The 71840-nt window shown below is 49.6% G+C and overlaps 1 protein-coding gene across 1 annotated transcript; it reads left to right on the plus strand.

The window, feature by feature from the left end:
- Window positions 1–9076: 9076 nt before the first annotated feature.
- On the plus strand, window positions 9077–44026 carry LOC134433862 (olfactory receptor 14J1-like; the record flags this gene model as incomplete). Its single annotated transcript, XM_063182563.1, has 3 exons — window positions 9077–9538; window positions 40087–40148; window positions 43945–44026. Coding segments are annotated over 3 exons (606 nt in total), but the record flags the coding sequence as incomplete, so codon positions are not given.
- Between the last annotated feature and the right edge of the window lie 27814 nt (window positions 44027–71840).

The raw sequence follows: 71840 nt of genomic DNA on the forward strand, positions 1-71840 counted from the left end.
CCACCAAATATCGTCAAACTTTTTCCACTGCACCAGCAGTGAACCCACATCTACAGAGCAATCATCAAGCAGGGCATCCATGAGATGGTCTCCCACAAGAGACCACACCTCCCTGGAGAACACCTCCGCAGGGTTTGAAAAAAACCCTTGTCTGGCCCACAAAAAAATTCTTTCAAAATCACTCTAGAAAACAGAAACTTGTTTCCACTCCAGGAGATTCCTCCAGAGGTCCAAAACTAGAGAATCCTCCACAAAACCCACAGAGGTTGCCATCACCACAAGAGCAGCAGACAAAGCACCAAACTGGGAGGGGGGTAAACGACACAACCTCACCGGCAGTGCGGACTCTGTGCCTCGCCCTAGGCTGCAGTTCACGGCGGCGGTCACCAGATGTCGCTAAAGCACACAAAAGAACACAAGCGCACACTGCTACTCTCAAGGTGAAGGAAAAAGGAAAGTTTATTTTCTGACTCCAACATTTATAGTTTTCCAAAAGTGACAGTGGATTGGAGAGTGACAGTGCCACCTCTCCAATGACACTGGACAAACCAAACATCAGCTTTCTCCTCCTCCATAAAGGAATGCAAAACAATGAGTTATTAACAGAAAGTGTGTGAGAAAGTTCACTACAAGAATGTCAACATCAGAAGGCTTAGAAAATCTTAAAAAAACAGGATGACACCCCTTCTCTGCTACCCCCACCCACGGGTGTTCTTGTTGGGCTGGCTGCCCCAGCCCCAGTTCTGGGCAGAGTGGTGGGCAAAGGCTGCCATCACAGCTGGAAGCTGGCTCCCCACTCAGCCCTGCTCAAAAAAAAACTCAGCTGAAGACTCAGTGCCACTCAGGGCAGCAAAAGAACCCTGCTGCCACACCCAGCTTGGGTTCTTCCCCGCCTGGCACGGCCCAGCTTCTGCCGCTGGCCCCGCTCACTCACCAGCTCGCCCCAGTGCTGGACGCGCTTCCGTGGCACCCTTTTGATGGCCAACTGCAAGCTAAAGGCAACAGTGGGCTCAGCTCGCCGCCCGCCCTGCCCAGACCCATCCTCTGCCCTCCTTCTCCTGCGGCCGCCGGCGGCGCCGCTGTTCACAGAGGCGCTGTCCGAGAGCCGCGTGGCCACAAAGACGCTGCTGAAGCCGCCGCGCCCCAGCAGCGAACCCAGCCTGTCCTGCTCCTTCAGGCCCGGCTGCGCCTTCCCTGCGGGTGGGACGCGACTGTCTGCACTCGGCCCGGGGCCAGCAACGGCCCCCGAGCGCCCCTCACCCGCCCCGGGCCGGCCATGCCCAGGCGTTCGCTCCCAGGAACGCGGCACAGGAGGCTCGGGCCCAGTGGCCGCGCTGCCGAGCAGCGGAGCTCGGGCCGGGGAAGCCGCAGCGGAGGTGGCGGGAGCGGCCGCGCCGCGTATGTCCTCCACGGGCTGAGGCCGGGACTGGACCCTGTGCCGAGTCATGCGCCGGGCTCTGGCCAGGCGGAGGCAAAGGGCGGCCATGCCGCCCCCGCCCCAGGCACTGATGCCCACCCGGCAGCACCACCGCCAGTATGGCCAGAGCCGGCCGGAGGCGAGACCGCGGTGGGACGGCCGGGACCAGGCACGGGGCAGCCCCACCCAGGGCCAGGGGTGGGCCAGGGGCATGGCCCGGCCGGGCATGGGGGGAGAGAGAGAGACTGGGAGAGGAGGGGACACCGGGAAAGGGAGACCGGGAGAGGGTGCGGGACTGCTGGAGAGGGAGAGGAGAAGTGAGAGGGAGTTGACAAAGTCGCTTCTTTCGCTGCTGCTGCTGCCGCTGCCACTGCAACTGAATCTCTGGGGCCGTTTGTCCCCGTGTCTGTTTGTCCGTTGCCTGCTCACCCCCACGCTGAGCCCCGCGCTCCCCGGGGGCAGCCCCTGAGCCTGTCCAAACACAGGAACTTTGCCAAGTTCAGCCAAGACCCAGAGTCTGGACTCCTGCACAGCGTCACAGGAATCCCCTCGGTCACTCCTGTGCATTGCATTGTCCCTGCTGAGGGTCAAACACTATTTGAGCCCGTTCCCTGAATGCAGAATTTGTACCCGACCCAAGCACTGCATTTACCTCTCCAGTATTGTTTTACAAAAAAAAAAAGAAAAAAAGCAGGGGAAGGCAAACTGTGTATAGCTCGTGGTATTTTACAGTGTCTAAAACATGCCAAGTCATGGATCTTCAAGGTGAGATCCATTTGGAATTAATGGGATGGAGAAGTAGTGCAAAGAGGAGCATGAAAATAAATAGAGTAAAACATCTTGGTTTGTTTCTTTCTGTTTTGATTTCATTTCTTGAAAACTGTTTCAGTTCTTCCAGAATCTTGTCCACAGTCCTGTTTGCTCTTTCCAAGAACCTTTCCTGGAGAATGAGATGCAGCTTCTGTCACAAGATGTGCCAGCAACTGCATCTTCTCTTGGCTTTCCACACCATGCGTGCAGCATGACTCTTGCAGCAAAGCAGGACAAATGTTTGAAGAAATTTACAGCTTGTTCTTTCTTTTCCTTGTGGACGGGGCAGTTGTGCCATTGGTAAGGTTTTCATTGTTACTGTTCTACCCTAAGAAAACATGAGGGGCTATCAGGAATTGTTAGGGGAATGCAAGCCTGACTGAATGCAGAGGAAGAATCTCCAGAGCCTGCAGCCAGAAATGGAGAGCTGTGTGATAATCATTCCAACATCCCCATGGACATCTTGAAAGTGATCAAGAACATGAAAATGGGTTGACAGAAGGAGTTTGTTTCAGTGTTCTGTTCAGCTGCTTCCACATCTCATGCATTGATATAAATCAAGAGTTACAGTCAGTTCATGAAAGGCACCAGAACAAGCTGGACCTCTCAGGAGATGACTGAAAGAATGTGAAAAGGAGAACTTCAGGGAATGACTTAGTGAGCTTTGCCCATACAAAGGATCATTTTTCCTAATAATTTCCAATCCATTTCCTCTGCTTTTGTCCTTCTTAACAAGTCCATTTTCATCCCAGATTCCTCATGAAATGGGAAACCTGAGCTTGTGGAAGTGCCTGAAAGATGCCCTGTTCCTCTGCAGGGACACTCAGGCTGAAACAGGAGCTGGAGCCCTCTCTGGGGAAGCCTTCTCCGAGCTGGAATTTGTGCTGTGCTGGGAGAGGAGGAGGAGGGGGAGAAGGCTGGTGCTGTGTGGCAGGAGCAGGAGGTTTGGACATTCTGTCTGCGCTGCTGCCCCGCAATGGGCGGCCGTGCCCGGGGCTCTAGGCCTGGCCCTGCGTGTGCTGAGCTCCCGACACTGTGGGAGCTCCCCGGACTAGGCTCAGCTTCCCGCTGGGCCTGGGCAGCAGAACTTCCTAATATCTCGCTAGATATACTTTTCTGTAGCTTCAGGAGTTATTCTACCAAGCATTAATACACAGACCATTGTTCTATTTGATCTTACTTTCTACTTCTAATATAATTTTTCTGCTGACAAATCTTATGGCTTCCGCTTAGCTCTAAGCACAGTTCTGCTGCCTCTGAGGCCTGCATTTTGCAGCTTTCCCAAAACCCTCTGATTTGAAGGATTCCTAAAATTCACTGTCACTAAAGCACTATGGGTAATGCTGATCAAAAAAGGCAGTTGCAGTGTTACAGATAAATTTCAAGTGGCAAGCTGAAGAGTGGAAAGAGCAGCCAGGATCTCCAATTCGCAAGGCAAAGGCACCATCAGCCTCCTGCTGTCAGCTCAGGCTGAGTAAAACTGTGCTGAAAACAGTGCTGGAACCCAATCCTTTCTTCCTCTGAGGGCTGGCTCAGGGCAGCACAGGTGGGCCCTGAGCAGTCAGGGCTGTGTGTGGGTGATTGCTGCTCTAGTCCAGAATTGAGCTGGAAAAAGCCCTTGGGAGCCGAGGCAGGAGCAGGCAGGAAGGGGCCGGCGCTGCTGCTGCTCCTGGCCGGGAGCCCCGGCTGGGCCGGGCCGGCGCCCCCTGCGCTGCGGCTGCTGCTGCTGCCAGAGCCGGGCGGGACTCGGGGACAGGGAACGGACACGGGGGGACAGCAAAGCCTGGCGGCTGCAGGGATGGTGGCGCTCAGGCCAGCACCAGCACAGAGCTTCAGCCTATAGTTAACCCCGAGGGAAACACTCGGGAAAGGCTCCATTTCAGTCACTCTGCACTCGTGGCTGTGAAATGACTGAAATGAAAGGAGAACAAGCAGGGCCCGACCCCTCCTCCTTTGGGAGGAGCCACAGGCCTGGGGCTGTGAGGGGCCATGATGGGCTGTGAGGGGCCGTGAGGGGCTGTGAGCAGCTGGGAGGGGCTCTGGGATGGGCCATGACGGGCTGTGAGGAGCTGTGGGAGGCTGTCAGGGACTGTGATGGGCCATGATGGAACTGTGAGGTGTCATGAGGGGCCAGGAGGAGTTTTGAGGGGCCATGAAGGGCTGTTGGGGACCTTGAGGGGGAGAAGGTCTCTGAGAGGCTGTGGGAGGCCAGGCACGTCATGGAACAAAGGATCCATTATGACATGTGGAGACAAGGAGAATGTTGTAGGCTGTACAAAAGCTCATGGAACCAAAAGGCCATCGTGACATTCCGGGGCCTCATGGAACCATGGAGACCATTATGACACTTCAGGTCCCAATGGAACCAAGGGGCCCTTGTGATACTGCAGAGCCTCATTTAACTAAGGGGTCATTGTAGCACAGCAGGGCCTCATGGAATCAAGGGGATCGTAGTGGGGCTCTATGAGACCACGGGGACATTCTGACTCTCTGGAACCAAGGAGACCACTGTGACACTGCAGAGCTCGGTGGAACCAGGAACTCATGTAACAGTGAGAAGCCCAAAGGAATCAAGAGGCCATTCCATACTTCAGGGCTTCATGGAGCCCTGTGACACTGCTGGGCCTCACGGAATCCTGGAGAACATTATGGCATTTTGAGGCCTTGTTGAGTCAAGGGGCTCTGCAGGGCCTTGTGGAACCAAGGAGCTCTTTGTGACACTGCAGGGCCTCATAAAAGCAATGAGACTATTCTGGCACTCTGAGTCCCCATGGCACCAAGGGGCCACTGTGACACCACAGGGTCTCATAGAACCAAAGCAATTGTGACACTGCAAGATTTCATGGAAGCAAGAGGCCAGTGTGTCACAGCCATGCCTTTTGGAACCAAGGGTTCATTGTGATCCTGGGGAGCCCAACAGAACCAAGGGGCCATTGTGGTACTCTGCACAGTCCCCTGGAACCAAGGAAACTATTTTGACACTGCAAGGCCTCATGGAAGCAAGGGGCCATTGTGCCAATGGGGACCCAAAGAGACCATGGTGACATCATTGGACTTGGGGAAACAAAGATCTGTTGTGATACTACGGGGCCTCATGGAACCAATGGGCAATTTTGATGCTGCTGGGCCCCAAGGATCCAAGAACATGGAAAAGTTCTGGTTGGCTTGGCCTGACTGGTCCAGCTGACCTTGGCATGTTGAGTGTTGGTTCTCATCTGACCCTAAAACCCTGGACTTCTGTGCTTTCCTTCCTGTGGGAAAGAACTCTCCTTTTCCTCCAGAGGTTCATGGCTGAAATTGGGATTCCATGTCCAAATTCAGTTATATCGAAGGATGATTCCTGTATGAAAACTGCCAGAACAGACAACTCTGGGTGGCCTTGGCATCTTGGAGGCCACTTCTCATCTGCCTTCAAAACACTGGGGGTCTGTGCTTTTCTTTCCATGGAAAAATCATCTTTCAAGTGCAGGTGTTCGTAGCCAAAATCGGGAATCTGCCTCCAAAATTCCTTGTATCCAAGGACAGCTCCCAGACAAAAGCTGCCAGGACTGTCTAGGTTTCCTTGGCTTCCTGAAGGCCAGCTCTTATCTGCCTTTGAAACTCTGGGGCTCTGTACTTTCCTTCCTATGGAGAAGAACTGTCATTCTTGTCCAGGTGCTCATGGACAAAACTGGAATTTGGCTTCCCAAAATCTATCTACCCAAAGACTGCTCCCACACAAAAGTTGCCAAGACAAACAGGTCTGGCTGGCCTTGGCCTCCTTGGGTCTGCCTGTAATCAGCCTTTGAAACACTGGGGCTCTGCCCTTTCCTTCCTGTGGAGAACTGCCATTCTGTTCCAAGCAATCATGGCTTAAATGGAATTGCACCTCCAAAACTCCACAAATATCCAAGGGTTGTTTTCAGACAAAAGCTGTAAGGAAAGACAGGTCTGGCTGGCCTTGGCCTCTGGTGACTGCCTCTGATCTGCCTTAAAAACCCTGGGGCTCTGTAGGTTCCTTCCTGTAGAAAAGAACTGTGCCTCTTCTCCAGGCACCCTGGACTCTAGCACATGAGCACTGTATAGGGCTAAAGTGCTCAGTGGGGTGGAAACTGAGGACATCAGAGGAGAGCCCTGGGAGGGACTGAAGGGTGCTTTCAGAGTTGGTGAATAATTCTGACAAAGTAGAGAAAAGCCTGAATAGAAAAAATCAATGCCAAGGGTGGCTGGGGAGGCCCAGATTGGGAACAAGGAGAAAGGAATTTCCCTCCCTGGGCAGGGCCGTGGTGCAGCACATCCTCAGCAGGAGCCTGGAGCAGCCCAAGGCTCTGTGTGGGCAGGCAGAGGCAGGCAGGAGGCAGAGCTGTCAGCAAAGGAAGGGCCCAGCCAGGTGGGGCAGCCGGGGGATGCCGACAGCCTGCAGGGACAGAGGCGCAGGGCAGGGACACTGTGGGACAGCCTGGGCTGCACAGGGCACAGGGATGGGCAGCAGCTGCAAGACAGCCCTGCCAGAGCCAACTTGGGCAGCACTTTGGCCATGGCTGCTGGGCCTGGGCCTGAGGCCACGAGGGGACAAGTGACCCTTGCAGGCCTGGGACCTCATTGCCTCCTTGTCCCTGCTCAGCAGCCTGGCAGGGGCCGCCCCATGCTCCTGCCCTTGCCATTGCACATCCCCACATGCCAGTGCCCATCTGGGAAGAGCCCTGAGGAAGGAGGGAGGGACAGGATCTGCCTGGCCAGGGGCTGGGGCTCAGGCCTGGGCCCTTTGCATTCCTCAAACACATCCAGGTGTGCTCAGCACCAGAGACACTTTTGCCTTCTTTGTTCCCAGCTGTCATCACTGCCTCCAGTGTTCTGCACTAACTGGAACTTGGGGACACTTTCTCAGTCGTGTTCCTCAGTGGGAACCATTAAATCTTCAAGAAGTTTCAGAGTTTCAATTTAATTTTGAGTTCTTGAGAAGTTTTTGAGCAATCTCTGGGACTTAGTCTGATGTAAACAACACCAAAGTCCCAAAAGGTTCATTAAAGTCCTTGTGCTGTGTCTGTACTGCTGAGCTTTAAAGGAACAGCTCTTCCCAGGACCAGCTCCTCTCCCAGCCCATCAGGGCTGAGGGCTCTGCCTGCAGGCACTGAGGGGAGAGGAGCCAGGCAGAGACAGGCTGAAGGCAATCAGGATTGGGAAGACATTGAGCTGAGACTTCACCTGGGGAAAGATTTTCACAGCCCTGTGCATGGTGAGTGTGTGGGTGCAGGGCAATATCCCCTGTGCTCCTGGAGGGATCTCCTGAAGGCAGCACACCCCACAGCCTGGGGGATGTGTCAGGAGGACTCTCCCCGTTTCTCTGTGGCACAGGAGCAGGAGGAGGAGGATGTGCTGCAGAGCCGGGCTTCCCTGGGCACCACCAGAGGGAGAGGGCAGGACGGCCTGGGACGGCTGCAGGGGGTGAAGCTGGGGCTGCAGCCAGGGCTGCCCAGGGCTGTCCTGCAGAGCCGCTCCTGCAGCCCTCAGGGCTCTTGGCCAGCCCAGGGCATGTGCCACCTGCCAGGGGCAGCTCTCAGCCTGCCTGGCAGCTCCCCATGGACACTGCAGGGGAGAAGTTGGAGGTGGAAGGAGCCACCCCCATCAGGGCAGACTCCTGCTCTGGAGATGGTGCTGTATGGCCAGGGCTGCTCTCACCTTTCTCCTAAACGGAAGGGAAAGGGGCTGTCAGCTTTGGCTGTGTCACTGAGACTCCTGCACTGTCACCCTGGGCATCAGCAGATGAGCCTCAGATCTCCCTCAGAAAGTGCCTTCTCAGCCTCCTCTCCCTACAGACAGCAGCAGCAGTCCCTTGGCTTGCAGCATCTCTGTCTGTCTGGCCTGCCCTTAAGGCCCTGCTGCCAGGGAGATGCCCCTGGGCAGTGCCCTGTGCTGGGAGGGGTCTGCAGGGCAGAGCTGAGCCCCCAGAGCTGGGCTGGGCTCTGGCAGCACTGGCAGGGACAAGGCTTGGATAGAGAGAAACAACTCCCAGTAGGCACAACTCGAGGCAGCAGAGAGCCAGACCAACCCTTGGCATCCCTCCCTGTCCAGCTGTGTAGGGAAAGAGAGAAGGGCTTAGATAAATTGACTTTTAAACTGGAGTCTTTAAAAACTCGACTGAATTTTTCTAGCTCAGTTTATGTTGGATCACCCTGAACTAGAGGGAGATGGAATCGGCAAAGTGCACCTGTGTGTGGACCAGCAGGTCTGACTGCAATGGGGCAGAGGGAGCCCTGTTTTCCCTGTGGGCTTCCCCAGGGTTCAGGCTGAGAGCAGTGCCTAAGATGAATCAGTAAATCAGGAGCATAAACCCAAGCTCAAGAATAAACATATTGAGTGAAGTTTCCCCACAGGTAAAGAAGTAGTTTTGAGGGAATTCCTAAAATAACCCTATAGGGTTGATTCCAAGAGCTTGGTCTCAGCTTTCCAATGTCTTGTTTCTACAGTCCACAATGCCCAGAGTTAGGAATGTCCAACAGCAGCTCCATCAGGCACTTCCTCCTGCTGGCATTGGCAGACACGCGGCAGCTGCAGCTCCTGCACTTCTGCCTCTTGCTGGGCATCTCCCTGGCTGCCCTCCTGGGCAACGGCCTCATCATCAGCGCTGTAGCCTGCGGCCACCACCTGCACACGCCCATGTTCTTCTTCCTGCTCAACTTGGCCCTCAGCGACCTGGGCATGATCTGCACCACTGTCCCCAAAGCCATGCACAATTCCCTCTGGGACACCAGGAACATCTCCTACACTGGATGTGCTGCTCAGCTCTTTTTCTTTACATTCTTCATTGGAGCAGAGTTTTATCTCCTGACCATCATGTGCTATGACCGCTACGTTTCCATCTGCAAACCCCTGCACTACGGGACCCTCCTGGGCAGCAGAGCTTGTGCCCACATGGCAGCAGCTGCCTGGGCCAGTGCCTTTCTCTATTCACTGCTGCACACAGCCAATACATTTTCCCTGCCCCTGTGCCGTGGCAATGCCCTGGGCCAGTTCTTCTGTGAAATCCCACAGATCCTGAAGCTTTCCTGCTACAAATCCTACCTCAGGGAACTTGAGCTTCTTGTGCTAAGTGCTCTTCTATTCTTTGCTTGTTTTGTTTTCATTGTTTTCTCCTATGTGCAGATCTTCAGGGCTGTGCTGAGGATCCCCTCTGAGCAGGGACGGCACAAAGCCTTTTCCACCTGCCTCCCTCACCTGGCCGTGGTCTCCCTGTTTCTCAGCACTGGGTTTTTTGCCTACCTGAAGCCCCCCTCCATCTCCTCCCCATCTCTGTATCTGGCCCTGTCACTTCTGTACTCAGTGGTGCCTCCAGCCCTGAACCCCCTCATCTACAGCCTGAGGAACCAGGAGCTCAAGGAGGCCCTGAGAAAATTGATTGTACTGTATTTTCAGAAGCATTTCAGAACCATTTTCTGATGCAGAGCCTTTAGAATGTAACTCTTTAGAATCTCATCCTTTTTCCCCCTATGTCTCTGTTTTTATTTTGTAACTTTTTTCTATTGTTGGTATGTTTTTTACAAAATACTGCAGTATTGCACTTAGCATTTCTACATTAATATCTACCTTCTTTTGAAATATGAAGACTTGCAAGAGGCTTTTTCCCTTGAGATTTAAATAAAAACAAGTGCTTGCCCTGACCTGTGTGCCCGGAATTCTTCCTGAGCCCTTCTCTTTCCCTGCAGGGGCAGTGCCTGTGAGCAGGGCTGCAGGGTAGAGACTCCCAGCACAGCAGCACAGCCAGGGACAATGGCCCTGGCTCTTCCCACATCTGCTCTGCCCAACTGCACCCTGTCCTTGCCAGCCCTGCTGTGGTTGTAAGGCCGGAGTGCTCCTGCAGCTTGGTCACTGTCCTGCTGCGTGTCCCTGCTGTGGCCACAGGCAGGGCCAGGCCGTGGGCACTGCTGGGACACAGCTGGGCTCCAGCACAGCAGCTCCAGCAGCAAAGGGCATCTCCTGAGGGCAGGGCAGGGGGGCTTTGCTCCCCTCCAGAGCTGCTGTCAGCAATGTGCCCCAGGAATGCCCTGGCACCGCTGAGCCCAGTGCCTGGGGCAGGGGGGGAGTGTGCAAGGGGAGCTCACAGCAGTGTCCTGGCACAGCCAGAGCTCCTGGCATGGACCTGAGGAAGCAGAAGAGCAGGGCCTGGGCTGTGTCTTTGTTCTGGGCCAGCCTGGGAAGGTGCCCCAGGGCAATTGTCCCACACCAGCCCCTGCAACCACCATTGCCAGCACTGGCCTCTCCCCACCTGCAGGAGGTTCTTTGTCCCTGTGACCAGTGACCAGGCCAGCAGGCCATGTTTGCTCTGTGCTGAGGAGATCTCAGCAGTGCATTATGTGTGTGTGGGGAGAGGAACCCCAGTGAGCACAAACACCATCAGCAGCACCCGGGGGTGGCACAATTCCAGTGGCACAAACAGGGCCTTGAGGCCACTTCACTCTGAGAGTAACGTCCTCTGGGCAAACATCTGAATCCTTTGCTGGGTTGTGGTTAGGACTGCACAGAGAGAAATATCCCAGGCAGGGAGGCTCCCGGAAAAAAATCCTCAGGGCAGCCATGGACTGCACAAAGGGACATTGGATAGAGTGAGGGTCTGTGGGGAGAAATTAGAGCTGCCTCCCTTCTGAACCAGCCCGAGGACCTGGACAGGGCTGTGCTGTGTTCTGGGCACTGACCTGGAACTGAGGGAGGTGGAAAAGGCCTTTGGTGTCAGGGCTGTTGAGAAGGCTGGGCAGTGTCACTGTGGGACCTCTCTCAAACCCTTGGAAAGGCCAGAGCCATCCCAGAGGGTCCTGGGCACTTGGGAAGGGCAGACATGGAACCAGTCTGCACACAGGGCAGGGAGAGGCAGTGGGAGAGTCACAGCCTGGTCAGGCTCAGCAGGGAAGGGGATGTGGCAAATCCTCCTGCAGCCATTCCAGGCACTGGCAGGACAGGGCAGGGACTGCAGAACCCACGTGGGAGGGAAAAGGAGGGGATGTTGTGTGCCCAGACTTCAGCCAGGCCTGGGACAGGATCTGCTGTGGTGTCCTCAGAGCCAGACTGGAGAGAGCTGGGCTGAAGGAGTGGAACATGGGCTGGGTGGGAGTTTGGCTGAACAATGAGGGTCAAATGTCATCCATGGTACAGAGTCCTCTTTGCAGCCACACCCTGGTGACATCCCTCAGTGACCAGCCCTTGGCCACTACTGTGGAATATTTCTATTGTGTCTACAATGCCATGAAATGTACTTTCAATTCCTTTGTGGATGCTGCCAAATTGCAGGGAGTCTGTGACTGAACTCATCTCATTAATGGTGACTGCAAAATGTAATTGGGCAAGATGACTGATTTGGGTAAATTTATCTTGCCATCAGGTGCCAAGCAAGCCACAAGAAAGGGCAGAAAATACGTATGCTTCAAAAGAAAGTAATTTCAACAGGGTAAAACCCCAACCCAATGAAAAAATGAAAAACTTAAACCAAATCAAAATACCCAAGGGAACACCTACCCACAACAACACAAAAACCCCACAAACAAACCAACCAGAAAAAGAAAAAGCCACAGAAGAAAAGCAAATCCACAGGAAATCTCCTACTAGCAGAAAATGTTTAACCACCCTGTGGCATGTGAGGATTCTGCATGTGTAGGTGCTGTTTTGAAAGAAAAATGTCTTAAAAAAGAAATTATTCCCTACCTCCCATGTCCCCCCGCTTCTCTCAGATGATTTCTGATCATGGTGTGACATGGAATGGAACATCCCTTGGGTCCGTCCAGCCCAACTGTCCCATCCCTGTTCCCCAGGAACACTTGCCCACCCCAGGCCCATAGGTTGGGGGGGGGTTGCAGACACCTCATGCGGGGAAGCACTGAGACAAGGACAGGAGAACAGAACATTTACTCTTGTCAAGGACAGTAGAACAGAACAGCCCAGCCTTGGAGAAACTGATTAAGGATGTACCACTGGCAAACAGAAGTCCCAAGAAATGCAAGCAGGATGCCAGCTCAGCTCTGCAAGGCGGACAAAACAGAAGTTATGCAGAACAATAATATTACCCTTACTCAAAAGGGGATCAAGGAACAGCCATCTGAAAACGACTCCAGATGTTGAAGACAAAACCCAAAGAACCATAAAAGCATTTGTGATAAGGGGTGCAACTATGTCAAATAAACGCAAAGGAAGTGGGGATAGCTAATGGATACATAATCAGTGTGTGTGATAAAAACTGTTCATTCAATGCTTAATGCACTCCAATGGAGGAAGGATGGCCCAAGTGATCACAATGCTGTAGTAAAGAATACCTGCTTTCAAATACTCAAAACTGTGTTCAGAAGTTTCTATCCAGTGGATTTCAGTATGAGTGGTATCCTTGACTCCATTATGCCCCACACAATTGTCCCTTGGTTCCATGAGGCCCTGCTGTAGAAGAATGGACCCTTGGTTCCATTGGGTTCTGTCAAAATGGCCTCCTTGGTTCTGCACTGCCACAATGCTCTCCTTTGTTCCAACGAGGCCCTGCTGTGTCACAATGGACCCTGGGTTCCATGAAATTCTTCAGTGTCACAATGGCCCCTTGGATCCATGAGATGCCACAGTGTCTCCATGGTCTCCTTGGATCTACACAGCAATAATGGACCATTGTTTCAGCTGGAATAGATGCTAATAAAGCCCAGGGTAGGGAAGCAAAAAGGGCATTTGCATGGTATCCACAGATGTTTAATTCAGCTGTGTGGTGAGATATTCAGGGTCACAAGGCAGGACTCCTGAGGGGAATCCAGGTTTCTGTATCTCGAGAGGAAGGGGCTGATCAGTGCCGGGGGGGCAGTACAAAGATGGGGCCAGTGGGAAAATAGGGAGAGAGTGGCTGAGGGACAGAGAATAAGGTGATGGAGCCAATGGGGTCAAACAGCTTTCGAGGGAAGCTTCTTGTGTCTCCCTAAGCCAGGGAATGCATCTCAGGGTCTCCACAGCTGCAGAGTGTCAAAATGGCCCCTTGGTTCTTTTGGGTTCCTCAGGATCCCAGTGGCCCCCTGGCTGCATGAGGCCCAGTTGTGTCACACTGGCCCCTTGCTTCCATTGGGCCCCACAGTGTCACAATTGTCCCTCCCCTTAGTTCCATGAGGCCTTGCAAAGTCACAATGGACCTCTGGTTCCATGAGTCTTACATTTTTCCATGAATCCTTAGTTCCACGGGGACGTAACATCCTTAGTTCCTGTAGTGTCACAATGGTCCCTTGGTTACATGGTGCCACACAGTGCCACATTTGCCCAACAGGGCCTCATAGTGTCACAACGGACTCCTTGGTTCCATGGAGACACAAAGTGCCACAATGGCCCTTTGGTTTCACAAGCACTCAAGGTGTAGAAATGGCCTCCATGGTTTCCTGCAGCCATGCTGTGTCACAAAGGACCTGTGGTTCCATGATGCCCCAGAGTGTCACAATGGTCTCCTTGATTCTGCACTTTAAGAATGTCCCCTTGGTCACACAGAGCCCCACAGTGTCATTATTGTGCCCTTGGTACAATGAGGCCTTGCTGTGTCAAAATGCTCCCTTGGTTCCATGAGGCCCCATGCGTCATAATGGTCTCCACGGTTCCATGAGGCATTCCTGTGTCACACTGGACTCTTGTTTCCATGGGGCTCCCGAGTGTCACAATGCTCCCTGGCTTCCATGAGGGCTGGCAGTGTCACAGGGGTCTCCTTGGTGGTGCAGTGTCACAATGGACCCTTTCTTCCATGGGGACTCACGATGTCAGAAAGGTCTCCTTGGTTCCATGAGGCCCTGCAGAGCCCCTTGATCCAACGAGGCCTCCAAGTGTCATCATGGCCTCCAGGATTCCATGAGTCTCCGCAATGTCCCAATGGACCTTTAATCCCATGGGGTCCTGCACTGTTCCATGAATCCTTAGTTCTATGGGCCCTGGAGTGTCACAATGGCCTCCTTGGTTCCATGGTGCCACACAGTGTGACAACTGCCCCTTGGCCTGCCAAGACTCCACAGTGTCACAATGGTTCCATTCTTCCATGAGGCCTTGTAGTGTCAGAATGGTCTCCATGATCCCATAAGGCCTTGCAGTGTCACCACAGACCATTGGTTTCATGGAGCCCCACAGTGTCACTATAGTCCTCTTGGCTCCGCAAGGCTCTGAAGTGCCACAATGGCCCTTTGGTTCCACAAGGCCTCCAAGTATAAAATGGCCTCCATGGTTCCATGAGGCCCTGCTGTGTCACAATGGACCTTTGGTTCCATGATGCGCAAGAGTGTCCCACGGTGTCAGAATGGACCCTTCATCCCATGGACATCCACAGTGTTTCCTGCAATCCCCTTGATTCCACCAGGCCCTGCCATGCTCTAATGGCCCCTTGGTTCCATGTGGGTCCCAAAGTGTCAGAACAGTCTCCATTGTTCCATGAGGCCCTGCAATGTCGCTGTGCTCCCCTTGGTTCCACAGGGCCCCGCAGTGGAACAATGGGCTCTTGGTTTCATGAGGTTCCTCAGTCCCAATGGTCTCCTTGGGTCCGCAGTGTCACAGTGGCCCCTTGGCTCCATGTGGCCATGCTGTGTCACAATGGCTCATGGTTCCATGAGGCCACACAGTTTAACAAGGGACCCTTGGCTCCATCAGGCCTTGCTGTGTCACAATGGACTTGTGGTTCCATGCGCTCTCACACTGCCAGCAGCAGTCTCCTTTGTTCTGCAGTGTCACCATGGACCCTTTGTTCCATGAGGTTTCGCCATTGAACACGGTCACCTTGGTTCCGTGAGGTTCAAAAGTGTTACAATGGACCCATGGTTCCACCAGGCCGTGCTGTGTCACAATGGCCCCTTGGTTCCAAGAAGTTTCTCAGGGTCACAATGGTCTCCTTGGATCCGCAGTATCACAACAGGCCATTGGTTCAATGTGGCCCCAATGTGCCAAAATGGATTTTGTTTCCAGGGGGCTCTGCTGTGTCACCATGGAGCCTTTGTTCCATGAGTTTTCACAGTGTCACAGCTGACTCCTTAGTTCTGTAAGGAACCACAGAGAGCAAACCTCTGAAATATCAGAATAAGGCTCCTTAACACTGATTTGCTATTTCACAGGGTATCAGTAATTCAGGCGTGAGGTCTGGTGAGGGATAATTCCTAACCTTACATGGACATGTGATTCTACCAGTATGTTGCTTATACAGTCACTAAATATGAATTACAATTTACTCATTTTCATAAAACCCAGCCCAAGTTCCCAGATTCACTCCTTGTTTTCTCTATCCCTGCACCCTTGAGCCAGATGTCTTCTCTTCCAACCATCCTTGCTGGGAAAGCAGCCCCTGCATGCTGTGTTCCTGTGCTAAAAGTTCACAGGCACAGTAAAAATTAAATTAATCCTTTTGATATCAAGGCCAAGGCTTTGTGTGGGCAGGCAGAGGCAGGCAGAAGGCAGAGCTGGGTGCAAAGGAAGGGCCCAGCCAGGTGGGGCAGCCGGGGGATGCCGACAGCCTGCAGGGACAGAGGCGCAGGGCAGGGACACCGTGGGACAGCCTGGGCTGCACAGGGCACAGGGATGGGCAGCAGCTGCAAGACAGCCCTGCCAGAGCCAACTTGGGCAGCACTTTGGCCATGGCTGCTGGCCCTGGGCCTGAGGCAGGAGCAGGGGACAAGTGACCCTTGCAGGGCTGGGGCCTCATTGCCTTCTTGTCCCTGCTCAGCAGCCTGGCAGGGGCCGCCCCATGCTCCTGCCCTTGCCATTGCACATCCCCACACGCCAGTGCCCATCCCGGGAAGAGCCCTGAGCAAGGAGGGAGGGACAGGATCAGCCTGGCCAGGGGCTGGGGCTCAGGCCTTGGCCCTTTGCATTCCTCAAACACATCCAGGTGTGCTCAGCACCAGAGACACCTTGGCCTTGTTTGTCCCCGGCTGCCATGACTGCCCCCAGTGTTCTGCTCTAAATGGAACCTGGGGACACTTTCCCAGTCATGTCCCTCAGTGGCACCCTTTAAAACTTCAAGAAACTTTGGCGTCTAAATTTAACTTTGAGTTCTTGAGAAGTTTTTTGAAGACACTCTCAGGGACTGAGTCTGATGTAAACAACATCAAAGCCCTGAGAGACTCATTAAAATTTTCCAAGTCCTGTTATGGGGAAAGATTTCAAACACCTTGTAAAAAAATACACATTCCTATTTTAAAGGAAGTATTTTATTTTATTTCTCTTTACAGCAGAGGTGATTGCAGCATTCTGTGATTGATATTGACCCAGGGTCTCTCCTCAGCAGCTCTGGCCTGCTCACAGAAGCTGTGCCTAGAGCTCTGACGCAGTGTGGCCAACCTTGCTCCTCATTGCCAAGCCCCATCCTGTCTGTGCTCACTGCCCTGGGCCCTGCTGTGCTTGCAGAGCTGGCTGCACTCAGCCTCAGAGGGGATTTCCCTTTTTGGGGTTTTTTGAAGCAGTCTGAAACTGCTGAGTTTCCCCAGTGCAAACAGACACACTGCTCAGGTGTGTGCCAGCCCCAGGTGCCACCAAAGGCACTGCAGAGCTGCCCTGGGCCAGCTGTGAGGGTGGATCATCAGCCCAAGCTGCACTGGGCCCCTGCAAGGGGCTGTGGCCATGGGCACTGCACTGACCCCACTGCTGGGTTTGGCTGCCACGGCCACCGTGAGAAATGAAACTGTCCTTGGAAACACTGGGGAGGACTGGGACATACTGGGAACACTGGGAACGCTGTGGGAGAGACTGGGACATACTGGGAGTGACACTGGGGAGGACTGGGAAAACTTGGGAACGCTGGGAACACTGTGGGAGAGACTGGGACATACTGGGAGTGACACTGGGGAGGACTGGGAAAACTTGGGAACACGAGGAATGCTGAGGGGGAAACTGGGTGGACTGGGATGGACTGTAGGGTACACTGAGACAGACTGGGACATACCAGGACATACTGGGAGTGATACTGGGACAAACTGGGGACAGGGAAGACATTGCAGGGAAGAATGGAGACACAGGACATACTGTAGATGACATTGGCATGAACTGGGCTGTACTGGAAAAGAACTCAGGTGTATTGGGAGGGACAGGGCTGTACTGGGAGGGATTGGAGGAGCACTGGGGTTGTACTGGTCTGTACTGGAAATAAAGTGGTCTGTAGTGGCAGGGACTGCAGAGGTTGAATGGGCTGTTGCCACCTCCCATTTGCTGATGCTTCCGCCCATCACGGCCTGAAAAAATCAGCTTAGGGACCGGAGACTTCGGGGCGGTGCCTAGGGTGGGCGCCATATTTTCTTTTTCCTACAACTCCCGTCATGCCACGCGGCCCGATTGAGCTCAATTGCAGCCAGGATTACAAAGCCCGTCATGCCCCGCGCTCCACAGAACCCCGGGATCGTCCCCCGTCTGTTCCATAAGTGTCCCCCAGACCCTCCAGGATCCCTCAGTGTCCCCTCAGCGCCCATTTGGGACCCCTCAAAGCGTCCCTGGCCCCCCTGGGGGCTCCCAACCCCACAGATGCCCAATACAGCCACTTCTCAGAATTCATCTCCTCTCATCCCCCGCAGCCCCAGAGCCCCTCATAACACAGTCCCACGCCTAAAACTCCTGCCGTGCCCCGCGCCATACTGAGCCCGGTTAGAGATCCCCGAGTTCCCCGCAAGTGCGCCCGAACCGTTTACGTTCCCCCGAGGATCTCAAGTCGCGGCTCGGACGCAGAAGTGTCCGCCAGGAGCCTTCCCGGACCCCCAAACAAAGCGTTGGAGCCACTTCAGGGACTTCAGCTCCCATCATGCTCCGGGGTGCACGCCCAGTCGTGTTCCAGCCGGAACTTCATCTCCCGTCATTCCCCGCTCCGCCCCTGAGAGCCATTGTAGCTGCGCCTCAGACTCCCGTGATGCTCCACGGCCCCGTTTAACCATATTAGACCAGCGACTACAACTCCCATCACCCCCCGCGCCCCAGAGAGACCCGTCAGACCCCCTCCCCAAGGGCTCGCTGGGACCCCGAAGGGCCCCAAATTCCCCTCCCTGATCTCCAAGGGCCCCCCTGGATCTCCATGTGCTGCCCCGGACCCCGAACTGTCCCTCGGAATCCCTGAGTGCCCCTCTAAGCGCCGACCCGGCTCCCCCAAGTGTCCTCCAGACCCTCAAGTTCTCTCTGAATTCCCTCTCCAGACCTATAACTGCCCCAAATGTGCCCCAGAAATGTCTCCATGGACCGCAAAGTGGCCCCTTTTATCCTGTCTTTGAAAATGATAAAAAAGATGACAAAAGGATTTAAAATAGGACTGATTAGCATAAAGAAGAAACAATCAATAGCCACACTGGTCAATGAATTAATGAAGGGAATTGCGTTACTTAGAACAATGACCAATAAATTTTTTGCTTGCTAAAAAGCTGTGGATTTTTAAAAACAAATATTAAAATTTTGTAATACAAATATAGAATAATCCTATAATAAAAGATTTATAATTTTCCTAATTCCATAAATTTTCTTTTTAAGCGGAAATGCATATTTATTTTTATGTTTTACAATGTCAGTCTGTAAGAGACGGTCCAAAGATCCCTCATCTGCCTCACAACCACCGTCAAGGACGGAGATTGAAGCCCTCCCAAAGGACTGAGACTGAGACCCTTCAAATTCTAACCCAGGGGTGCTGGCCTGACTGGAGCGGGATGTCTGCCATAGGAAGCGGGATGTTTCCCATAGGAAGCAGCCCTGAAACAACGGGCCCCGCTCACTGCTGGCCCCGGTTTGTGCTGTTCAGAACTGGACTGTCTGTACCTGCTCCCAATGGATTTATTCTCCACTGTTCCCTCCATGTGCCGTCCTGCTCCCCTCCTGGCGGTAGATTATAAAAGAGCCCTGAGTTAACCAAAGACTTTGAGACTCTCCCCGACGTGACCAGATGGATCTATTGGCTGGACCACGAAGATTTCATCTCTCTGTTGGTAGCTATTCCCCCCTCCTTTTCTCTGTCTCTCTATCCTTTATCTCCTTTCTAATCCTTGTGTTGCATCTGCTGTGGGCACTCCATAAAAGGTGCATTTGTTTTGGTTAATACTGAAAGTCCCCTGCTGTGTGTCTTTGCACCCTGAGATCAGTGAAACGAACCATCGTGACCCCTCTTGCACCAAGGGATCGTGGCATGGCCTGATAGGGTTGCTGCCCACAGCGTGTGAACGTGATCTTCTTGGTGGCAACTGCACTGCCTCATCTGCTCTTGCTTTCTGGTCTCCCTATCCCAGAATCACCTATGGCACCTGCCTTTCTTATATTGTGGTTCTCTGTAGTTCCTTCAATAGCCAGTCCTTCTTAAGTTCACTCTTGGAATAGGGGATCATCACCTCCCCATCATAGTGAGTGCATGCGAATGCACTTGAATGCATTTTGCCTGCATTCCAAATATGGTCCCTGTTTTTGATTTACTGTGGAATCCCTGTTTGTATTTTCTACCTCTGTGGAGGCTGGGATTGAAGGTATTTGAGATGATATTTCACGTTCAGATTCAGGTGGTTTTTGTTTCTTATCAGTGACACAGCCTCACAAGCATGGGTTCTGCAGCCTTTCATCTAAGGCACAAAATGGCTCACTGTCTCTTGTTACAAGGCCTGGATGGTGCCAAGGAGACCATGGTGATACTGGGGATCCAAGGAGACTGTGGTGACACCATGGACACTCATGGAACTATGGGCATTGTGACACAGCAGGGCTTCATGGAACCAAGGAGTCAATTGGGATTCTACCAAACCTCATGGAACCAAGGGCCCATTTTGACACTGAAGAACTTCAGGGAACCAAGAGTCTCTTGTGACATAGGGGGTACTCATGAAACCCTGGAGACCATTTTGAAACTTCAAGGCCTGATGGAACCAAAGGGTCCTTCTGGCACTTCTGAGCCTTGGAAGCAAAGGGACCACAGTGACACAGTGGGGCTCTGTGGAACCAAGGGGCCGTGGTGACATTGTGGAGTGTCACTGAACCAACTGCCCATGGTGACACTGCAGGGCCTGATGGAATCATGGGCACCATTGTGACACTACAGGGCGACATGGAAGCAAGAGGCCATTGTCACACTCTGGGGCCTCTTGGGATCCAAGGGCAGATGTGATACCATGGAAATTATGGCAACTGTGGCACCATGAAACCAAGGAGACCATTGTGACCCTACAGGACCCCATGGACCTAAGGATTCATGGAACAGTGCAGGACACATGGAACCCAGGGGCCATTGTGAAGCTGCGGAACCAAAAGAGCCCATTGTGACACTGTGGGCCCCATGGATCCAAATGTCCATTTTGACATTACAGGGCCTCATGGAATCCTGGAGACCACTGTGAAACTCTGGGGCCTTGTTGAATGATGAAGTGTCCCTGCAGGGCCTGATGGAACCAATGAGACCCCATAGAACCAAGGGTCCATTGTGACCCTGTGGTACCAAGGTGTCATGGGTTGACCCAGGCCAAATGCCAGGCATCCATGTGGGCTGCTCACTCACTCCCCTCTGCAGCTGGACAAAGAGAATTTAATAAAGGGTTTGTGGGTTGAAATAAGGACTGGGCGAGATCACTCATCAAATACTGTCCTGGGCAAAACAGGCTTAGCTTAGAAATGTTAAATTCATTTATTACTAACAAAGTCAGAGCAGGAAAAAGGGAAATAAAATAAGCTCCTCACCTCCCTCCTTCCCAGCTCTGCCTCCCACCCCAGCAGTGGAGGGAGTCGGGGAATGGGGTTTATGGCCATTTCATCACCCATGGCTCCTGCCCCTGCTCAGGGAGAGGAGTGGTTCCCCTGCTGCACCGTGGGTCCCTCCCAAGGGAGACAGTTCTGCAGGAGCTTCTCCCATGTGAGTCCATTTCAGGGGCAGCAGCCCTCTGCAAACTGCTGCAGTGTGAGTCCATGCCAGGGACAACAGTCCTTCCCAAACTGCTGCAGCATGGGTCACTCTTCCAGGGGGTGCATTCCTCCAGGGACAGGCTGCTCCAGCCTGGGAGCAGGGCCCCTCTCTCCATGGCTCTCCTGCAGGGTGTCTGGGTCTCCAGGGCCTGGAGCACCTCCTGCCCCTCCTTCTGCACTGACCTTGATGTCTGCAGAGTTTTTCTTCTCACATGTTCTCCCTCTGCTCTCCTCTGACTGGAGTTAAAACTGCGCCACAATCTCTATTTAGATTTCTTTTTCAGTCTCCTATCAGAGAGGCATTGCCACCATTTGTAACTGGCCCAGCCTTTGCCAACAGCAGGTCCATCTTTGAAGCCACCAGGAATTGGCTGTGCCAGACATGGTGGAAGCTTCCAGCAGCTTCTCACAGGAGCCATCCCTGTGCCCCCCTGTGAAATACAAAGCTGTGTTTCGTGTCAGGTACATACAGGCAACGTGGTATTTGTGATTGTAATATGTGTGGAAACTGACCATGGGACAGGTATAAAGACGAATTCTAATAATTACTGAGGAAAGTAAAGCATGGAAGAAGGCCTTTGAACCTATCTTTTGTTTGTAATTAACCTTTATATGTCTTGTGTTTATTTAGGAGCATTTGAATCAAAGCTTTAAGGATATTGCTTTTTGACAGGAACTTTCTGCTTATAGTTAAGCCTTGAAGAGTTTTGTGATAATAACCTGTTGAAGTGTAATTTTAGAATATTGCTTGTAGTAAGGATCTTTGAAACTATAGCTTTAGAATATATAAAAGGAAACATGCTTATCTCACACCTTAACAAAACAGTGAAAAGCAGCTTGAGAAAGGAAGATGAACATAAACTCAAGGATTAATAGTTTCAACCAAGGGAAGCTGGACATCACTGTTATGAGTTTTATAGTCTCTGCAATCAAAAGTTGGACCCATATCTGGATTCTGGACCACACCATCTGGGAGATTTCTTCCTTCTTTCAGAAACCGAATCACCACCATCTGTGGATACTCCTTTCTGGGATACATCCTGAGAAAAACTAAATCACAATAGGTATAGAATTGTGACATAAAAATTGGGAATAGAAACTGCTGAGAAAGCTGATGAGTACCCCTATAAATACCTGTAAGCCTCAACTATTGGTGTGCAGTTGGATGGAAAACTTCCCTCACTGTACTCAGCGCTGTATTGCTCATGCTTTACCATATTAATTAATGACTTGATTGCTGCTTGAATATTGGCCCAGTCAAGCTTCTCATTTATAACACCCCTGTGGTGGGAGCTGGGAGAGAAGAAGGGGATGCTGGCCTGTCCCTCAGGGGAGGCACGGCTCATTTGCTGACAGCCGGTGCCTCCCAGCTGAAAACTTTCAAACTCAGTGTTTTTCTGGGACACAACATTTTTCACAGGCTGATTGATGTTTAGTCAGGGGCTTCTCGCTGGGATTTGGGGTGCCTGACTCCCCTCACGTGCGCCAGTGGCGTGGGGGATGTGGCTCCCAGAGGTGCTGCCTCTGACCACAAGCCCGGAGGGGATGGGGGTGATGTTGAGGAGCAGAAAACAGGAACACTGGAATTTGAATCCCAGGGATGGGGTGGGAGGGGGTGGACAGCGAGCATCACTCACTTTTTCTGGGGAAAGAAGACCTGCAGATCCGGGTTGGAGATCCCTGGGAAAGCTTCTCCTTCCCAGCCACCAGCATGCACTGTTCGGTCACTCCTGCTGCCGAGGCACTGGCAGCACGATGGGGGTGGGCTGTGAGAACAAAGACCCTGCCCTGCAGGCCATGTCTGGGCTGTTTGGCCTGCCCACCGCCGGGTTTGGGGGCTGTGATCCCCCTACCTGGACCCAGGGCACTGTTCTGTGGAAGGTGGACAGAGCTACCAGCTCAAAGTACTGGAAAGCCACAAGTCAGACTCAGCCCAAGTGATTCAATTAAGCGGCCAAGGCATTCCAGAAATTTTCTCAATATTGTTTGATAAATATTAATGGATTTCTTTTAATATGTATTAGTGATCTTTCTTCAGCAGTTCTTTGTTTCAGGATTCTGCAAGTCTGTTTCAGGACCAAAAGGGACCTTCAGAGATGTCAAAGATCAACATCTCCAATGACTGGGATTGTACTGGGATGCTACAGGGATCATACTGGGAGCAGCTGGGCCCATGCTGGGACAGACTGCGATCACACTGAGGGAGACTGGGATCATACTGGGATCATACTGGGATGGAGTAGGAGCCTGCAGGGGCAGTTGAGACCATACTGGGGACAGATGGGATATACTGGGAGTGACTGGGATCATTCTGAGGGTGACCAGGAGCAGCTGTGAGCAACTGGGATCATGCAAGGAGCAACTGGGGGGAACTGGGAGTCACTAGGTGCATGTTGGGGGTCATTGGAAGCAACTGGACTTACACTGGGATGAACTGGGATAATGCTGGAGTTGACTGGGATCATACTGGCAGTGTGAGTGCAGCTACAGTGAGGCTGACTGGGAGTGGTTGTGAGCAAATGGGATCAAGCTGGAAGGAACTGGGAGTGACTGGGAACCTGCTGGGAGTAACTGGAATATGCTGGGACTGATTGAAACCACAGTGGGAGTAAATGGGAACAACTGAAACCATATTGGATGATAATGGGAGCAGCCGTGCCTGTGCTGGGGTCATACTGGAACTCTCTGCAATCATACTGGGAGTGACTTGAAAAGTATTAGGGATATCTGAGAATGACTGGCATCCTACTGGAATCTGACTGGGAGTGACTGGAAAGGTGCTGGCTGTAACTAGAACCATAGTGGAGGTGACTGGGAGCAACTGGGCCCACACTGGGAGTGACCGAGGGTCACTGGGCAGGATTGGAATCATACTGGGAGGATCTGACAGTGACTTGTGTCATACTGGGGGGTAGTGGGTGCAACTGGGATCATCCTGGGAGCCACTGGGATCCTGACTGGAGGGTACTGGGAGCTACTGGGCCCATGTTAAGAGGAAAATGTGGACATATTTTCAAAAGTGGGATCAACTGGGATCAACTGGAAGGTACTGGAACCAAGCTAAGGGGACTAAGGACACAACTGGGGCAACTGGGTTCATACTGGGAGCAACTGGGACCACACTTTGGGCAACTGCCAGAAATTGGGATCATGCTGGAGGCAACTGGGAGGAACTGGGAGTAACTGGGATCATTCTGAGCTAACCAAAACCTCACTTGGCCATCTGGGATTGCTGGGAGTGTCTGTGACCATACTGGGGGGACTGGAGCCACACTGGGAACAGCTGGGACCATGCTGGGGGCAACTGGGAGTGAGTGGGACCATGCTGAGAGGGACTGGGACTATTCTAGGGACAACTGGGATCCTACTGGGAGGAACTGGGAACAACTGGAACTATTCTGGCAGGAACTGGGATCATACTGGGATCACATGGGAGCAGCTGGGTCCATGCTGGGTGAGACTGGGATCGCAATGGGGGCAACTGGAATCATACTGGGATTTACTGGTAGTGGCTGTGGGCAACTGGAATCGGGCTGAAAGCAACTGGGAGGAAGTGGGAGTGACTGGAAGCATGCTGGGGGTGACTGAGATATACTGGGAGAGACTGGGAGTCATGAGGATCATACTGGAGGCTACTGGGGTCATGCTGGCATTGACAGGGAGCAACTGGAATCACACTGGGAGCCACTGGCATCATACTGGGAGTGACTGGGATCCTACTGGGATTATAGTGGGTGTCAATGGACCCTGACTGGGGTTATGGGAGCTACCAGGCCCATGCTGGGAGCTCCCTGAACACACACTGGGAGCAACTGGCATCGACAGGATGCATGCTGGTGACAACTGGGATGTCCTGGCAGTGACTGGGATAAAACTGGGGGCACCTGAACCACGCTGAGATAACTGGGAGTGCCTGGCAATGACTACAAGAATGTTCAGGGCAACTGGGATATGCTGGGAGTGCCTGAGACCATGCAGGTGGTGACTGGGACCACACTGGGAATGTGCTGGGGGTAACTGGGACCACATGGGGGGCAACTGGGGGCAAGTGTGAGTGACTGGGGCCCTGCTGGGAGAGACTGGGATCATCCTCGGATCATCCGGGGAGTGAGGAGGAGCAGCGCGATGGCTCCAGCGCTGGGGCTGGGGGTGCTCCTGGGGAGTCAGGGGGGAGTGGGACCCCCGGCACCGGGACCCTGACCTGCCACTGCCAGCACTGGGACCCCCCTGCTCCCCTTAGCCTGCACAGAGACCCCCCTGAATCCCCCATTCCGGACATCAGGAGCCCCTGCCCCCTTTTAAGCGACCATCCCATGGTTCCAGCCTCCAGACTTGCCATGGGCCTGACCCTGGGACACCCTGGAACACCTTGGACCCCCATTCCTGCCTTTCCCAGCCCTACCTTTGTGCAAAACCAGAGACCCCCTAAACTGCCTCTTCCTCAACATCCTGGGTGTCCCCACCCTGGTACCCCCTTTTTGGGAAACCCTGGACTCCCCTTTCCTGGGCTCAAGAACCACTTAGAATTCCCTTCTACCTCTCCACATCCCTATCCCCACCTTTTCCGTGACCCTGAGACCCCCCTGCACCCCAATTTCTGAGAACCAAGATGCCCTTTTACCCCTTTGCCCCTCACTGAGACCCCCCTTGTACCTCAGTTGTGCCATGTCCCTCGGCTGTCCCCTGTCCCTCAGCTCTGTGGGGCCGGGGACGGCAGCAGGACCTGGGACAGCCCTGGGGGAGAACAACCCTGAGCCCCAGCTGGGCCAGTTCCCCCAGTTCCCAACAGATCACTCCCAGCATGGGCCCTGTGGCTCCCAGTCTCACCCAGGATGGTCCCAGTCACTTCCAGTTACACTCAGTATGATCCCAGTATCATCCCAGTCACTCCCAGTATGATCTTGGAATTATTCCAGCACAGTCCCAGGTGTTCCCATTCACTTCTACTATAGTTCCAGGAACTCCCAGTATAATTCCAGTCCTTTCCAGTATGATCTCAGTATGAACCCAGTCACTCTCAGTATGGTGCCATTTGCCCCCAGTATTGTCCCAGTCACCCCAAGTCACCCAGTATGATTTCAGTCACTCCCAGATACTCCCAGTACCTTCCAGTATGATTCCAGTTGCTCATTACCGCTCCCAGTCACTCCATCGTGATTCCAGTCAATTCCTGTATATCCCAGTTGCCCAAAGATAGTCCCAGTTACCCTCAGTCTGCTCCTTGTCACTTCCAGTATGAGTTCAGAAGGATCCCAGTCACCCTCAGTGTGGTGCCGGTTGGTCCCAGTATGATCCCATTTGTCCCAGCATGGTTCCATTTCCTCCAAGTGTGATCCCAGTTGCCTCTAGCACAGACCCAGTCCCTCCCAGTTTGATCCTACCCCAATACCATGATGATCCCACTTGCTCCCACCATGGTCCTAGCTGCTCCCACTTGCTCCCAGTCTGATCCCAGTTGCTCCCGCTGACCCCTGTGTTATGTTTTGGAATGGGAGGAAATTTAGGGAAATAAAGCAAAGTTTTTTGTGGATCTGACACACAGATCCACAGTCTGTTGAGCTACTGAAAAGCTAGACATGCTTTTGTGAAACACACATTATAAAGATGAAAAAAATCAGAAATTTTTTTCTTTGTTGGTTGGCAGGGAGGTGGTGAGTTTTGGATTGGGCTTTGTGTCTCGGCTGGGCTGGGCTGGGCTGGGCTGGGCAGTCTTGCTGCAGGCTGGGCTTCTTTTCTATTTTCTGGGTTGCTTGCTGGCTTCTCTCTCCATGGGCTCTGGTTTGGCCGGGCTGGGCTTCAGCAGCTGCTGGGCAAGGAGACAGGGGAGGCTGCGGAGCTTTAGCCAGAGCAGGGCTGGCTGTGGCTGTGAAGATCTTGCTGTCAGGCTGTTGCTTCTTCTTCTTCTTAGCGTGGCTGAGACCAGAGACTTCTGTGGCTGGTGTAGAAAACTAAACACTAACTATAAAGCTGATCTGAACACAGCTGAGCCACAGCTTTCTGTTACAAGTTATTGGTGGGTTAGGTAGGCTTCAGGTGTGATGTCAACTTTTTCAGTACTTTGATCTTCTTTTGAGTGAGAGAAAAGAACAAAATGCAAGTATATTTAAAAACATCATGAAGACATTCAAGTTAATAAAGAAGAAGTTAAGTCCCAGATGGGAGGGGTGAGAAGATGCTTTGGTTTTAGAGCTGAAATCCTATTGCAAGCTATAAAGAAAAGACTCTTTTTCCTTATAACACATAAAACGATAAGGAAATTAAAGTGTTTGAATTGATATTAGGTAAAGGCTTCTATGTTAAAGTAAGCAGATGTTGAAATAGCTGTAATCCCATGAGAAATTTGTACAGAGAGAGTAGTCTTGTGCTTCTAAAAAAAGATCTCTGCTCCCAGAGATGAAGATGATTTTAGAGATAGATAATGAAAACGTTTGCCTTTAAACAGCTCATCTTTAAAACAATACCCCATAAATCAACATAGCCCATCACCAAGCTGTTGGAAGGCTTGTAGAAATAAGAAAGATTTCAGGATAGCAAGGTTCCCCTGGCAGTTGTTATTCATAACAAAATTGAGAGCCATGAGAAAATGGTTTTTTCCTTTTGTAGAAAAGTCCCTCTAACTTTAACAAGAGGGACTTCTCTCCCTAAGTGAACTAAAAATTACTATTTTAGAGGTAGTAAACTGACTAGAAATCTTAAGTTTAGTTTCTTTACATTGTCAGTGAGAAAGAAAAAGTTGTGAGAAGTATTCTGAAAAGTTTTCTTTGATTCTTACTACTTTTTTTTCTTTTAGTTACTTTTAATAAATTTTTTCTTTATACTCTTTTAAAGTTTTGAGCCTGCTTTACCTTTCTCCTAATGCTATCTCACAACAAAAAATAAGTGTATTAGTAATTAAAGAACACCAAACCCACCACATTCTTTAGTACATTAGCCAAAAAAATCTCAAAATGAAAGAAATCTTATATTAGCAAACCAAAACCACAACACCCTAGCACAGACCCAGTCACTCCCAGTACGATCCCAGTATGAATCTATTGTGATCCCAGTCTTCCCCAGCATAGTCCCAGTCAATCCCAGTTGCCCCCAGTGCAGACTCAGTTATTCCAGTCGCTCTCAGTGTGTTCCCAGTCACCCCCAGCATGGTTACAGTCACTCCCAGTATATCCCAGTTGGTGCCACTGTGATCCCTATTGCCCCAGTTCTGGCCCTGCTGAGTCCCAGTGTGCCCTGATCCTGCACCCAGTGGGTCCTAGTGCTGGGCGCGGTGTATCCCGGTGTATCCTTGTGTATCCTGCTGTATCCCAGTATGACCCGGTGTATCCCAGTGTGACCCGATGTATCTCAGTTTATCCTGGTGTATCCCTGTGTCCCAGTCCATCCCAGCCTGTCCCGGTCCCCTCCCTTCACTGGGAGTGACTGGGATCATACTGGTGGAAAGTGGAACCTTACTGGGCCAAGTGGATGTGACTGGGAATGACTGTGAGAATGCTGAAGGCAACTGGGATATACTGGGAGTGTCTGTAACCATGCTGGGGGTGTCTGGGAACACACTGAGAGTCTCAGCAGGTCCAAGGACACCGTGGTGACACTATGGAACCTCATGGAACCAAGGGGATCATTGTGGCACCACTGGAGCCCTTGGAACCAAGGGGCCATGGTGACACAGCAGGGCTTCATGGAACCCAGAGACCATTATGGCTCTGTGGGGCCCCATGGAACCATTAGAACCCTTCAGGGCCTGATGTCACCAAGGGGGCATTATGACACCTCAGAGCCTCATGGAAGCAAGGGACCATTGGGACACTGTGGGGCCCCATGGAACCCCGGGAACATGAAACAGGTCTGGTTGGCTTGGCCTCCCAGGGGCCACCTGACAGGTCTGGGCAATGCGGGGATATCAAGGGCTGCCTCTTATCAGCTCCTGGAGCACTGCGGCTCCGTGCTTTCCTTGCTATGAAAAGAACCATCTCTCTTTTCAGATGCCATTGCCAAAATTCATACTCTCCCTAAAACAATTCCTGAATGCAAGGGTACCTCTCAGAACAAAACCTGCCAGCTCTGGATGGCTTGGCCTCTGGCATTCACCTCTCATCTGCCCCTGAAACCCTGGGGCTCTGTTCCTTCATTCTTATGGAAAAGAACCGGCCTTCATGTCCAGAGACCATGGCCAAAATTAGAATTTGGCCTCCCAAATTCTGTATATCCAAGGATTGCTCCCAGACAAAAGTAGCCAGGACAGAACAGTCAGGCTAGCCCTGTCCTCTGGTGATTATCTTAGAATATGAGATGAATGTTTTCAAATGAAACCACTTTGGAGAGGGCCCAGAGATCTCCCAATGTGGTGTTTTGAGGCCTCGGGCACATGACCACTACATATGGACAAAGGATTTCTGTGCTCTGTGCTGTTGTGGTGGTTACGCACCATGGAAGTGATGTTCTAGGAGAAGCTGCTAGCAGTTTCCTCCATTTCTGACAGTAAACAAAACAAGCAATTAGCTTTGAGAATTGACAATTTGTTAAACCACTACGGAAACTGTACACACCTCTGTGAAGACACATGTTAAAGATGAGAAAGCCTGGGAGGGTCTCTTTCCCTTCTGGCTGGCAAAGAGGTTAACAAGGCTGACCCAGCCCCCATCTCAGCCAGGCCGGGCCAGGCGGCTCCTGCTGCGGGCCCAGGCCCCTTCCCAGGGACCCTGCCAGGCCCCATCGGCTGCTGGGCAAGGCAGGGGGAGGAGAAGCCATCCGCCCCCAGCCGTGCTGCTGCTGTGTTCTGGCTGAGATCCTGACCTTGCCCCAGCGCGGCCCATCCTGACACAGCTCCAGCGCAGCCACTGCAGAAACCTCCATTGTAAAACAGCTCCGGCTGCAAGCACTGAGCCCGGCCGGGGTCACAGAACCATCTGCAGGCCCCGGGTGAGATATGAACTCTTTCAGTGCTTCCATCCTCCATAGAGTGAGAGAAAAGGACAAAGTGCAGGCACATAGAGGAGCAACAGGAAGACACGGAAGTGAAGAGGAAGTTGAGTCCCTGATGGGGGGGATGAGAAGATGCCTTGATCTTGGGGCTGAAATCCTCTTGTAAAGCTAAGGAGAAGGATAGAATTGATAGATCAGACTCTCTTTTTCCTATAATGCAATGGAAAGTATGTGGAGATTACTTGTTCGGCAAAGGCCTCCATGCTAAAGTAAGCAAATATTGAAGTAGCTGTGATCCCATGAGAGGTTTGAGTATTGAAAGAGAGTGATGAGACCCTGTGCCCTCAGGGAAAGAAGAAGATTGCTGTTCCCAATGCTGAAGATAATTTCAGAAATAGGTGAAGAGCACATTTGCTCTTTAACAGCTCACCTTTAAACAACATGGCCCATAAACACAGCTGTGGGAAAAGCTGTGACCAAATGGGAAGGACTTCACAATTGCAGATTTTTCCAGGTGGCTGCTATTCATAGAAACTGAGAGCCATGAGAGAACTCTTTTCTTATGGGGAAATCTCCATATCATGAAAGAGAGACTTCTCTCCCTGAATGAACTGAAAAAAGACTATTCTAGAGGTGGTAAAATGACTGAAATTTTAGGTTTTCTCTCTTTATATTGTCAGTAAGACAGAAAAGGTTATAGGGAGAGGAGAAGTGTTCTGAAAGTTTTGTTCTGATTCTTATTACTCTTTCTTCTAGTTACTACTAATAAACTTTTCTTTATATCCTCTAAAAGTTTTGAGCCTATGTTGCCTTAATTCTAATCCTACCTCACGGCAGGAAATGAGTAAGTATATTCTAGTGAGTGCAGTGGTAATTAGCCAACACTGAACCCACCACAGTATTTGATGCATTGGCTGAGAAATCTCAAAGTGATGAACCAAAACCACTACAGAAAACTTCCTGATAAAATGCATTAGACCAGAGAGAAATCAAGGCAGAGCCATGGTTTGTCAGGACTTTCTTGATCCTCATGAGCTCCATGGTGCATTTGGAGCTGAGCCCTGCAACCTCAGGGAGTGAGAGGAGATGGCACAAACCTTTCCAGGAGTCAAAGTCAGAGGAAACATCCAAAGTGTCTCAAAGCATGAATGGGTCTCACTGAGGTCCATCCCCAACACAGGCTCCTCATGGACTCCTTGGAGGAGAGAATTGGAGGCCATAATTGGACAAAAAACTTCTAAGAGATTCAGAGTAGAAAGGAACATCCAAAGTACCTTGAAAATCTTGAGTAACTCAAAGTATTATTGAGCCCCACTGAGTGTCAGTACAAAGATCTGAAGTGACGCATTAAAGCAGATAATTGGGGCCATGATTGCACAAACCTCTCACAGAGTCTGTATCAAAAGGGAAACACCAAGTACCTTAAAATAACGGAAGTACCTCGAAGCATTAATGAGCCCCACTGAGTGTTGTTAATGACAAAGCCTCTCCAGGGACTAATTACAGCAGATAATTGGAGGCAATGATTGCACAAACCTCTCAGACACTCCAAGGCAAAAGCCAAACCCAAAGTCCTTTGAAAAACCTGCAGTCCCTGGGAGCATGAAGGAGCCCCCAGGGCCATTCCTGAGCAAGGCTCCCCAGGGACTCCTTCCAGCAGATCCTTGAGGCCACTGGGATGTGGGCTAGGGGGGGATACTGAGGGCAGGACAAGGGGGTGACAGTGCCCAGACTGGCTGGGGCTGTGCCAGGAGGCCCCAGGGCCTCAGGACAAGGTGTCTTCTAACAGCCCTTGTTGGCACAGACCCTGCTGTGGCCCAGGGCACCAAGACTTGGCTTCTCTTTGTCCCCACCTGTCATCACTGCCTCCAATTCTGTGCTCTGCCTGGGGCCTGGGGACACTTTCTCAGTCATGTCCCTCTCTGGGACCCATTAAAAGTCCAAGAAACTTTGGAGTGTGATTCTGACTTGGAGTTCTGGAGAGGTTTATTCAGCTCCCTCTCAGGGACAGATGTTCAAGGCCTGAGCACAAAGCCCCAGAGGCTCATTAATGTCCTTGTGCTGTGTCTGTGCTGCTGGACTGGGCTGGGCTCCTGGCACAGAGGCAGCTCCTGGTAACCAAGCAAAGCTTCAAAAGCACAATTGTCTTGATGAGCAGCTCTTCTGCCAGCCCAGCAGGGCTGAGGCACTGCCTGTAGCCACCTCGGGCACAGCACAGAGGCACAGAGAGCTTCAATCAGTCAGGGCTGGGAAGGTGCTGAGAAGTGCTGGGGCAGAATCACTGCCAGCCCTTGGCACAGGAACCTCTGGCTGCAGGACAATGCAGCTGCAGCTCCTGGAGTGGTCTCCTAAAGCTGGAACATCCCAATGCCTACAGACCCTGTGAGTACATTCTCTGATTGTCTCTTGTGCAGAGCAGCCAGGGGTGCCCAGGGCTGTCTTGCAGAGCAGGGTCCTGAAGCCCAGGGCGCTGTGCTGGGTCAGGGACTCTGCTGCCTGCCAGGGACAGGTCTCAGCCAGCCCTGGCAGCTGCTCCCAGCACTGCAGGACAAGATCTGGGTGGAAGGAGACAGCTGGTAAGGTTTGGAAGTGTTCTCCGTGTGTGGGGAGGATGTTGCATTGTTCAGGACTGCTCCCATCCCGGCATTTAACTGCAGAACATTTCCAAGTAGATTATACCAGGGAGCACAGCAAGGCAGGGGCTGCACAAAAGGGAAAATCCTGCTTTTTTAATCTACTGCTCTAGGTTGCCTGGGTAGGAAATTGCACATAGATATTCATCTCTCAGTTCAGGTTCGGAAAAATGAAAACATTTTCTCTCAGATGTTAATAAACCTGGCAGTAACAAAACCAACACAGGGCCCCTTAGAGGCATCATCAGTGTTGCTTTTCCAGCCACCTCAGAGTTGCTCTGACGTTTCCATAAGAGCCTGCAGAGCCAAAGCTGCCCCTGGGCAGTGCCTGAGCTGGGAGGGGTCTGCAGGGCAGAACTGAGCCCCCAGGGCTGGGCTGGGCTCTGGCAGCACTGGCAGGGCCTGGCCCTGGGCACAGGGAAGCAGCTGCTGGCAGGGACAACTCCAGACAGCAGAGCCCTGGGCAGGCAGTGGGGGGAAAAACCCCCCACGCTATGCTGGGATATTTAAAGTCCTCTCCAAGCACAACTATTCGATGATTACTTTTTATACAGATCCCCATGCCAAGACACTGCAAATGTCCAACAGCAGCTCCATCAGGCACTTCCTCCTGCTGGCATTGGCAGACACGCGGCAGCTGCAGCTCCTGCACTTCTGCCTCTTGCTGGGCATCTCCCTGGCTGCCCTCCTGGGCAACGGCCTCATCATCAGTGCCGTAACCTGCGGCCACCACCTGCACACGCCCATGTTCTTCTTCCTGCTCAACCTGGCCCTCAGCGACCTGGGCTCCATCTGCACCACTGTCCCCAAAGCCATGCACAATTCCCTCTGGGACACCAGGAACATCTCCTACTCAAGATGTGCAACACAGCTCTTTTTTTTTCGCCTTTTTCATGTCAGCAGAGCTTTCCCTCCTGACCATCATGTGCTACCACTGCTACATGTCCATCTGCAAAGCCCTGCACTATGGGACCCTCCTGGGCAGCAGAGCTTGTACCCACGTGGCAGCAGCTGTCTGGGCCAGTGCCTCACTGCTGCACACAGCGAATACATTTTCTCTGCCCCTGTGCCACGGCAATGTCCTGGGCCAGTTCTTCTGTGAAATCCCACAGATCCTCAAACTCTCCTGCTACAAATCCTATCGCAGGGAATTTGGGCTCATTGCAGATAGTATCTGTTTTGGTTTTGGCTGTTTTGTGTTCATGGTTTTCTCCTATGTGCAGATCTTCAGGGCTGTGCTGAGGATCCCCTCTGAGCAGGGACGGCACAAAACCTTCTCCACCTGCCTCCCTCACCTGGCCGTCATCTCTCTGTTCATCAGCATCTCATTTTTTACCTACCTGAAGCCCCCCTCCATGTCCTCCCCATCCCTGGATCTGGCCATGTCAGTTTTGTACTCGGTGTTGCCTCCAGCCCTGAACCCCCTCATCTACAGCCTGAGGAACCAGGAGCTCAAGGCTGCAGTGTGGAGACTGATGACTGGCTTGTTTAAGAAGCATTAAACCGCTGGCCAATTTTTGCAAATCACTTGTAATAAAAGTCATCTTTGACACTTCTTGTTGGTTTCATTTTGGAGGTTTTTTCTCATTTTATTTTTTTCACCTTGTCCACTAAAAAATATGATTGTTTGCACCATTTCTAATTTTCTTTCTCTTCACCCTTCCTGGGGCCACAGACTGTGTCAACGAGGGACTGCACTCTCAGTGGCTTTAAAGGAACTAAAGGATCTCCCAGCAGAGTTTTCTGCTGAGATGCCCTTTTGTTGCCTTCTCTGGAGCTGCAGCAGCAATGTCTGTGTGCAGAGCTGGGGACAGATCCGTGCTAGCCCATCAGCTGTGCCCAGCAGCAGCAGCACTTGGTGTTGCCAGTGCTGCTGCTGTGGCCCTGCCCCGCTGCCCTGGTGGCCCTGGTGTTGCTGTGGGGCCTGAGTGCTCTCGTGGCCAGGCACAGTCCTGGGGGTGGCAGTGCCGGGGCTGCAGCAGGGACAGGCCATGGGGACTGGGGGGAGCGCTGAGGCCTCAGGCCAGGGCCTGGGGGCTCCAGGCTCCTTGCCCAGGCTCTCTCAAGAACATGGCCAGGTCAATGCTCAGCACAGAAAACCCCTGTGAGCAGCCCAAGGGTGCTCATGTGTGTGTTCACCCACTCTGCCCCCAGCCTGTAGTGCTGCAAGGTTTGTTGTGGCCAAAATACAGGACCTGGCACTTGGGCTTGTTAAACCTCACCTTGTTGGGTTTGGGCCCTGGATCCAGCCTGTCCAGGGCCCTGTGCAGAGCCCTCCTACCCTCCAGCAGATCAACACTCACACCCAGCTTGGTGTCACCATGGTTCCATCAGGCCCCAGAGTGTCACAATGGTCTCCATGATTCCATGAGGCCTCCCAGTGTCACAATGTCCCCTTGGTTCCATGGGACCCCTTGGTGTCACAGAGTCACATGGATCCTTGGGCCCTGCAGTGTCGCAATGGCACCATCATGACACCAGGTCCTGCTCTTTCACAATGCTCTGCATGGTTCCACTAGGCCCCGCAGTGTCACAGTGGCCTCTGTGGTTCCAGCAGGACCCAGATGGACTCCTTGCTTCTATCCAGTCCCACAGTGTCACAATGGCCCCTTGGCTCTGTGCTGCCATGTCAAACACAGCGTCACCATGGTCCTCTTGGTGCCACCAGGCCCCACAGTTTATCAATGGCCCCTTGCTTCCGTAGGCGGGTCACTAGGGAGGTCACTCTGCCCCGGACCCCTCACAGTTCCCCCCAGAGCAGTCTAACCTTGTTCGTGCACTGCTGGGTCCCCTGTCCCCCTGGGTACCCCTGCCCCTGGCACTGTAGCCTCCTCCAGAGGATGTTCCACAAGATCGACCCCAGAGCCTGACACGGGGACGGGGTCCAGGGCCCTGGGGGTGGCACAGGGGGACAGGGACCTCCCGGCAGTGTCCCCATGTCCCTCAGAGCCAGAGTCTGGGCCAGAGCTCCATCACCCTGCTACCAACGAGGACTTGAGAGCACTGAAAAAATCCCCAGCAAGTTATCAGCAGAAACCAGATTTAATATTAAGGGACAGCAGCACAAAGTTCCTTGGCAAGAGTCACTCTGCTCCTGACTGGACACTTCAGGCACACCAAGGAAACAAAGCAAAAACAAAACCAAACCAAATCCAGGCAATCAAACCAGAAATGAACTGAGAACTGTCCCTGTGTGTGTGTGACACAAGGCAGTGAGGACCAGGAAAAAAGAAATAAAGAGATAAAAGCTGAACAGAGCTCAAACTTAACAGGACTTAACTGTTACCTTAAATTCACAATTTAGTCAAAACCAGCAGCTAACGGTATTTCATCTAACTTATAACCTATGACTTAGCAATTTAACAGAGGAATAACAGTATTTAACTTAGCCTAATAACTTACATTAAAAAAACAACTTAGCAAAAGAACAACTCTCAGAAACATTTAACTTAGCTCATACCTCATTACTGAACATTTCTTACAGGCCTGACTGACTCAGCTATCCAAGACACTCAAGCCCCTCAGAGAGCAGCATTTCTGCCACATTTCCCCAGGACAGGCACTCCTGTGTGCACACAGACACAAAGAGTCAGTGCAAGGCACCTGTGAGAAATTCCCCTGAGGGCAGGCAACGCTCCCTGTGGATCCTTTAACATTCCCCCAGCACGTGAAGGGTTGAGCCTGGAGGAGTGGGGGAATCAGCCCAGGCTCCGTTGTTGTTCAGGATCCCCGAGTGCAGCAAACGGGAGAGTTCCCGGCTGGGAGAGGCCCCACTCTGAGGAAGTCGATGGCCCAGGAGAGCTCCAAGGGCTCCTTTTGGAGCGCTGTTTGCAGGGCCCCAAGAGAGGGGCTTCAATCACAGCAATGGTTCATCCTGGCCACACTTGGCACCAACAGCTTTCTTTGGCAGGGTGAGACCAGGGATGTTGTGCCACAGAGGGAACAAAAACAATTCCCAGGGCTGCTCCTACAGAAAACAGGAGCTGGTTGGGCAGCAGCAGTGCCTGGAGCAGAGAGTGTTTGTGATGAGCTGCAGAGGAGCTGAGCCCAGGGGTTGTTGGTCAAGGCTGGGCCCAAAGAGCATTTCTCAGCTGGCCAGGTGGCCTGAGAAGGGGAGGGGGAATGCAGCAGCACAGGGCCATGGAACCAAGGGATCATTGTGACACTGTGGGGCCTCATGGAATCATGGAGACCACTGTGACATTGCTGAGACTTATGGAACCAAGGGGACTGTACTGACTGTGTGGCTCCATGGAATGTAAGGATCGTTGTGACACTGAGAGGCCCCCTCGAACCAAGGGTCCATTGTGACACCGTGTGGCCTCGTGGAACTGTGGAGACCATTATGACACTTTGAGGTGTCATGGAACCAAGGCACCCTTGTCACACTGAGGAGACTCATAGGATCATGGAGAACATTGTGACACTATGAGGCCTTATGGAACCAGTGAGACCACTGTTACCCTGGAGGTCCCCACAGAACCAAGAGGACCATTGTGATCCTGTGGGGCCTCGTGAAACCAAGAGGCCTTTGTGACACTGCAGGGCTGCATGGAATCAAAGGTCCGTTGCGACATTGCAGGGCCTCGTATCATCAATGCTCCATTGTGACACTGTGGAACCAAAGGAGACCGTTGTGACACTGCAAACCTCCAGGGTCCAAAGGTGCATTGTGACATTGCAGGGCTCATGAAACAGAGGAGTCCTGTGACATTGTGAGGCCTGGGGAACCACGGAGACCACTGTGACCCTGCAAGGCCTCATGGAATCATTAGTACCACTGTTACACTTGGAGCCTTTTGGAACCTTGTGACATTTTGGGACCCCATTGAACCAAGTGTCCATTGTGACACTATGGGACCCCATGGAAACAAGTGACCATTATGGCACTGTGGGGCCCTGTGGATCCAAGGCACCATTGTGACACTATGGGGCTCCACAAAACCAAGGGAACATGAAACAGGTCTGGCTGGTTTGGCCTCCCAGGGGCTGCCTGACAAATCACCTTGGCATGTTGAGGGTCTCTTCTCATCTCCTATTCAAACAATGGGGCTCTGTGCTTTCCTTCCCAATTGAGAAGAGCTCTCCTTCTCCTCCAGGAACCCATGGACAGAACTGGGATTTGAAGCAAAGTGAAAATTTTCCAGGATAGAAATCCATTTTAATTTAGGTGAAATGTACATTTTTGAGTTGAGTCTGTGGTTAGAAACCATAGGTTTTTAGCCAGACTGCAAGGCCTAAGCTCGGTGAAGTTACTTCAGCGAAGGACAGAGATAAAGAGGGGGAGACAGAAGATGATAGAGAGAGACAGGGACTGCTGCAAGGGCAAATCAGCCTGACCTCGGAATTCTTTCTGATAAAAAGGAACTAGTGGTAAAAGTCACAGGAAACCCATAAAAATGAATATGTATGAATGTATTGTGAAACTGTATACATGTGTATTTGAGAGAGAGATAAAAAGAGACATGAAGTTCTCAGAAGCACGCATGCTTTTTTTGAGGAGAGCAATCTCTGCATGCGTCCAGCGCTGTGATAAACATACCAGCTTTACAACTTTTACAAAATTGTGGAGTTCTCTTCTTTTCTCCACAAAACACATCTACTTGTCTTTTGGTTTTGCCCTTGAGATTCTCTTAAACTGGAAATGGCTCTTTTACTTTCTGAAATTCTCTAGTCTTTCTCTAGCTGATTTTTATTTCCCCCAAAAGATGGAGCTTAGCAGATGTTTCTTGATTTGTTTGTTTTTCCCAGAATGTGGTTTAAATTAGTTCACTTTTGTCTTGACCATAATATAAATTGCTTCAGAATACTTCTGAAAATTGTACAGGGTTTTCAGATACAATAACTGAAACGCTCACTTACTTTTGAAGGTGCGGCATCATTGGTCTGGTTGGCTTCTTTAATTCATTTTGAGTACAGAACAATGCCAAGTGTTACTCTTGAGCCTGTTCTGCTTTCCAGAGTCAGTTTTCTCAGCACCTGAGTGCCTGGATCTGTGTTCATACTCTTGAGTTTTAGTTTTTAGGGAAATACAGTGGAAGTGAAAATTTTGGAAAACAGCATCTGTACTTTTTTAAATGGTGCACAGATGCTGGCAGAATAGAGACTTTGCTGAACACATGAAATGTACTTGTTAATGCTCCATTCCAATTCCGTTTTTAGCCTCCAGAAAATCCTCCAAGGATGCCTGTTCCTTATAAAGCGCTAAAGGCACTGGACTCTACCTTCCATCGAAATGTGGAGTGCGATGTTTGGCTGGACAGTGTAAAAGGTATCTTTTGGAAAAGGATCCGTCAAAAACTCTTTCTGTCATAGGGTTAGCATTAAATTTACAAATCTTGAGTCCTGTCACCTGATTCTTCACAGCTGAAATGTGAAGGACACAGGTGAACCCAGCAGATAGCTGTAGGTAGGACGTGTTCTTGGTGTTGTCTGCCATTCAAAGCACAAAATATCCAGCTTTTGATACTGTATAATGGTACAAGGTTGCTAAAAATTTGATCTCTGCTCCTCATTGACTGTACACATGAAATAGGAGGATTCACAGCAGAGCGCAGAACTCTGTTGCCCTTCTGTTGTATTGGAAAGCATTCGAATGTGAGAGTTTTTTGTTACAGCAGGTGTGCAAAGACTTCTTTTTAGAGCACGATTTTGGCCTCAGAATTGTATAATAATGAAGATCTCAAATTTAGCATTGAGATCTTTCCAATGAGTTTTTCTCCTGCCTCCCAGCCCTCCTGGGCTTGAACATTCTGCAGAGATTTTGTGGTTCTCATGGCTTGGGAAAGGTTGGCTGCTTTTTGGCATTCACTCTGGCTGATCTGTAAAGCAAGAAGTTACCAAGAAAGAGAAGTTTTAAAGTGATGCTTGATGTCTGACCCAAAGTGCTTTGCATGCTGAAGAACTGCAGCGTTTCACCACAGCGCAATCAGTAATGAGGATCATTAAAGTTCTTGGAACAGAACGTGGTAACCAATTCTCTGTGTAGAATACTGACATGCAGAAAAGCCAGGCAAGGAACAGAGGTAAAAAAAGCTGAAATCTAACAGCAAGGAGACTTCAGGCAATGTTAGCTTTTCCTGGATGACATTTCATGTTTGCCAAGTGCCACTGGACTCTGGCAAGATAAGAGATGTCCAACATTTTTAATTCCAGGATTTATATTAAATGCAGGATTAGCTGTATGCCACCACAGAAGCTGCAGTGTTGTAGCAGTGCTGCTTGCTGCATTATGTGGCTGTTGCTGGTCTCATGTGACTTAGCCTGGTTATGGTCTATTGTAAGAACACCTAGAGTTACTCCACTGTTACTATGGGGAATATTCAGGTATGCACAGGAAGTATTAAACTCAATTGACTCTATAAATTGTAGTTGGCTGCTGTCGTGAAGTATTGTAGAATATGTGAAGAAAGAACAGTAGCTTAAAGGCTTTTTTCCCCCATTTATTTATGTATTCATTTCTTTTTACAGCTTCGAAAACCTGACGACAAGGTGTTTGCTGGGAGACATTACTATTTAGGAGTAAGTGTCAGGTCAGTACTCAAAGGAGACTCGGTTATGATCAACTGTTAAAACTACTACTTTAAATGGACTATGATAAACAATGAAGTCATTTGACTTCATAGAATTCTCTAATGCTTTTCTAATTCTCTTCCCTGTAGGTGTTCTTTTAAATGTAATTTCTTTGTGAAATCTACCTTTAAACTTGGTAGTCTAATAGAAAAGTGGTTTAGGGATTCAATGTAAACCAGTCATCCACATTCTCTGAGTGTGGAAGTTCCAGGCAGAGCTCAAAATGCACAGGGGGTGCTTTTAATGGAGTTGTCTTTAGACTTTTCACTTGGGTGAAGCAACAATTCTGGACAGATTTATTTTTCTCAGAAGTGAAGTAGCAAAATATTTTTATAAAATAAAAAGGGAAGAGCTAAAAAGGGAGGAGTAGAATGATCTGGACAGGAGATGCTGAAAGGAAGGCCTGTTTTCTTTGTATTCTGATGTCATGGGTAGTGAGGGCACATTTTTTTATCAATATTTAAAGTAGTGCTGGTTATTCACTCAGTGATTTATTTCTTGCTGTGCAAAGCTTTCCTTTTTCTACTTTATCTTCTGTTCTCCTCAAGTTCTTAAGCAACAGTCTTCCTTGGCACTTATCTGCTGGGCTCAGGGGATAAAAATGAGTTAGGGAGCTGGTGTTTTGCCTCTCAGTTGCTCACAAGACTGATTTAATTTCTTTTTATCCTCCCTGAAGTTAGTACAGCGCTCTTTATTTTGGTTGCTGTTTTGGAGAAGTATTTGAGACTCCTGGGCCAGCTCACTAACAGGGGACTGGCTGGGAGCAGCCTGTGCTATGAGTGGTTTGTGGACAATATTCTGATGCAGTTTAAGTTTTTTAGAGCTTTCCTTACTCTCTCTCCAGGTGCATCTGGAACCAGGAGAGATGTATTACAGTGCTCACATCCAGGAAGTTGAACAGGATAGTGACACATTGGCTGTATTTGTTGAGGAGCTGGCAGAAAAGTAAGCAGTCTGGTGACGACTTCAAGTTTAAACTCTTTCTGATTGAGGACTTTTTTTTTTTCCTAATGTCCAAACTCATTATTGTAATGCTTTGTGTGAAATCTTGTTGCTCTTCCTTCACTGGAATGTAAAACTGTTCTTTACAGTTTGGGCTTAATTCACAGAGAGCAAATTGCCCTCTGCAGTTGGCTTTCTCTGGAGTTTTTATGCTGTACCCAAGCAATGAAATAATTGGCACTTCGGGTGAATCTAATCACTTTCTCCCCCTTGCTGTTCAATCATTCACCCTCCTCCAAAGCTGGGATTGACAACATCCTGCAAAAATTCTGTGCGCCTGCTTTTAGGTGAACCTCTGGAGGCAGGGAAGAGAGACTTGACCCAAGAAATAATAGTGTTTAAACTAAAGCCTAGCTTGTCTTTTCTTATTAAACAAGTGCAGTAATGTGTGCTTGGTGCCAGAGAAGCAGATTATTTATTTTCACAAGCTATTTCCTCTGTCTTGGTGTTGCTTCAGCCTATGTTATTGTGCAGAGTGTATCCCTGGGGCACTGCTAACATGTGTGTCCTTCCTGCAGGCACACAGTTCCTTTGGCAAACTTAAAGCCGTGGCACAAGTAGCTCCTGTCCATGCTTGGAATATGGCTCACAACAGAAGAGGAGCTTATCAGAAAGTAACAGGCGGACGCTTCTCAGGAATAGGTTTGTACAAGGCTTCCTTGTACACTTCTCAGGAATAGGTTTGTACAAGAAGCATTTCTTCCCTGGGGAAGTAGAGGAGTTGCTCATGGGAGTTGTAACTGTGGCAGTCTTTGGATATTGGAAGGGACTCAATTCACCCTGTGATGTAAAACTTGGCCATTGTGGGGATTTGATGGAAAGCTATCTTTCAGACAGGGATGAATTTGACTTTGCAAAAGAGCAAATCGATTGAAATTCAGAGCAAATTTGGTATTGCTCAAAATTGCCCAGAACAAATTTGCCACTTGAGAACATCTAAAAGACATGTCAGTGAACCAGAGAGCTTGTCTGACCTGGCATGAGCATGCATGGATGGACCAGGGACCCAGTGGGTTTATGGGTTCAATTTAATTTGGAGGAGGAATTGTGAGGGATTTTACTTTTATAAATAAACACATCCTGCATAGAGAGGTTTTAACTCTGAGTAGTGGTTGGATCAGCAGAAGCTAGGAAGGTACTCCCATGTCAGATGCTTGTATCATGTGGAATTCCTGCTCGATTCTTTTAAAGAAGGCTCTGTAGTGTCCATATTTACAACGCACTTTTTCTGGAACAAGCCACTTGCTTTTTTCTCTACGGGTTCAAATGTTAATTCCTCACTTTATCATTTGAGGCCATAGCTCGGGTTTAAGGTGTAAATCTCTTTTCTGTCTCAATGGAAACTGCAGAAATGGATATGAAAACACGGAAGAGGATGCCCAAGAAGGTCCCTGGGAAGGAGGTGCTCATGGCTGTGGCTTACAGCAGGGGCCAGCCAGTGCTGCCCCCGGCCGCAGCACAGCACTCCCCCAGGGCACTTCCCTCCCATCCCCTGCTCCCAGGGAGCTGCAGCCATGGCACCCTGCACACCCTATCACCAGCAGAACCCTCCCAGACGGCACCGCGACCTCGGCATGCCCAGGTAGAGACCTTTGAGAACCTGAGCTGGTCACTTGTTTCCTGTTCACTCTTGCTGCAGACTGGTTAGGAGAGAGTTTGTGCTGTTCAGGTAAAACTACAGCTGAGAGGCACTTCTGGTGGTTGCACCGGTTCCCCTTTAAACTCAGGGGATCTCCCTGTTCTGCAGACAAGGTGTGTATACTTGTTTTGTAGACATGTTGTATATACATGTTTTGTAGACATGATGTATATACACGTTTTGTAGACACGGTGTATATACATGTTTTGCAGACACGGTGTATATATGTGTTTTGCAGACATGGTGTATATACATGTTTTGTAGACATGGTGTATATACGTATTTTGTAGACGTGGTGTATACACGTGTTTTGTAGAGATGGTGTATGTACACATTTTGTAGACGTGATGTATGTACATGTTTTGTTGACATGGTGTATGTACGTTTTTTGTGGACATGGTGTATATACGTGTTTTGTAGACATGGTGTATATATACGTTTTGTAGACATGGGTGTATACACATTTTGTAGACGTGGTGTATATACACATTTTTTGACACGGTGTACATACCCGTTTGGTAGACAGGGTGTATATACGCGATTTGTAGACACAGTGTATATACACGTTTTGTAGACAGGGTGTATATACATGTTTTGTAGACATGGTGTACATACATATCACCTGAAGAGAAAACAAGGGAAGCTCTGGAAAAACTTAAACTGCATCAGAATATTGTCCACAAACCACTCATAGCACAGGCTGCTCCCAGCCAGTCCCGTGTTAGTGAGCTGGCCGAGGAGTCTCAAATACTTCTTCAAAACAGCATGCAAAATAAAGAGCGCTGCACTAACTTCAGGGAGGATAAAAAGAAATTAAATCAGTCTTGTGAGCAACTGAGAGGCAAGACACCAGCTTGGCCCTCAGATAGCATTCTACCTCAGTCCAGGGAAGAGAGGCTGTCAGAGTAATGACAGCTTGTCCTGGTGAGTCACAACAGAAATTGCTCTACCAGGCATTGGCTGGGATGCTGGGGCACGAATTGCCTGTTTGCAGCAGGGTGTGAAAAAGCAGGTTTCTTGGTGGCTCTGCAGAAAGAGCTGAGTTCAGAGTGAGCAGCCAAAGGCAGGTGGAAGTGCAGGTGGTGGTGACTGCTCACCCCTCTCTCGCTCCCCAGCTCGTACAGCCACGGCCGCTGCCCGCTGCCGTGCGCGAACAAGGAGTGCCAGTGCGGCTTCGTGATTTGTGTGACAATTTAAGAGCCCTTGCAAACAAGAGCTGAGTCTGTCAGTAACATCTCTGCAGAGGCAAGTCCTTGCTGAGGATGCAGAGCTGAGTCACTTGTGTTTAGTTTGCACTGAGTTAGTGGCACGGTGGGTTTTCATGCTGCAGGTGTGGCCCCTGTGACAGCAGCCTGTTCATCCTTCAGGGGGTTTGCACCCACAGGGACAGTGCTGCTACTGCCAGCACACCACAGCTTGTCCTCATGCCAAAAAGTCTGGGCAGAACTTCTTAAAGGAACATTTTCCTTTTGCTCTCAAACCAAAGATTTAGATGTAATGGTATAATAGAAACAAATCTTTTCCCCTGTTGTCTGTTGGGACAGGAGGAAAATCCTATCACATCCAGATAGCAAGGCACTGATTTCACTTCTACGCTGGAAATGACTTGCAGGAGCAAGTAAAATAATTCTCTGCTAGAATAGTGAAGACCTGCCACTCTAAATCAGTGTGGTGCCTGAAGGATTTTGTAGCAGGGTTGCACCTAAGTTGATGCTCAAGAAGTTTATAAGGTCCAACACAGACCTAAAGTTTGCACAGCAGAGTTTAGGCTGACAGCTAAGGGAGCATAAATTAAATGGTCTTTCCAACCCAGAAGGCTGATGAGAATTGTTGGTATTTGTGCTCTCCTTCCTTGTTTAAAGGATAGCAACATATTTGATGAGATTTTGGCATTGCAGCTAAAAATCATGGCCAGATTAAGTCACCAAAGTGGTTGTTGTGCATTTCTAATTGTGGAGGTCAATATCAATGTGAGGAAGTGAAGGGAGTCGACCACATCCTAATTGGTCAGCATCAAACTCCGATTTATTGATCCCACTTACACACTTTTATAGTGGTGTTAATTAAGCTTATACATATTACAAAACCCGAGCTCATCATTGGTGATGGATTACACACCAACCCCTCCTTTGTTGCCGAAACCTGTGGTTTTCTTGTTGAGACTAATATCTGTTTTTCTCCTCCTGTTATTGATTTGTTATTTATCATTCTCAAGGCCTCCATGTTTTCCACCATGCCTTTCTCACCCCTTCCTTAAGGATGTGGTGTTTGCTGTTGGTAAGGGAAAAGCCTGAGAACTTGCTGCATACAGCTGCCTTTTATTTTTTAACCAGCTGTATTTGTTCATGGCCTTTTGTTCTTCAAGCCATGTCTGAGCAAAATTCTCCAACATCAATGTAGCTGTTTCTGGTAATACAAAAAGCTCTTTCAAGACACTTCTTAAGAGAAATGTCTTTTTCCTTTTCACTTTTAACTGCAAAGCCTCTCCAGGATGTACAGCAAACAGATTATCTAGATTGTCCTTTCACCAAACCAGAAAACTTCCCCTTTAATCAACCTGAATTGCACGATTCTCATCTGTATGAAGGAATTTCATTTAGTCTCTGCTGTAAAGAAGTGATTTCTATGCAATAGGGTTGATAAAGGGAAGACCCAAATTAACAAGAGTGGTATTTGTTAGAGCTGCCATTACTCATCACACACTTTAAACAACCCATACCACCGAGCCCAAAGCTAATATGGCTCCGTATTAAATATTTCTGATGGATTACACATCCTTGTGTGAAGATGGAATTAGGATTTAAAGCCAGTATTTCTGCATATACAAGCATTGTGCAAGAACATTGCATCTTCAAAATGGAAACCAAATATCACCTGTACAGGGTAAATGCTGCAATAACATGACTATACTTCTCCCATCAGCTTCACAGGCAGCTTAACCAATTCTGTGCTTGCAGATAATCTGTTCCAGCATCTTGTGGGGCCTGAACCAGGAAGGTCACATTGAAATACTGTGGGACCATGAAAATTTCTCCAGATCCAAACCAGTCTCCAGGTGACACAAGTGACTGCAGCAACCACCAGTAACGCAGCAGAGGCCAGGTTTGCTGTGTTCTCTTTGTCATTGTGGGTTTGTAATTCAGAATCACAGAGGGGCTTGAGTTGGAAGGGGCCTTAAAGACCCTCTAGATCCAGCCCCCTGCCATGGGCAGAGACACCTTCCACTAGACCAGGTGGCTCAGAGCCCCTGCGAGGTTTGGCAAATACCCAAGGACACCTTTTCCTCTGTTTTGCAAGTCAAATTTCCATGCTCACTTTCACAGATGGCTCCAGTCTCACACAGAGCATTGCTGATTGGTCACTCTTATCTCCACAGCCCAGCAGAGATCCTGTTTTGGATGGCTCTCACTGCTCCCAGGGCCCCAGGGACCGGACACCGCCTCTCCTCCTTCTGCTTTCCCTTCCAGGATCAGAGATTTCCTGCTGCTTCCTCCACGTCTGAGACAACTGGAGGAGATGAGGGGCTGAAGATGTGGCTTCTGACAGAGAGTTGATAATGCTCAGCTGAGTATTTTATTCTCCTGCCACTAAGCTGTCAGACTGCTGCTGAAATTCCTCCTGCTTGGAAAGGGCTGGTGTGAGCAGCAGGAATTGTTGCTGGCTGGAACTTTTCCAAGAGCTGGACAAAAGAAGCATTTTGTGGAAGGCCACCAGCTGCCCTTGGTCAGCAGCACAAGGTATGAGGTCCCCTTTGAAGGCCATCCCTGCTCAAGGACAGCCGGGCCTTCTCCAGTGCCCAGAGCACCTTCCAGGCTTTCAGGCTGGCCTCGTCCCTCACCCTGGAGAAGCAGGTTGCTGTTGGAACTCTCATATCCACAGTTTCTGGCTGGATTGCCATGTCTTACCACAGACAGCCCTGGACACACCAGTACAGACTCCATCTGCAATAAAAGGGGACTTTGTTCCAGCTTTTCCCTTGGACCAGCGTGCAGCAAGCCCGCCTGGGCCTCATTCAGGTCTGTGTGGGCTGGTAGTCAGCTTCTGCTGGGAATTTAAAGCTTTTGCCCTACTTTCCACAGCAAATAGTGGAGCGAACCCAGCTGCATCACCCCCCGAATTTCACTCTAAAAACCATAATTTTCATTTTCCTCTATTCAAGCCTTGAAGAAAACAAACTTTTCTTGAGTGAGCTGGAGGCACGGTGTCCTCCAGGATCATTCTTGAGTAGGACAATATTGCAGGGGAAGACTGGCAAACCCAGAGTTTACTGGTGCTTAGGAAGCTTTGCTAAACCTTCCCACATGCGGTGCTCTTGCACCCTCCTGAGCTCCTGGAGCCCTCACTCAGCTCAGGCACAGTTCGGACAGAAGGGGATGGTTCCGTCTGTCACATGTGGGGACAGGAGGTGGGAAGACTTTGCAAACACTGCCACGAGGGCAGGGCTGTTTTCATTGATGGTGCCAAGTGGTAGTACATCATCTTTGATTAAATGTGAGGTGCTGTAGGGCAAAAATTCTCAGTGATAAGGAGAGAGTGTCTCCACTCACACAGCAAAGTGAGTGAAGGGGAAAGAGCAATCTGTATTTTATGGGAGGTGTTCAGTTTTTCACAAAACCTTTTCGCAGAAGACGTGCCTAGGTAGGGGTGATTCAGAGCATTTTATCAGCCTCACAGAGCATCCCCACATCTGCTTTGCCACATTTTCTCTCTTTTTTTCATTGTGAATGATTTCTCCTGCCAGGGTTGCTCCTGCTTGGAGTTCTACTCTCAGTGGAGCCCCGGAGTTTTCTCAGCTGCCTCTGCAGCGAGTTCTGAGCCAACGCGGGGCTCTGCTGCCAGCCCAAATCTGCGCTTCCCCTGCCCAGCCTGAGTGCAGGTGGGGCATGTGCTGGGCATGGCCGGAGATTTGCATGGCCAAAATCCTCCAGAATTTACACTGCTCATGGCTTTGGGTAGCACAGATCACAGAACACCCATCGCAGCTGACAAATGGCATTTCTTGCAGATTGCTACACCAGCACTGCTGATCCACAAATACACAAGAATCAATTTCAGCTGAAAAATGTCATTTATTACAAATTGCTACACTCACGCTGACAATATAGAACTATACAAATCTCAATTTAAGTTAAAACCAGGAATTTATTAGATTATTACAACCAGTCTGTGTAAAAATATACAAATACTAATTCAGTTAACAAAACTAAATTTATTGCCAACCTCTACAACAACTCACTATACACAAAGATCAATTAGGCATTTAACAACTTAATTTATTACATATAACTACAAATGAATAAATAGCAACACAACTTTATATATAGGAAAGAGAACTAAACACAGATACAATAACATCCATGTATACTTCGATAGAAATATACATAGATGTAATTACAAACAAATATGTATATATACACGTACATATATACAGAGGGTACATCCCTAAACACCACACATACAAAAACAGTCCTATACAAATAGCAACCCACAAATGTGCATATCCAAATGATATCTTTAGACATTTCTACATAACAGATATGTCTAGAGATGGATAGACATGTCTATCCAAATGGATAATGCAATTCTAGACATGTCTAGACAGAACTCAAAGCAGAGGGATCCCAGCTGCCCCATCTTCAAAGCCTCTCGCTCGGTCTCCTCCTCCCGTGCAGAGCAGCTCTCCTGGACAGGGACAGTAGATGGAACATCTGGGAAGCAAAGGGAACACTGAGTGAGTATGGGGACGTTTCCCTTGGCAGCAGTTGCACTTCCATCAGGGCAGAGGAAATGTCAGAGCCTCCCCAGGGGGTCAGAAGGAGAAAGCAGCCGGGCGGGCCGGGCTGTGGTGAGCGCAGCCGCGGCGGGACTGTCCCGCAGCCCCGGCAGAGCCGGCACAGCTCCCGGGCCCTGCGGCACAGCTGCCTTGCCCAAGGACAGCCCCTGTGCCAGCCGGGGCAGCTGCGCTGAGCAGCCCCAGCACGGGCAGGGCCCGCTCCTGCCCCGCCGGTCAGTGCCCACGGCCACAGCCCACGGCAGCCTCAGCCCCACCTGCCTCCCCGGGCCTGTGGCCTCAGCCGGGCTCTCTCCAGGCTGGCAGCAGCAGGGCCCCGTTCACTTCTCTCGCTGCTGGCCTTCAGCTCCTCCCTGCTGGCTCCCGTCAGTCTCCAGCTGTCCTCAACGTCTTCATGGCAGCTGTGGCAAAAGCAGAGCCTCTGGAATTGCTTCCAAGGCCTGGCAGAGCTGCAGTCCTGGAGCCCTCTGTGCTCCCTGCTGGCCCCCTCCATCCCCTCAGCCCCGCCATGCTCTCGGTGAAGCCCCAGCCGCCTTCAGTTTCTTCAGCCCCTCACATTCCTCTCACACCCCTCAGTCCCTTCTGAGCCATCCCGTCCCCTGAGACCCACCACCCTGCCAGCCTGTGCCACTTCCCTGTCACCTCAGTGCCACCAAGGCCCTCGGCTGCCCCACAGCCCTCAGCCCCAGCAGCAGCTCAGGGTCACTGTCCCTTCAGCGCCACAGCCCCCTCAGCCCCCTCAGTCTCACCGTCCTTCAGCAGCTCCTCAGGGACAGTGCCTGGGGCCAGCGGCAGCTCCCACCGCTCCAGGGACAGCCGGGGCTGGAAGTGCTGCTCCGCCTGGCCCGGCTGCCAGCTCGGACCCAGCACAGGGACAGGGGACACAGGGGGCACCGGGGGAAAAGCAAGAGGTGAAAAAGGCAGCTGAGGGGGGAAAGAGGTACAAATGCAGCCTAGGCCTACACAAACAACAATCCTTCCACCAATCTCTCCACCTAAACATTCCTGTTCCTCCTACTATATAACTATACATGTTTATAAATTTAACTTCATACATATAGATATATTTATATAAGTATTTTACTCCACACGTATAAGAATCTAACTCTGAAAATATATAAATGGAAATATATAATAAAATATATCACATCTATAACTATATACATATCCACATTTAACTACACGGATCTATCAATATATGTCCATAGAAATAGAACATTATCCTCTATAAATGGAACTATATCCACTAATAATTAAAACCACAGAAATCTATAAACATATCTACAAGCAGAGGAGTTCTACCTGCCTGATGGTCACAGGCTCTCCCCTGTCTCTTCTTCCATGCAGGGCAGCCCTCCTGGAGATGTTGGTCACGTGGCATCTGGGAAGCAAAGGGAACGCTCAGTCAATATTGGCCCTTGTGCACCTTTCCTTTGGGCAGCAATTGTCCTTCTACCAGGGGCTGTCAAAGATGGCCTGAAAGGCAGACTCTCCCTTGGCACTTTGAAGCAATGTGCCCTTAAAAGAACAGGGACCATCCCAAGGGTTCAAAAGTGTGCTTCAAAACATTGAAGTATCTCAATGAAGTCTCAGCCCCTGCAGTGCAAAGGGCACCCAGGAGAGCTTGAAACACAGACAGTCCCAGCGGCCACAAGGAAGCCCAGCCTTGTTCTTTCTCTGAGCTGATAGAGAGACCTCAGTCCTCACTGAAATGGCTGAAGCTGAAGGTGCTGGGAGCTGAGTCATGAACCAGCTCCATTACCTGCCATCTACAAACTGCCCTCTGCAGGGAGCAGCAGCTGCTCCAACTCAACCATCAGCTCTGGCAGGAAGGGCTGGGAGGGACAGAGCTCCCTACAAGGCCTGCAGGCTGCACCAGCTGGGCTAAGGAATGGATCCACAGTGCTCCTTCTCTCCTCTTAGGCCTCCCTAATCAGGGGTCATTCAAGCTTTTCCTTCTGATACTGGAGTTACCGTGATTTTTCAATTGGTTGGCCTCTGATGTTGTGCTCCTTGTTTTTCTTGTGGGTCACGACCACTGGTATTACATTTAGTCAGTGATTTGGACTTCTACCCTGACTTTTTGCTCTTTTTTTCCCCTGCTCCTTCAAGTGTCGCTCAGCCTGGCCTCCCCTGGCACCCTGCAGTAAATTTATCCACCAACTTCATCACAAAACTGGAAGACACGGCTTGGTGACACAACTCCCACAAGGTCAGGTTTATTCCCTGCTCTCTGCCCCAGCAGAGGACTCCGTGTCAGAGCCTGGAGAAGCGTGGAGGGCAGGGCTCAGGGAGGTTGTGCCCGTGCAGGATTTGAACTCAAGGCACCAGGAAGCACCAACCCTGCTCAGAGCAGCCATCTCACAGCTCTCTAAACCAGTGTGGGCTCTGTCCTTACCAGGCTCCTCGGGCTCCTGGGAACTGTTCCTGCAGCTCTCGGTGCCAGATGAAGCTTCCTCTGCTGCAGCTCTGTTCACAGGCTCCCCTCCTGAAGAATCAGGGGCAACACCAACATTGTCCTGAGCAGAAAAACAGAAAGAAAGGAACCCAAAGATCACTCACTATTTTGCTAGAATCATATCAGGGATACAGTAACTGTCCTTCTCCAATCCCAAAGGACATGGAGACCAGAGGAGGGAACACTGCCCACACAGCTCACATGACAAGCCTTTTAAACTCAGGATTCAGGGGGCCAAGGCGAAACTGAAGCTCTCACAAAATGACCTTTGAGACAAAACATGAACACAGAAAACCAGAAGACACCAAGTGAGGGGACGTGCCCCCACGCTCTGACCCTGTCTTATCCCAGAGCTGTGAGAAATCAGCCAGCACAAAGCCAGGGGCTCTCCTTGCTGCCAGCATGGCTCCCAGCCCTGCCCAGGGCTGTGTGCTGCAAACCCACAGGCAAAGCACACATTTCTGCCTGGCAGTCTCAGCACCCCCAGCCAAACGCTCACACAACCCATCACAAGGTGCTGCTTCTCCGAGCCCTCTGCTGCTGCCCCGCGTGTGTCATCCAGGCAAACATTGATGCACCCAGGCTATTTCCAGGATCACATTTGTGATCAGTGGCAAAAATCTGTAAATCATTAGGGTGGGGAAAAAAACCAACCCAAAAGACAGGAAAATTCAGACAACCAAGTAGTGTTTCTATTCCTATACTCTATACTGAGGAAGCAAACGTCCACAATGAAGCAAATTACCTTTGGACACAAAGATATTCTCCCTATGACCAGTTTCAGAACATTCATCTCTTCTGCCATAGTCCGTCCATCAGAACCCTAAAGATTCTGAAGATGGTTCCAAGCCGGCAATGTTTCCTTTTATTATGGAATAAAATGCTTCTCTAAGCTGCTATGTGTGACTTTACAGAAGACAAAAGTCATGCCACTTGAGAATAAGGCATTGGCAAATCCAAAAAATCCCACTCTCCCCCTTGAGTCATAATCACAAATGTACTGCAGGCAATGGGTCAGCACATCAACAGAAAGACAGACATTCTTTGGCCAACAGTGTAATAATCTGCAAAGGACAGAGAGCTGCAGCTGCAGCCCAGCCCCAGCCACGGCTCTGGGAGCGCCCACACGCTCGGCAGGGCTCACACAGCAGCAGCAGCTGCAGCCCAGTCCTTGCTTTGCCTTGGCCTTCCCACCCAAAAGAGGCACAGCCCGCAGCTGCTGCAGCTGCAACAGAGGCACCTCTGGCATGCCCCTCCCTGCACGGGACATTTGGCCTTCAGTGCCACTTCTCCAAACACTCTTCTCCTCTTTCCCAGCAAGTAAAACCTCTTCTTCATTTCTTCTTCATCTCCTCTTTTAGAAATCTTTCTTTACCAAGAATAATTCAATAACTAAATAATAATGAAATAAGTTCAATTAAAGAAGCCTTTGCTTGTCAACCGTGTAACAAGGTTCAAAAGTTCTCAGTCCAGCCCCTTTTATCCCAATCCAATGGAATTACCTGAGCAGAGGGAGATCTTTAAGACAGGGACCTCCTGATCTCCCGAATCATTTTCTCTACGGCAAGGCCCAGATCTGCTGGTGGCCATTCCTCCTCCCCAGGTGCGTTCTGTGCTGAGCTGGAGGCCGTCCATGCTGCACAGGCTGCACTGCCGGGTGGAGTGCTGGGCCCTGAAGTGCCCGGGGTGGCTGCAAGAATCCAAACACATTGGTCAGGCTCCACAACGTGGCTGTGGGACACAGAGCTCTAGTGCTGCTGTGGACCAAACATCACGGGAAGCACACAGCAAAACCAGGCAGAGAATCTTTTGGCCTCCTAGGTGCCCCTTCCTAGTAGGCTTGACAACTTCTGGCCGAGAATGACAGAGCCTTGTGGGAAAATACTTCAAACGGTCACTTTTCAGGACCTTTTGGAAAAACAAGGTTACAACTCTTTTCTTACCTCGTGCGTCGTAGGCTGGGGGCTGCTGCTCCCTGTGGAGCTGCTGGAAGCTGCAGGGCTGGATGGCGAGCACCTCCCGCTCGGCCGGAGGCAGCTGCTCCCCGTAGAGCTCCTGCGAGCGGCTGCGGGGCCCCTCCCGCCCGAGCGGCTGCGGCCGCTCCCCGTGGAGCCCGAGCAAGTGGCAGGGCGGGATGCCGAGCACCGCCCGCTCGGCGGGCGGCGGCCGCTCCCCGTAGAGCTCCTGGAAGCGGCTCGGCCCCTCCCGCCGGGCCGGCAGCGGCCGCTCCCTGTGCAGCAGGTGGTAGCCGCAGGGTGGGCGCCGGGCGAGCAGCGGCCGCTCCCCGGGGTGCTGCTGGAGGCGGCCGGGCCGGGGGCTGCGCAGCTCCCGCCCGTCCGGCAGCGTCCGCTCCCTGTGCAGCAGGAGGAAGCCGCTGGGCGGGCGCCCGGCCGGCAGCGGCGGCCGCTCCCTGGGCAGCGGCGTGAAGCGACCGCGCCCGTGCCGCCCGACCGGCAGCGGCCGCGCTCCGGGGAGCTGCTGGGAGCCGCGGGGCGGGCGCCTGCGGCCATCCCGGCCCGCCGCCGGCCGCTGCCTGTTGGCCGCGCTCCGGCGCTTGATGCGGAGCAGGAGGTCGGGGCGGTCGCGGCGAAAGCAGGGGTTGCTGTAGTGGAGCCAGGCCCCGGCATCGCCCGGCGCGGCCGAGCCGAGCCAGCCCGGCACCTTGTGGAAGCCGTAGCGGTAGAGCTGCCGCACGAAGCTGCGGAACTGCGTGGCCCTGAAGGTGTGCGGCACCGGGGCCGGCCCATGGCCACGGCCCCTGTGGGCGCGGCCCGAGCTGAGCAGCTCTCGCTCCAAGAGGGAGCGGTCGATGAGCAGCCCCTGGGCGCGGCTGTCCCAGCGCACGGAGCAGACGCGGGGGCTGTTCACCAGGCGCCAGAGCTTGGCGGGGAAGGTGCGGGCGCTGAGCCCGGCGGGCAGCGGCAGCTCCGCCATGGCATCGATCGCCGACTGTGGCCACAACGCCCGCAGCGCAACGGCCGCGGCTGCGCCGGCGGCGCGCGGCCTGAGGGGAGCACTGCGCTCGGGCCCGCGGGGCCGCGCGCGGCAGAGCCGGGGCTGCGGGCACAGCGCGGGCGGGGCGGCTCCGGGGCTGGCCGGGCTCGGCTCGGCTCGGCTCGGCTCGGCTCGGCTCGGCTCGGCTCGGCTCTGCACAGCACGGCACAGCACAGCAGGTTATCCCCACTCTGCATCCCGTGCCTGGGTCACCATCGGTGACAGAGAGGAAGGACATTGCTCTGTTTTGGCTGGGAAAAGGATGAAAAGGGGTGATTAGAAAACATTCATTTGGTCTCCTTTTCCACAGACTAGCTGGTTTTATTTCACTATGTTTGCCTGTCTTTGGCAGAGTTGGCACATTTCTCGTGATTCAGAGTCAGCTACAGCAGCAGGAATGGGAAGCAATTTTGTTAGCATTGATATCAAAGCCAAAGTGCTGCCCCATGGATGGATGTTGCTTTCTTCAAGGGATTTTTGGCCTAGAGCTGTAGCAAACTCACACTGGTGTCTTCCCAAGCAGCGTTGCCTTTGTATTTCCACAGGAATCACCTCTTCCTTTTTTTGCCCCCATTTGGGGAGAGCTCCAATGCAAATGCCTCCTGCAGCCAACTCTTGTCACTGTAGACTGACAAAGGAGATCTGGCAGTGGGGAGAGACTCCCTAGAGCTGCTGTGGAGAGCTGAAGGGGGAAGCTTTGTCCCTTAGTCTTGAAGTCTTGTTGGGGAGCTGCTCGTGCTCTGGGGGAGGGACACCAGTGGTGTTTATCCAAGCCTTGCAAGTTCATTCCTGTAAAGAAAGAAAGTATACGGACGCCAGATAGAGAAACAAGGTGTATGGGAGAGAGACGGGGAAAAGGAGAGGGGTAATAGAGAAAGGAGCCCTCCGCAGGCAGAGATCAATCTTCATGGAGGTAATGATCGATGCTCAGTTTATTGCAAATCTCAGGGTACATTTATTTGCTAATGCAGGGTTCAGCAACGGGAGAATACATATAAGTGGTTACAAAGTGTTATGTATAGGACAAAGAGCCAACATATCTTTGGTCAGGTACATAGATTGGCAAAAGTGTCAGCAGAACATTCTGCCCCGTATCTTCTCTTCACATCCCTAGAACATCTTGCTTCACATCTCTTTTCCTGGGGTACATCTTGGCAAACTTCTTTATATTGTTTGCCCAAGGGCAGCATGCTTCTGGTCTAAGGCAACCTATGCAGGGTTGTGCATCTTGCTTCTATCAAGGGTCTGCTCAAAATGCTCTCTACATTCCTGAGCTTCCTGACACACCACAGAGACTTTGGGGTTGGTGTATTGGCAAACAAATTTCAGTCTGGGAACTTTTTGAAGTTCCCCGTTCTTTATTTTTTTTCCTTTCCTTCAGAAATACTGTCATAATCTAATGCTTCCAGAGAATCTTTTCCTACTTTTTGGGAAATTCCTTTTGCTGCCCTCCCAGACCAGGCCAATTCCCAGGGCTCCTTCCCAAAGTGAGGTGCAGCCCATGGCCTCCACTCTCCAGCTGGAACAGAAGGAAGTACAGAGTTTGCTGTTGTGGGAGAGGAGCTTCTCTTTCCTGCCTGCTTTCCCTTTGGGACAGGTTGGTGTGTGCTCATTTGATAAAGGCAGGTTTAAACTCTGAAGCAGCTGTGTTTCAAACTGCTCCCTTCTCCAGCTCTTCTGTGGGTATCCTCGGACAAAAGGCCTTTTGGTGGGAGCTCTCTGTGGCAGGTTAAGGAAGGAGGTTGATACTTCAGGGTGGTGACTGCTGAAAGCAGCTGGTTTCTGGAGGTGTCCAGAACTGGGAGTAGCTCCTTTTCTCACCTGCCTGCAGAAAAGGAAGTTGCAAAGTGGGAATTTCATTTGTGGATACGGCCACCAGGAGTGTTTGCCAAGAGATGGGCTGGCAGAGAGGCAGGTCTCATGCTAAACTGGCTGTGTGTTTGTTTTGAGGGTGGAGAGGGTCAGAGATGCAGACACAGACACCAGCTGAAGGAATAATGTGATTTCCTGTAATGCAGAAGTGCAAAAAAGAGTCAGGAAAGGATAAGCTAAGCAATGCACCTCAGCATTTTTACAAAAGGGTGCCTCTGGTGATTAAGGAAGATCCATCACCAGGAACCCCAATGGTTTCCCCTTCATCCAGAGCTGCACATCAGCTGGGGGAAGCTGTCCCAGCCCAGCCCTGCAGAGCCACGGCCGGGAACCGGGAAATCCTGCGGTGCCTCCACCTTTGGCGGCCACGAGGCTCCCGAGTGCGCTGTGAGAGTAGCCCGGCTCTGACAGTGCTGGACGAGCAATGTGCCAGAGCTTCTGCTGGGGGCACAGCTGGTCTCATTCTCCTCTTGCTTTTATCCCCGAGCCTGGCCAAGGCTCAAGGAGGAACCAAGGCCAGGTGTGGCCTTGTCCATTTTCCTCCTGCAGAAAGGTGAAGATGTGTTTCACCAGTGAATGGATGCAACAATCCTTTTGATAATAACACTTGGTTAAGGAGCAGATACATTGAACATTGGCTTGGGAAGGTCACCTAGAGGGCAGCTTTGGCTCAGGTCCTGTTGTTGAGGCTTCAGTCAGGGTCTGTTGTTCAGGCCTCAGTCCTTCAGTATTTTGTGGTGCAAATCACACCTGTGCAGAGCTGGAAACAAACAAGTCTGTCTTTATCACATTTGAGACAGGGAACAGGATCAGCCCTGCAAGGCCAGGCTGGGGCCCAGAGCAGAAGGCCAGCACCCTGCTTTGCCCCCAGGCAGCCCTGCAGAGCAAGCAGCCCCTCCTGCCCAGGGGCTGAGGTGCCCGAAGCTGCCTCCCCGCTGTGCAGCTCTGCAGAGCCCGCGGGGTGCAGGGTCCTGGGCAGCCAGGGTAGCCCGGCTGCCTTGGGGCACAAGGAGTGGCCCAGAGAGAAGCTGCTGCCCTTTGCTTTGGAACTGTTCCTCAGAGTCTTGTCATTAATCCACAGTGTCCAATGTGTTTTCCTTTCCTCTCCCAAGTTTAACACAGCTTTTTGAGAAAACTGACTGATGTAGCTTCTGGTGGTGGTGGTGGTGCTTTTGTCTGCAGGTGAGGGCAGGTGATTTGGACCAAGGACAGAGTCCATTGTTTACACCCCAGCTTTGCCAAGTCAAGAAAACCATTCACAATTGGGCTACCAGTGCTGAGCAGTTTTCCTAGGTTTTGGAAAGCTACCACCTGAAGAAACCCAAGAGATTTTCCTCCAGGAGGATACCAGCAGTAGCATGATGCCAATGTTTTCCACCCCTTTTCTGTGTCTTTTAAGAGTTCCACAGTGCCCAGCAGGAATGAAATAACCTGTGATAATGTGATTTGAGAGCTCTGTGTTGTTCATTGCTACATGAGTGTTCATGACAAGCTGGACACCCCACTCGTGGCTCTGTCGAGTTAAATTCATCCCAATTCTGTGCAAACAGCAGCCCCGAGATGCTGAGAAGAGCAAGCACAGTGGGTGGGTGTGCATGCATGCACCCAGGGGCTGACTGCTGTGTGGGCAGATGGTTTTGCACTGTTGTAAATCTTCACTCTTCCAAGCTGAAAGACTATTTCAAATATATATGTTAAATGAAAATATATATTAAAAAAAAATTGTCCAAAAATACATGTGCATTAAATTTCATGCATATTATATAGTATATCTTTTGACTAACATAACATAACATAACATAACATAACATAACATAACATAACATAACATAACATAACATAACATAACATAACATAACATAATTACTAACATATAATAATATAATATAATAACATATTATAAATATTATAATATATTGAATATATGAGATCATTTTTGAAGCCATTGCTTGTGGGCGTATTAGACGATCTCCTAGTGTTTGTACATTTTTGCTTTCTGCTGCTGCTGATCCTAGCAGCAACTCCCTGTCAGTTCTTCCAGGTCACTTCACACAAGGGGATTCCATTATTTCAGTGCCTGTGAGAGCTTGACACTGAAATGCCAAGTTGATTCCCAGCTCTCCAACATCCTTCTGGATTTTGGGGCATCTCAGCACTTGTGTCCATGGCCCTTCCTTCATCCCCAGCCTGCAGCAGTCACAGTCGCTGCTGCCTCCCCCTTGCTGCAGCTCATTTGCCAAAGTGCTGCCAAAGGCAGCAGGGCTGGATCAGGATCCCTGCTGGCTTCTGGTCTCTGGGATGAGCTTCAGGGGGACACTTGGAGCCCTTTCCTAAAGAGCTGCCCGTGGGATGAGGGATTTGTCCTCCCTGGGTGGCTCCTGCTTGGATTCTGTGCTCATGGAGCCCCGGAGTTTTCTCAGCGGCCTCTGCAGCGAGTTCTGAGCCAACGTGGGGCTCTGCTGCCAGCCCAAATCTGCGCTTCCCCTGCCCAGCGTGAGTGCAGGTGGGGCATGTGCTGGGCATGGCCGGAGATTTGCGTGGCCAAAATCCTCCAGCATTTACATCTGCCCATGGCTCTGGGTAGCACAAATCTACACTTCCGTTGAAACATTGCATTTATTGTAGATAGTTACACCCGCACTACTAATGTACAAATACACAAACATTAACTTAAGTTTAAAAATGAAATTCATTTTTAAATTGCAACAGCTATGCTACCAATATAGAAACACAGAAATATCAATTTATGATGAAAATCTAATTTATTCTGAGAAATGTGCTATGTAAATATATACAGATATCAACTTCAGTGAAAAAAAAATTATTGCAACCCTCTGCAGCAACTCACTGTACACAAATATTGAAGTTACTGAATTGAAGATTAACAATTAAATTTATTACATATTAGTACAGCCTTACAGCCCATATACAAATACAGAAACATCAATATCCCTCTCTAAAGAATCTCAGATCCAGAACTAAAGAAATAGAATTTTAGAACTATACAACTCCATACATAATAAATAGAAGTAAATACCTATATAGGCATAACAATATAGAGATGTAAACATGCCTTACATATTTCATGACATATAACATGACAATATAATACAAACATAACAGACCTGTCTATAAATACACAAATATCAATGGACGAATAAAACAATCCAGACATCCCCAGCAATAGAAATGCACAGCTACAGAGCTGTACAAGTATGTAAACAGATGAATATACACGCATCAATATAACAATATACACACATAATATCCCTATACAAATATCAGTCAGTGTATGTAAATATCCCTATACTTGTAACTATCCAAATCCAACTACACATCCATAAACAGCGCTAGATCAGGAGGGATTGCAGCCGCCGATGTTCCCAGGCTCTCGCTCGGCTCCTCCTCCCGTGCAGAGCAGCTCTCCTGGACAGGGACAGCAGATGGGACATCTGGCAAGCACAGGGAACACTGAGTGAGCGTGGGGACGTTTCCCTTGGCAGCAGCTGTGCTTCCATCAGGGAAGAGGAAATGTCAGAGCCTCCCCAGGAGGGTCAGAAGGAAAAGCAGCCAAGCGGGCCGGGCTGTGGGGAGCTGTTCACTTCTTTCTGGCATCCCAGTTGCTCTGAGGGAACTCCCTCTTGTCAGGTACCTCTGCACTTACCAAAACTGTGGCCCCCAAATCAATCAGCATTTATGGCTCCAGCTGCTTGCACCAATGACAGGGAATGTCCTCTAACAGTGCTGGGGCACAAAGTTACCTTGCACAGGTCATCTGACAGGGCCTTGCTCTTTCTCTGCTTCCTGTGTTTCTCCTTACCTTCCACTTGGAATTTTTACAGCATTTCTTTTTCTTTCCCCTTGATCAGTGCTGAAATGCGTGTTTCTCTTCCAAGTTTCAGTTTGTTCAGTGATTCTGTCAAGCCTTTTCTTAGAAGCTTTTACCAGGGAATTGAGTGTTAATTTCAGCAATTTTGGTGATTTTCTGTGAGATTTATACAAGAGTCCTGTTCATTGGGCACCATTTAGGAAGGTACAAAAGAGAAAAAAGGATGTTCTGTATGTCAGTTCACTAGTGGAATATTCATGCATAGAGAGAGTGATTAGCTGAATTTTACATCTGCTCCTAACCTGAAAGTGTAACAGGTAATTTGGGGAGAAATTAAAGCAAAATTTCTCCTTCTACCAGCCTGTATTCAAATGTAAAGTAAATAGAGCGGGGTGCGAATGTCAGTGCTCAGCTCCTGAAGTGCCTTATTAAGGTGTTCTTAAAGTAAGGGAGATAAAATCTGGGTGGGCATTCCTAATTTCCAGACACTCATTGTCAATTTCATTGACTCTGAAAACAGCAGAGATGTGCACATCATACCTGATCAATCCATTTGGGGATGTTTTAGGTTCAGATTCTCTGAGGCTTTAGATTTTTAGGTCTCTAGACAATGCTTCCAGGAATCTAAATAGCTTTCAGAAATTAAACTTTTCTTCTTTTTTCCTCAGTCTTTGCACTCATGTTCACCAGAGACCTTCAGTGAATGGATTTCACTTTAATCCACCTCCAAGCTGAATCTCCCAGCTGTGTTCACACTGGTGGTTTGTGTGTCTCTTCTGCACAGTGCAATTTTAAAATTTTCGTTCCTTATTATCTCTGCCCTTCTTTTTCTGTTTTAGCTTGCAAATGCATGCAGATGTATCAGAAATGATACACCTAATTTCTGATGCATCAGTTCCTGTCTAGCAATTTCATTTTATCCTGTTCTGATGTCATGCTAGCCTTATATGTTTTATTCTAAGTGGACTCCTGTTTTCTTGCATGTGGAAGTTTTACAACGCAATGCTCTCATTCACCTGCTTTCATGAAACCCTTCATTAACATTAGCACAAGTAGCTGTGTGATTCCCTTCTGCTTTGTAGAAGATTTGGGAAACTCAAGTCCTGCTCAGCTACAGAAAAACATACATAGTGCTTGGTAATTCCCGTAAGAGCTTAAGGTAATGGTAAACAACTGCAGCTTAATAATTTCACAGAAATTGTGAGAAAAGACATTGCAAATATTGAGGAGTGTAGTGCAATAATGATGGGCATCCCTCAGTTATCCAGACAGACTGATGTCACTGGCAAAATTCCCTATTTTCCAAAGGCTTTCATTTGCTTTGGCTGTACTTCGTATGGCTGCAGGTCCCATTTCCCTTGATTTAAGGAAGTATCTTGGCAGGTATTCTTGGTGATATATTTTGCTAATTCTGCCCTTGGAGGAATTACTTAGTTCTGCAGTCCTTATTACATGCCCTGTTCTAAAAGACTTTTATGCTATTTTTCCTCTCTCTGTGTTTTCACACTTGTTCAACAAGGTTTTCTTTCTAAGAATATTAATCACAATATCCCAAAGGATTAAAAAATGCTTAGGTATTTTTTCCCTACGTATTTACTAAATGTAATGGATAGCCCTGTTCACTAAACCCCGATATAGAAAGCCATATGATTGTGAATAAGAAATACATGGTCAGCCTGGTCAGCCTTATGATTGTGATTAAGAGATGCATAGTCAAGCAATCATATGTGATTAAGAAATACATAACTGCATAACCTAAAAATAATATATATCAAGTTACTATTGTTTGCGAAATTCAACCATGTATTGCACAAATACTAACCATGCGAAAGGCGAAGGTTTTAGGAACTAAGAAGAGCTAGCCGAGAAACAGAAACCAGCCAAACACCACCCCATATAAGGAAGGCAAGAGCTCCGAGGTCAAGAGTACAGGCCTGAGGAAGACTTCAAGCCTTCATCCAACGACCACCAGAGGGTAGAAGACGACCCCCTAGCAACAACTGGAGCATGTGCCAAGGGAAGAACACGTCTACGGAAATGGACTAGTATAAAAAGGGGATTTGTGAGATACTGGGTGCGGCAGTTGGTGGAGTTGGACTCCCCACAACTCCCCTGTTGCCCAGCGCTGCTTTGTTTATTACCTATGCTTGCTGTAATTAATAAATTCCAATTGGGCAACTTAACTCATTGCGGAGTTCCATTTATAACAAATTGGTGCCGTGACTCGGATGGTCATAGGTGAGGGAGCGACGGTGTTTGGGAGGCGCCCCACCCCATTTTCGGGTGGCCCAACATCCGACCTTCCTACCATACGTCCACCGACGAACCTAAAACTTTAGGTAATAAGCAAAGGGAAACACCGGTGAACCCCTTAATCTTCTGTGCACAGGGTCCAGACGAAGACGCAGGACACGTAAGTTTGGGTCCCGGAGTGCAAAGGCACTCCGGAAGAAATGAGATCCGTCCGGTTGGGGTTGGAATCCTGGAGAAAGGGTCCCGGAGTGCAAAGGCACTCCGGAAGAAACGAGATCTGTCCGGTTAAAGGATGGACAAAAGAATGCTCCAGATGAGCCCGTGGAGGGCGAGGGATCCTGGAGTGCGAGCAAGTGAGGTGTGCATGAGAGGGGAACCAACAGTCGGATTCCCCAAGTGAGTGTGGACCCTCAGTAGTGCGGTTCCCATTAGTCCGCGAGGACGTGGGCCACGATCAAGGGGAAGCGAGTGGTGATTTGTGTGTGAGAGGCACTCCGAAAGGATGGGACAGGGGAAAAGCAAGCCCCCTATTTTCATTAGGTTTCTCCGGTGCCAAAAGATAGTTTGTTGGGGTTTATGTTAGAAAATTGGAGACATTTTCCGGGCACTAAGGAGAAGAATAAAGCTAAGACGATTCACTATTGTGTTGAAATTTGGGGAGAAAAGAAAAGAAATTTTTAAAAGTGTATATTGGCCCATCAGTAAAAATCCCTTCAGTCAAGAAGAAAGTGATTAGCAATATGGGTCAAGCAACCAGATACATTGGTGTTTAAATTGGCGGAACGAAAGAAACAGGAGAAGAAGAAGAGGGACTCTCCTGAGGAGGACCCCCTAATACCTCTACCCTCACCTCAGGCTCCCCCTCTCCCACTAGACCCAGACTTACTGCTTAGGCAGGCACTGCTGCGGATGCATTCTATAGCATAGGCATGGGAAGGATTCTATATTAGACGAAAGTTGAAGAAAGTAGATGAAGGTTGGAAAAGGGTAGATAATTGGCAAGATGGAGGATAAATTGCTGTGGGAGGTACAAACAAGGAGTTAGAGTTTGAAAAGCGAAGACAGGGGAATAGTCAGGACACTGGGATGAAAGGGAATGGTCAGGACACTGAGACGAAGGAGCCTGAAGCCTGCTTTTACTGCGGAAGGAAGGGACATTTCAAATGAGTGTGTAGGGTCAGGATCCAGGATGAGAAAACTTCTCAGGAGAATCAGAGAGGGCAGGAGCTAACGAAGAGGACCGAATTACACCCAGAAGAGGCCTTGATGATAAAGCTAAGAGTAGGTCCTCAGAGCGAAAAACTTGCATTTTTGGTAAATACAGGAGTTTCTCAGTCGTCAGTGGCAAAATGACCCCAGGGATGTGAGATAAGTAGTGAGCGAGTTTCAGTAATCGGAATTACGGGAGAGGCTTTCCCTGTTCCTGTAATAAAAGGAGTGCAAATTGAAACAGATAACAAATTTGAAGTAAATGATTTGTTGTTAATGCCAGAGGCCGGGAATAATATGTTAGGCAAAGATCTAATAATAGCCTTAAAATTACAGATAACACCCTGTGAAGGAAAACTTAAAATTCATTCTTTAACTGAAGAAGATAATCTAGAAATTAATGACACAGGTGGGCATTCAGGTGAAGTGGGAAAAGTTTAGGATAGAGGAGTCTGGTCCCCTTAGTCCCTCCTGGTCAGCACAAGCCTGTGAATTTTATGCATTACTCTGTGCATTATTAATACTAAAAAGGCAAGAAGGGACTACTTATACAGACTCCAAATATGCTTTTAGTGTAGTACATACTTTTAGAAAAACTTGGAAGGGGACTTATAAACATTCAAAAGAAAGGATTAATACATGGGAGATTGATAATTCAGATACTTGAAGCTTTAAAAGGCTCAAAGAAAATAGCAGTAGTTCATGTAAAAGAACACCAGAGAGGGAGGGATATTAAAGTTAGAGAAATAATTTGGCTGATAAAGAAGCAAAAAGAGCAACCTTAATTGGCAGCTATAAGGAAATTAAGAGCAACATTTAAGGAGGAAAAGTGGGTTTTTCCTGATGGCAGGATTATGATGCCAAAAACCAGTGGCACATTAGATTTTAGATAACTTGTATAGACAGACACACTGGGAAACAAGGGCTTTTTGTGATCACTTTATAAATTTTATTGGAATATAGGGATATTTGGAATTAGAAAATAAATTACCCAGGGGTGTCTTACCTGTTAAAAGGTAAATAAGAAGGTGCTAAGAAGCCCTCCCTTTGGAGAATGCAAAACAGCCTACCAGCTATTTGAAAAGATCCAGGTTGATTTTATAGAATTGTTTAAAGTGGGTCGGTAGAAATATTTGTTAGTTATAATAGATCAATTAATATTTGTTATTTATAATAGATCAATTAACTCAGTGAGTTAAAAGCATTTCCAGCAGCTTGAGCTACAGTTCAAACAGTAGCTAAAATATTATTGAAACATGATTTATATTAACCCTGATTTATTAAGAAGGAACTAAGCATCCTGGAGTGGCTGTGGACCGCAATTCCCCTGAGCTCGGAGGCAGAAAAAAATGCTGGTGGAAAAAGAATAAAGGACTTTCTAAATCGGTGGGAACAGCCTAAAAAGATCAAAGATCTCCTCCAGGGTCACCCACCAGCAACTGATTACAAAACTGCAATTCCAAAAACAGAAATTGGTAACACCTGTTGTTAAAAGAGCTCAGAAACAAGTAAAATGTTAGGAGTGAGGTAAACACGGTTTAGGGTGTCATCCATGGATATGTATTGTTTGTACACTTTGCTTTAACTCATGGTGGAGAGTAACTAAGGGACAAGAAAAGGAGAGACAATTAATTTGTTTGCCTTGCTATGATTATGTATTTAGCCAGCTAATTATAGAACATATTGCTAGTGATTTTTTGGGATACTTTTGAGATTGGGAGACAGGACCCTTCCGGCAGCAATTGGATTAATAGGGAACTTAGAGCAATCGGTTCCTGCTCTATTGGCTATAGCACAAATAAAAGAAGGAGCAACTCATAATAATAACATTGATGAAATTCAGGAGAGCCCTATGGGAAAAGGGAATGATTGCTCAAAGACCTCCTTTGGATCTTGCATTACATCAGGTAGAACGTGGAGATTGGGTCCTGGTCCGCAGCTGGAAGGAGAGCCCCTTCACACCAAAGTGGGAGGACCCTACCAAGCCTTACTAACAGCAGACACTGCAATTAGAACCACAGAAAAAGGCTGGATCCATGCAAGCCAAATAAAAGGACCAATAGAACCACCCTGACCAGTGGGCCAAAATACAAAGAACTCTGAGTGGGAAGTGAGTGAAATACCGGGAGACCTCAAGGGCTAACATGGATAGCACAGAGGAACCTAAAAAAAAAAAAAAAAAAAAAAAAAAAAAAAAAAAAAAAAAAGCTGTCTATAAGGTTAAAGAGGAGCTGTTGAAGATAACTGAAGTGAAACTGGTAAATGGAAAACATGAGAATGGAGACTCTGATATAAATTCCCCTTTAAGCAATACAGATTGTACAGAAGTCAAGAAAGACGATCCCTGTGATGAGAAGGAGGAATACCTGTAACAAATTCAGCAGTAATAAGTGACCTTGGGTGTATGTATGAATGTTGGGATTGGGTATATCGGACTTTTCTGTTGGTAGATAGGAAGTCAGGAGAAATAATCGAAGAAGGGGAAGGATTACTGAACTCAAAATAAGGGTTATATGTAATGCTCAAGGGTGTTGGAGAAATTGTAATCCATTTGTCTGTATTATTTGTATAATATGTAATGAAAGGTGGTGGACCCATTGTCGCAGCGGCTATCCCCCTAGGGGAGCATGTTATAACTGTTATTACACACAGCAAAAATTAACTGAACAGACATTGGCACTTCGAATAATATCTGGGACCCTTAAAGTAGGCTCCAAGAATTGGAGGAGCATTTATGCTAAAGGAATAAACCCCCAGTATTATTGTTACCACTCAAACAAACCAACACCATTCGTAACGAGAATTGTTGCAGGGGTTTGCCGGAGGTGGATCCCTGATCTGAGCTGTCTAGCTCCTCAGGGGAAAGACACGAAGTGGTCTAGATACCTCCAACGAACTAGGAGAAAGGGGCACAAACCTCCTCCTGAAGACTACCCTTGCTGCCGAGAAGATAGATCACCCCATAGCTCACAGCAGCCGAGTTGATGGGCGAGGCAGAGGGGTTGATAACTGTGGGGGAGAGGGCCCTAGAATAAGACCTGAACAAACTCGGGACCACTCTAAGCAAAAGCAACAATATCGGAAACAACAAAATTTGGAACAGGGAAATTATGGCAGCCGCTATGACAATTGGAAAAACTACCTTGGAATTTTTAGAATACTTTTAATAATGTTAACAATCGGGAATTGTAACTCTCAAACACACGAGCCTTTTTAATGGTCATTAATTAGGTGGGAAGATCAGGTTGTGATCAGTAACACTAACGGGACCCCCTTCATTTAGAGTAGACATAACGCAGTTAATCAACATGTGCCCAGCCTCTAACCCTGGAAAAGCCTATTGCAATTACCCAGGGTATAATTATTGCGGATATTGGGGCTGTGAAACAATAGCTCAGGGATTCACCCCATGGGGAGGACCTGACAGGTTTTTACAGGTTGGGAGAGGCCCTTCGGGTTGTACCCCTCCACGACATGCACATGACGGATCAATTTTGTGGGGGGGGGGAATATACAGGATCGTGCAAGTTTATATATATAAATGTTACTCAGCCAGATGACCCAGGCTGGCTAATAGGAAAAACCTGGGGAATCCAACTATGGCAACCAGGGAGAGATCAAGGAGGGATGATACTCATTAAAAAGGAAATTGTTCCCCATGACCCCGAACCTGTTGGACCCAACCATGTGATAGTAAACCCAGATAATAGCTTAAGAGGACCCAACCATGTGATGCGTAATAGCTTAGGAGGGGTGAAGAATGAAATAGAGAATAACAAGACAAGGTAGAACAGGTAGAAGCGACTTCAGCTGACGAGGGAAGTGACATACTTTGGAAGATCTTACAAACCACCTTTGAGGTACTGAACAGTACCCATCCCAACTTAACAAAGGAATATTGGTTATGCTACAGTGCCAAGCCTCCTTTCTAAGAAGCCATAGGGAACACTGCGAGGCCCAAAAGAATAAATGGGACTAATCCTGCGCAATGTTTGTGGAAAAAAAAGGGCAGGATAGAACTCCGGGAATTACCCTATCACAAGTAACCGGGAAAGGGAGATGTATTGGAACTGTTCCAGGGAATAAGAAACATTTGTGTCAAATAACTAAATCGGTGCAGGATACCTCAAGACCAGCTGAGTGGTTAATTCCGGCAGCTAATACCAAATGGGTATGTAATACCCTGGGTGTGACCCCCTGTATCTCTATAACAGCCTTTAATGAAAGCCATGAAATTTGCATACAGGTAGTAATAGTCCCCCGGATTATCTATCATCCCAGGGAATACGTGTACTCCCAAAGCCATATTTCAAAACATCATTTGCAAAAAACGAGAACCCTTTACAGCCCTCACGGCTGTGGCATTATTAACCATTGGGGGAGCTGGGATAGGAACAGGCACTGCAGCCCTTGCATATCAACAACAGGGGTTTAAGGCTTTAAGAGCCACTGTGGATGAGGATCTTAAGAAAATTGACAAATCTATCAATGAATTGATAAACTCGCTCCGGTCACTTTCGGAAGTGGTTTTACAAAATCGAAGGGGATTAGATTTACTGTTTTGACAACAAGGTGGCCTTTGCGTAGCCCTTCAGGAGGAATGCTGCACATATGCTGATACTACAGAGATAGCAGTAGACACCATGGCCAAATTACGTAAACAAATAGAGAAGAGGCAGGAAGAGAGAAAATCCCAACAAAACTGGTACGAATCTTTATTCAACTATTCTCCATGGCTTGCCGCCTTGTTGTCCACCATTGCCGGACCGGTGATCTTGCTGTTGTTAGGGTTGACCTTTGGGCCACGAATATTCAATAAAATAGTTAGCTTAGTGAACTCCCAATCTGAAGCAGCCCATTTGATGATGATGAAAACAGAGTATGAATCTCTAGGCGCCGTAGAAGGAGAGGACTATTTGGACTTAAGTAGTAAAGAACTTCAAAGGTTTAGTGAACAAAATGATAAATAGAAAAGGGGGATTGTAACGGATAGCCCTGTTCACTAAACCTCGATATAGACAACCGTATGATTGTGATTAAGAAATACATCAACCATATGATTAAGAAATACCACATAACCTAAAAATAATATATCAGTTACTATTGCTTGCTATAATTCAACCATGTATTGCGCAAATACTAACCACGCAAAAGGCTAAAGTTTAGGAATTAAGAAGAGCTAGCCGAGAAACAGAAACCAGCCAAACACCACCCCATATAAGGAAGGCAAGAGCTCCAAGGTCAAGAGTACAGGCCTGAGGAAGACTTCAAGCCTTCATCCAGCGACCACCAGGGGGTAGAAGACGACCCCCTAGCAACAACTGGAGCATGCGCCAAGGGAAGAACACGTCTACAGAAATGGACTAGTATAAAAAGGGGACTTGTGAGATACTGGGTGCGGCAGTTGGTGGAGTTGGACTCCCCTGTCGCCCAGCGCTGCTTTGCTTATTACCTATGCTTGCTGTAATTAATAAATTCCAATTGGGCAACTTAACTCATTGCGGAGTTCCATTTATAACATCAGGTGTTACCCCCACTGCTCCTGTTAGCGTTCAGAAGCACATAATCACGAGAATGATTCTATGCAGGTGCTTTTATTGAAGAGCTCTGGGTGTCAGGGGTACAAACCCAAATCTGTCTCTGACATGGGTTCGGGATGAACATGGTTTTATATTCTATCATTATATAACTTTCATGTTAATTATTAAACATATATTGTTCTATTGTATACATAGATTTCATCCAAGCATGGACTCCTTGTGGTCTCTCTCAAAATTCTAACATAGTTTCTCATTATTCTTCTTATGATTATACAATAATTATCTTTAATTACTAAACAATCATAACATTGAAAAATTATATCATTTATTATATACAGCTTAAGTAAATGCAGTTTCACATGATGTGGCAAACACAAAGCCTAACATTTTCAGAGTCTGTTTTTAACATTTTTCCAGGGCCCCATTAAGTCTAGCTTCTTTCTAATTCCCCGAATTTTATGATTTTAAAAACTTTTACTATCACTCCCACTCTCATCTAAGATGGCGAACCACCCGACACCATAAAGAAGAGGATATGTCACCCAATAACCAAATATGAAAATCCCATAAGACCAGGAAGAAAAGAATGACCAAACAAAAACCCCTAAAACAACAAGCCACCATGCAAATGAAGAATTAAAATAACATCTCTAACCAGAGAAAATATCAGACAACATCAGGGCCATGGTCAGAGCTTTTTGCCTTCATCACCCTAACCAGAGAGGCCAAGAGCAGTACAGGGACCATAGACATGAAACCAACAATGTCTACTCAGAGACTCTTGAAAGGAGACAAAACCCAGCCCTGCCAGGCCTTGCTCAGCACTGCAGTTCCCTGCTCAGAGCCTTGGGCTCCCTGCAATCCTGGCCTCAAGGATCTGCTCTCACCAGGCCCTGGGCAGCCTTTGGCACTCCCTGCCCTCAGTGGGGCCCAGCCATGCTCCAAGGCACTTGGAGTTTTGCTGCTGACTCATTGAGCAGCTTCTTCATCTTTCTCTGCATGCCTGAGGCTCCTGGACCCAGCCCCAAATCCAGCATGGGGCTGATTAAAATACAGAAAGCCCTCAGGAGCTCTTTGTCTCCCTCCCATTGTCTTTGAGTCTCCAGAGCTTGTGCAGGGATTGGAGTCAGTTTGGAGTTCTCTTCAGGAGGGAGATTCCAAAATGCACATCAGGATTTTTGGGTTTTAATCAATGGTGCATTTTTTTTTTTTTTTCATTTCACAGAAGAGGGGATGGAAGCATTTCCCAGGTGATCTTGATGCTGAATGTCTCCTTAGGAGGCCTGGGCATGGAGCAGAATGAGCCCCTTGCAGGCTGAGCCTGTTTGGCCAAGCTGCTCCTCACCCCCAGCCTCACCATGTCTGACATCACCCACCTGGGAGTGAAATCAAAAAATATCAAAAGATCTCCATGAAGTTTATTATTTTGGTTTTTTCTGTGACACAATATTTGATGTTAATATTTCATTATTTATGTTTATAACAACATAAATAGTTTTATAAACTAGGTTTTATATTTATATAAAAACCAATACAGTTTTAGCAGCCAAGAAAATTAATGCTCAATATTTCTAAGTAACACAATTCCCTTCATTAATTAATTAAGCTCTATTAGTTATTTATTTATCCCCCTTTCTTATAATTAGTTTTATATGTACTCTTTGTGTCATCTTTTTTATTATCTTTTTACAATACAGTGCCAAGGGGTGGTACGTTGGGGTCCTTGCAGACATTTCTGGGGCACATTTGGGGCAGTTTTGGGTCTGGGGAGGGAATTCAGAAAGAACTTGAGGGTCTGGAGGACACTTGGGGGAGACGGGTGGGCACGTGGAGGAGCATTCAGGGATCCTGAGGAAGAGTTCGGGGTCCAAGGCAGCACTTGGGGGTCCAGGGGGGCCCTTGGAGGTCAGGGAGGGGAATTTGGGGCCCTTCGGGGTCCGAGCAGGCCCTTGGGGGGCTCGAACGGGACTCTCTGGGGCGCGGGGGGTGATGGAAGTTGTAGGCGCAGGGATCATACGGTTTAACGGAGCCGCGGAGCATCACGGGAGTTCTGGGCACAGCTGCAATGACTCTCGGTGGGGCACGGAGCATGATGGGAGCTGTAGTCCCAGAAGCGGTTGGAACGCAGCGTTTGGGGGTCCGGGAAGGCTCTTGGGAAACACTTTTGCGTCCAAGCCGCGACTTGAGGTCCTCGGGGGAACTTAAAAGGTTCGGGAGCGCTTGCGGGGAGCTCCGAGAGCCTTAACGGGGCTCTTTAGGACGCGGGGCACGGCAGGAATTTTGGGCGTGGGACTGTGTTCTGAGGGGCTCTGGGGCCACGGGGGATGAGAGGAGATGAATTTCCAGAAGTGGCTGTACCGGGCATCTGTGGGGTTGGGAGCACTCAGGGGTTCCGGGGACGCTTTGGGGGGTCCCGAATGGGCACTGAGGGGGCACTGAGGGATCCTGGAGGGTATGGGGGAGACTTACGGGACAGATGGGGGCAGATCCCGGGGTTCTGTTGAGCGCGGGGCATGACGGGCGTTGTACTCCCGGCTCCAGTAGGGGTACATAGGGCCACAGGGAATGACGAGAGCTGTAGGCAAAAGAAATATGGCGTCCATGTAGGCACCGCCCCTAGTCCTGGATCCCAGGCGCTGATTGGCTACAACTTGTGATGGGCGAGAGCATTGGCAATTGGGATGCGGAGGAGGCGGGAACAGCCGAATAACCCTCCTCCAGTCCCTCCCGGTACAGACCAGTCTGTCTTAATACACCTGAGTTCATTCCCAGTTATTCCCAGTTCCTCCCAATGTCATCCACAGGATGCCCCAGTGTGCCCCGTTTTCTCCACAACGTCCCCAGTGTCCTCAGTGAGTCCCAGTCACCCCAAGTGTCACTCCCAGTATGTCCCAGTGTCTCCCACAGCGTTCCCACTGTCCTCAGTATGTCCCAGTCCTCCCCAGTGTTTCCAAGGACAGTTTCATTTCTCACGGTGGCCGTGGCAGCCAAACCCAGCAGTGGGGTCAGTGCAGTGCCCATGGCCACAGCCCCTTGCAGTGCCCAGTGCAGCTTGGGCTGATGAT

This window comes from Melospiza melodia, unplaced genomic scaffold (assembly GCF_035770615.1).
Source record: "Melospiza melodia melodia isolate bMelMel2 unplaced genomic scaffold, bMelMel2.pri scaffold_28, whole genome shotgun sequence".
Classification (NCBI taxonomy): Eukaryota; Metazoa; Chordata; class Aves; order Passeriformes; family Passerellidae; genus Melospiza; species Melospiza melodia.